Below are 71,476 nucleotides of genomic sequence, written 5' to 3'. Positions count from 1 at the left end.
TCCACAATGCCTTCCTTTGGACCTGGAAGCCTGCCTGTTTTTAAACTAAAAAGGCAACAAGGGGGATATAGGTCTATAAAATCATGGCTGGTGTGGAGACAATGAATAAGGAAGTGTTATTTACTCCTCATAACAATACAAGAACTAGGGGTCACCAAATGAAATTAATAGGCAGCAGGTTTAAAACAAACAAAAGGAAGTATTTCTTCACACAACACACAGTCAACCTGTGGAACTCCTTGCCGGATGATATCATAAAGGCCAAAACTACAACAAGGTTTAAAAAACAAAACAAAACTAGATAAGTTCATGAAGGATAGATCCATCGATGGCTATTAGCTAGGAGGGGCAGGGATGCAATGCCTCATCCAGGTGTCAACGGGATCAAATGGACTATCACTTCATTAAGTGGCTGCTGTTGGGCAGGGGAGAGGGGGTGGGCGAAAGATCTGCTGTATGTTTTGACGACAAAACCCCGCACGCCGTGAGGCCCAGCACATTTCAAGGCAGAGCACTGTGTGGATTTTAGGGGACTTAGAAGAGCTGAGCTTTAAACGGAAAGCTGGTCTTAACCCCAACGGGAGCACAGCTATTGCTCTGCTATAATGTACAAAGCTGCAAGTTCGTGCCACGTGAGCCTGGGCAATCGTTTCCTACTAAAGTTAGTAGGGTAAGTAACCATGCTCCTTGGTAATTGGGTAAGGGAGGCTTTTGACTCCTTAGAGGGCATAGGAGGCAGTTTGGGATTGTAGGATAAGCATGTTAGTGGGATGTTTCTGCCAAAATGATCTGCAATGAAGTAGCTACAGATACTAATGTTTAATTGGTCATTATTAGGTTTCAGAATCTACGTGACAGAGATAAATGGGTAGTTCACACCCCTGAGCTATTCCTTATGGTAGACAACACTGGAGTGGCTTAAGTGTCACTTGTGGTCTTCAGTGTATCCTTTACAACCATGGCTCTTCATGAATGTTTCAATTCGTAAGTGCAGTTTGGTGGCAAATTCCACAGCTGTGCTATACCCGGGGCTCTGACTAGAGCTTTTAACTTGCTCGATATTAGATTTTTTTTTTTTTACTGATCACGACACTGTATTGAAAAGTTTAACTGAGCAATTACACTATTCCAGTTTTCTATCAAGTGCTAATCTTTATCCTATGTGAGGGGGCAAACTGGGAATTCTGGTTCTGATCCACTTATTGATCTTGATTAGCAAGAGGAGAAAAGGGCACTGCTAATCTATGCAAAAATATGCTTCTATCACTGTAAGCCTTTCCTCTATTCCCTCCCCCCACTCCCTTTGGTTTTTATTTCACACACATGAAATAAGACTTCTTGCCTTAAATTGAGATGGTATGAAGGCTTTGGAACAGGAGCTGTCTATTACAATGCATCTGTACAGCACCAGGAGAAGATAACCCTTGTTCCGGTGGGGGACTCTGGACAGCTACCACAATACACCAGGAACTGAAGTAAACCTTATTTTAGAATAAGGCCTGGGCTACCTTAGAGACTTTTGTTGACCAAAGTCAGCTTTTTGGGCCAAAAAGGTGGTGATGTACACACTACAATCCGCCCCTGGACCTCCGACCCAAGTCCCCTGATTTTGCAACAAACTAAAACCACTTCAGTGAGAGGCATAGAGCTTTTTGCGGCAAAGCGTCAGTGTAGACACCGCACTTGGTTATGTCACGGTAAATGGCCTTCAGGAAGTGTTCCACAATGCTCTTCCTGACTGCTCTGGCCATCAGTTTGAATTCTGCTGCCCTGCAGCCATCTACTCCTCCCCCTTTAAAGTCCCAGGAATTTTTGAAATTTCACTTCCTGCTTGGTTGGTGTGAAGAGCTCACATCTCATCTTCCCAGCTGACCATGGTGGTTCCATGCACCAAATGCTCTCTCGCTTGGAGGACACCGGAGCTTCTGGATCTGATCAGCATTTGGGGAGAGGAGGCTGTGCAGTCCCTACTCCGCTCTAGCAAAGGAACTCTGATACCTACTGTCAGATTTCTCGTTTAATGGCGGAGAAGGGCTATGAACGGGACATGCTGCAGTGCCATGTGAAAATCAAGGAGCTGTGACAAGGGTACCAAAAGGCTAGGGAGTCAAACCATCATTCTGGCGCAGAGCCAAAGACCTGCTACTTCTATAAGGAGCTGGAAGCCATCCTTAGTGGCAACCCCACCTCCACCGCCAAGAAACCTGTGGATATCTCTGCAGGCCCAGAAGCAGCTGAAACCAGAGTCCACCCCGCTGATGAAGTTGTGGACGACGAGGCGGTCGAGTTGGAGGATGGTGCAGAGCAGGGGACTGGGTTGTTTGCTGATATGGGGATCCAGGACATCTTCTTTACCCAGGAGGGTAAAGCCAGTCCCAGCTCTGGCATGCAGCATGCAGGAGGGGGGAGCTTGGGTAAGTGATTTTTTTTTTTTTTGAGCTGATGCTGCTCAGTTACATGAGGCACAGCTGTCCTTTGCTTTGTTGCATTATACAGCTGGTTGAAGGGATAGCAATGCACAAGAGTAGCTGTGTCTGCATGTGCTTCCCATTCCTCTGTGCAGGTAGGCAGTGTGATGGAAAAGTGTGTTAATGCACACTGAGATTTCATGGGAATCCTCCAGAGAGATCTCTGGGAAACCTTTCTTGGGGTAACGCCAATCCTCTGCCGGAGATTCCTCGGCAGAGCTGCTTTATTTCTTCCCCCATTGCAGGAAATTTTCCTGTGCCAATTGGCAGTCACTTGTGCAAGGACCTAAGTAGAGCACAGGTGAGCAGCAAAGGGAGCTGGTTTGAAGCTGCTCGCATGGAGGAGAGGCGCCCTAAGCCTTGCTTACTCTCAGGAGTGAAATATTGGCTTCTCTGGTCCCCACCTATGGAAAATGGTGGCGCAATTTTGTCCCTGTCTACCTGCATCAATACCCCAACCCCCCAACAACCACCTAGAAGCTTTTCCCCAGCTTGAGTGCTCCTCTCCCCCTGGCTGATCATTGAGCTCTGTGCTTGCCGGGGAACAGTGAGAAAGAGGTGTATTTTACAGTAATGAATCAATGTTGTTAATGCACTGAGAATCACGCTTCTATTCATTTTTGTTGTGCTTCTACAGGTGTGGAAACCCCTCCACACCTGCCGACTGATAAGAAAAAGACTATGAAGAAGCAAAGAGGAGATGTTCCAAGAGCTCCCTCGGAGATGGGTAAGAAAAAGAAAAAAGAGCATGGAGATACTGTATCCAAAAATCAGAAAACTGATAAGCAGGGAAGGAGAGAAAACCAGGAACATGATAAAAGTCCTGGAGGAGCAAACAGAACTGCTGCAGTCACTCAGAGCGCTGCAGACTGAATTCATGCATGCTCGTCCTTCCTCACAGCCAGTGCAGAAGGGCTTTCCTGCCCTCCCCAAACTCCACCCACACATTCCTACCACACTCCTGTCCCGTCCCGGTACCCCGTTCACCCCACCCCTTCATGTAGCTTCCAGAAGGATAGTTGGACTTACACCCAGCTGTCACAGGCCACACTGCACTTCATTGCTTTCCCCGCTCCAGCCCTGCTTTCTGTGTGTGTGGTGAATAAGTGTTATTTAATAAAGACATACTCTGAAGAATAAGCACTCTTTATTTGTGTCTTGCCCACGGTGGTTGCACCTCACATTGATACACAGTGCAAGCTGGATAGTAATTTACAGCATGGTACAGGGCTGTTTACAGAGACACTTTATTGGTGCTCATTAGAATAGTTCCTCAAGGACTCCCTGATTCGAATGGCCCCCCTCATTGTGCCCTTCTAATAGCCCTGACATCTGGTTGTTCATATTCAGCTACAAGGTAACCTGCCTCTGCGCTCCAGCTAGAGGGAAACTTTCTCCCTTAGCTTCACAAATATTACAGAGCACACAGCAGGGCGGCTATAACCAGGGGAATGCACATTCAGTGGTCATTCAGCACCTGCCCCACCTGTTATTGAAGTGCTCCTTGCTGCTCTCCAGGTTGCCCATATAAGACTTCATGAGCCATGGCAGTAAGGGGTAGGCTGGGTCTCCCAGGATCACAATGGGCATTTCAGCATCCCCCATTGGAATCTTTTGGTCTGGAAAGAAAGTCCCTGCTTGCAGCTTTCAGTACTGGCCAGTGTTCCTGAAGATGTGTGCGTCATGCACCTTTCCTGACGAACTTGCATTGATGTCAATGAAATGCCTATGGTGATCCACAAGTGCCGGCAGTACCATAGAGAAATCTCTTTCTGTCGATGTACTCTGTTGCAAGATGGTCTGGAGCCAAAATTGGGATACGCATGCCATCTATCGCCCTGCCACAGTTAAGGAATCCCATTGCTGCTAAGCCATCCACTATTTCACGCATCTTTCCAAGACTCTCAGGCCTTCGCAGCAGAATTCAGTTAATGGCCCTGCACCCGTGCGATAACACAGCTCCAGCGGTGGACTTCCCGATTCCAAACTGATGAGCGACCAGCCGGTAACATTCTGGAATTGCCAGCTTTCAGATGGTGATTGCACCGTGCTTTTCCAGCGAGAGGCACCTCTCATTTTGGTGTCCTTGCACCGCAGGGCAGGGGCAAGCTCTGAACAGAGTTCCATGGAGATGGCTTTGAGCATTCAAAAGTTCTGCAGTCACTGCTCGTCATCCCAGACCTGCGTAAGGATGCGATCCCGCCACTCAGTGCTTGTTTCACGCGCCCCAAAGTGGCAGTGCCCTGTGTGCAGATGCTCCAGGCATGCAAACAGTAATCTGCCGTTGTTCATTTGTATGGCACACAGCAGGTCGGGTGCCTCAGATTCCTGTTCCAATGGGGAGCTCATGACACACTGCATGAGCAGCCGCAATGTGTTCAGAACCCTGACAGCAACAGTGGAGAGCAGTGCAGGATCCATCCTTTCACATAGAGATGGTGGGTACCCAGGAAACGGGCTGTTGAAAAATGCTGCAGAACGCAGTTGGAAACCTATGGAATGACGGGAGAGAAATCAGTGCATCATGGGATGTCGAACCCACACCCGATGCACTGCACTCCTCTCCATCTCCCCACAACTCCTAGTGGCACAAGGGGGCGAGTTGCAGAGGGGGATAGCTGCCCACAGCATCCTGCTCTCACTGTTGATGCTCGAGTCCCAATGGTGGATTGAACTCTGCCTAATCTGACCGCTCTAATACGGTCATGTAGCTGTATTAAACCAGGGTTCCCCAGCAGGAAGCTGTAGTGGTCCACAGGGTGAGGGCAGAAGAGATGGGGATGTGGGATGTCAGCCCCATTCTCACTGCAAATGTAGCACTGCTCCCGTGAGTAAAAGCAGCAGGGGAGCTTTCCTGGAAGGAACATGCTGTCCCTCCCTGCTGCAGTGGGCCATGAGGCACCTAGCTCCAGGAGCATGGCTTGTCTGCTCTCACACCACTTAGCTGAGCTGCAGAGCGCCAGTGGAACCCCCGTGCGGAGCAGCGTGGGCCGTAGATTCTCATCAGTGGAGAAACAGGGAGGGAGGGAGGATAGAAAAGACAAGAGAGAGAAGAACAAAAGGTGGGAGGAAAGCGAGAGAAAAAGGGACACATCAGCAATTGTACTTGTGCAAAGGGGGGCAGGGGATAAAGGGGACCCACCTCTCTGAAGGGAGCTCCAATCCGAAAAGCAATCTGAGTAGGGCAGGAGTGATATTTCTGCATCCTTATAATGATTTATTCTTTAATACATGCCCAGTTGGTTAATCCTCATGGGCAATTGGAAGGAAAACATGCCTACTTTGCTCACGCATGCTGTGCCATCCACAAGCCCTGCGTTGATTTGTGAATGTGATTAATTCAGCTCAGATGACTGGCTGTCTCAAGGGATCCCCAAAGGATAATATTTACATAGGCTCTACTGCCAACTGTGAATGTGTAATTGTTTGCCTCAGAAATGTAAAGCACACTGCCCGCTGGGTTTGTAGAGGAATGATTAAGTACATACATCAGCTGTGCAGCACATTCTATCTATTAGAGATACTTAGATGGGCCCCTTACCACAGTATTTTACAATCTTCAACGTATTTACCTTCACAATACCCTGGTGAGGTACAGAATTGCTTTTATCCGCATTGTACACGGGGGAACTGAACCACAGAGAGACCAAGGGCCAGTTTTTTAAAGGTATTTAGGAACCTAGCAGGATTTTCATTTTGAAGTCAATAGGATTTGGATGTGTAGGTGTCACTAAGTGCCTGTTGAGGCATCTAAATACCTTTGAAAATCTGACCCCAAAGACTAGCTGGCAAACACATCGGGGAATCAAACTCATGTTTTTTGAAGCCCAGGTTGGCCCCCTCACCATTAGGCCATTTTGCCTCCTGTGTTGTTCCTTAAATTGAGCATATAAAGCAGAGATCCTGGAATTAGGTTGCACTCCCCTTCCCTCTACCCTCTCTTCCCTCATTTTTCTACCTCCAGCCCAACCAGTCCAGTATCCCTCCTGTTACTTATTTTAATGTTAAATTCAATGGTTGAGCTTTTCAAAGCAGTGGCTCTCAACCTTTCCAGCCTACTGGACCCCTTTCAGGAGTCTGATTTGGCTTGCATACCCCTAAAAACTACTTGCTTACAAAATCAGACCTAAAAAGACAAAAGGGTCACAGCACATTGTTACTGAAAAATTGCTTACTTTTTCATTTAGAGCATATAATTATAAAATAAATCAATTGGAATATAAATATTGTACTTACATTTCAGTGTGTAGTGTAGAGAGCAGTGTAAACAAGCCATTGTCTGTATGATATTTTAGTCTGTACTGACTTCACTAGTGCTTTTTAGGTAGCTTCTTGTAAAACTAGGCAAATAGCTAGATGAGTTGATGTACCCCGCCCGCCCCCCAGAAGATCTCTGTATACTCCCACAGCTCCACATACTCTTGGTTGAGAGCCACTGGTCTAAGGGACACATCTTCTCTTCATTTAAATTGTCAACCAATGTACTTTACTCTGCCCCCAAACATTTAGTTTTCAGTGTGCTGCCAATTTTTTATTGAAGGTACATAATTGCCCTGCAAGGGTTGCTGGAGGGGGGCGTGCTGCAGGTTGTGACAGCTGGGTTGGGACTTTTGGCTGCTGGAATGGCAAAGGAAGTGGTTGGAGTCTTGGGATCCCTGAAGTCAGCTGAGGTTTTTGGTACTAGGAAGGGGCTGCATCTCCTCTTTCACCCCTCCTTTTGGGCAGAGGCAGCTGTGACATATTCTGAGGAGGATGCTTGAATTTCTAATTCTCCACCCTAGCAACTAGTAATCCACAGTGCCCCAATATCTACAACTGCAACCAATGATGGAGAAGCGTATGTCTCTGTTAAACCAGTCACGGTGAAATAGTTAATAGTGATTAGTTAAATATTTAGCTAAAACGCTAGTTTAAATGACATTTTAAATGGAATGGTACCAGTGTTCCCAACACCTTGGTGTTGGAGTTGGTCCTGCTTTGAGCAGGCGGTTGGATTAGATGACCTCCTGAGGTCCCTTCCAACCCTCATCTTCTATGATTACCTTAAGAAGAATGGGGGCAGATCATAGGTATCAAGCGCCATTGTTTCAAGCTGTCTGGAGATTCAGACTGCCATCACTGCCTCAATTTACATTTGGGCCACAATTTGAAATCTTTTTCCAACCTAAAGAGTTTGTTAGTGGAACTTTCAAAATGATCACTGTCTTAAAATACAAATTATTGGGTCCTTTGCATAGCCGCATAATCACATTATACACAGAGCCTTAAATTTACAGGTATCCACAAAAAAAGAGCTTTACATAGCAAGACAATAAGCCCTCTTATTAGCATACAAGACAAGCTATTTAGATATTCCAGCCTGTTCAAAGAAAATTAATTCTGTCTGTAATGCTAAGTATTGGAGGAATTGAGGCCATCACTAGATCCCACATCCAAAGATTGCCTGCTGGTGTGATACATTTAGAAATGGATTTTTAGAAGCGATTCTTATTTTTCTTGGGAATTTTTTCTTCACATAATAAAGAATTTATATCGCTAACTCTTTTCCATGGCCAGACACACAGTGGCATATTATAAAATAGGAGCTCATCCAGATGGGTCAAATAGCTCAACTACAACGGATCCTAGCAAAGTTGAGAAGGTTGGTGTGCTGACATGTCGAGGAACCTTTCCATTCAATCAGTCTACCCAACATGAGAGTATTACACCCGTAGATGAATGTCCTTACATAGTAAATGTAAATGGGATAAGTCTGAGCAGTGATTGTATAATTGTGATAAACATTTCTTCTTATTGCTTCTGCTGTGGATTTTCCAGAATGAAAAGGTATGTGGAAGAGTGTTCTCTACTAAACTGTAGAGAGAGATTTAGACTCAATGGGTGAAATCCAAATCCTAGTGAAGTCCATGGGAATTTTGCTATATATTTCAATGGAATCAGGTTTTTGCTCAGTATCTTTAGCTGGGCTCTTCATTATTTTGGGAATATTGGATTGATACTTAAAGAAAGCAGTTAATTTGTGCATTTCTACAAGCTAGGAAACTGTTGCATCACATGGAGCTGTTCTTCTGTTCCTCGTCTCAGCAGAAATTGGAACATGGGATAGACTGAAGTGACTCTGTTAGGCAGAATAACTTCCCAGGTACTTGGCAAATTTTTGTTGCTGTTTGACATTGTGACCCTTCCATGCCTAGGGTAGCCACCTGAGAATGCCAAGGTCAGGGCAGGCTGTGAAAAGAGAGCAGATTCTCCCAGCGCTGGTGGGTGGCACTGAAGCCAGACTTCCCAACCAGCCACGAACAGTGCTTCTGACTTCCCACACTGGTTATCAAGAAGCCAGTATACAAATTACACACAGCCCCCTTTACTGCATTCCAGTCTCCGGCTCCCAATCAGCCACTAGGTCCAGTAAAGAGACCAGTTAGTTAAACTCTATGCTCTTTACTAAAAAGGTTCCCTCTGACCCCAAAGGGTCAGCCACAGCACCAGATCAATATAAGTTTGGATCTTACCCAAAATACCACGCTGCCAGCCAGTCAGTCCTTTAGTAACTAAAGCTAAAGGTTTATTATAAAAGAAAGAAACAAACCATAAGAGAAATGTTAAAGGCTTAAAGTAATCACATACATACAAATGATTAAAAGTCCATGCACATCAGGTTTCTAGAAGAATTGTGGAGTTGCAGGCTTGTACAATTCCTCTGGCATACATCCAGTATCTGGATGGGTCTTAGTCCTTCGATTCAGTTGCAGATGAATTGATCCAGAGGCAGGTATGTGTCTGTAGCTGAACAGGAACAAAAGACAAGATGGTTTCCCAGTCCACCGCCTTATATACCCCCTGGCCCTGGCCCTGCTGTCTTGTGGAGTTTCACAGGAACCAAAATGGAGTCCAGAGTCACATGGGCCAGTCCTGGTGACTCATCAGGTATATCCCTGGCTTCTCCCCCTGGGCCCCTTGCATCTGTGAGTGTCTCAATGGGCCATTAAGCAGACTTTTGTTCTGCAGCCATCCTGTCTGAGTTGTTACCCGGACAGCACAATTTGAAATGCTGATATATCAAATATATCCAGAACTTCCATTACATACATCACACATGAGCATAAGTATTATTATCTTACCTAATACATTTTAACCTTTATAACAGTACCTGACATGGCGTATCTCACATGAATTATTATGATTTTGACATATTGATGTTAAACCATATACTAAATGACCCCCGCAGCAATCCAGCCAGCGTGACACCCACAACGCGAGACTGGTGTAGAAGGGAGTAATCAGAGCTCCTGAATACACCTCAAGGGCCCACCTGATCCAGCCAGCGTGACAGACATGATGAACATATGTAAAACATTTTATCCATTTAATTGTATGTCTCCTTTTTTCTGTATATTTGTGTTACTATTAGATTTCTCATTTCTTTTTCTTTTGGAAGATAGCATGCTATTAAAATATTCTCTTCTGCTTTTAAAACCCATGAAATAAAGAAACGTAGAGGTTTGTCTCCTATTAACAGGTACTAAAGGAAAAAACTTGCGGTGTGTGACAAATCCATAGTACAGTAGCAAATGGGTGAAACTTAGCAAACAACAAATTTTAATGCTTGAGAGAATACTTGGCAGTAATATTTGAAAACTCAGGTGCCATTTATTGTCTTCAAAATATAGAATTGGAAGGTGTTATGCTACATTATTGAATATATTTGGTGCTTATGAAAGTGAATATTGCTAGGTATGATTCAAAGGAAGTGCTCCAGCTCTGCCAATCTACCACAGTCATGACCTGCAACAGCCTTGCCATACCAGTTCTGGGCTTAACCTCCCTTAAGATCAGATAATGAAACATGCTGATTTATGCCTGATTACATTGTTTTATGATGTGGACAAATACTTTCTAGGGATTTACGATGAAATCAACAAATAGTGACATTTTCATTTGGATTCAAACCAGGATTAAAATCCATGCATCTATAAGTAAAAGGCTAATGCATTAAAGCTTATATGTCTGCTCCCAGACTCCATGCTGTGATCCTTAAGCATTTGTTTAATACATGCTATTTTTTTTGTGGGCTATATAAAGTACATACAGGGAAATGTCTGAAAAAATAGACTCAATTGTTGGGTGATCTGAGAAGCCAAATATATAAATGAAAAGAGCATTGATTTGACCATTGTTCATAAAATCATTTTAAAAAATGTTTTCTCTATTGTCCTAGAAAGATAATCCTGACTGTAAGTAATCCTTAACCGAACAGATCCTAGTGGTTTAACATTACAAGTGGTTGACTTCCAGTTTTCCTTGCCAAATAATTAAATTTCAGTGACTTTCAGAAATGCATGTAAGCATTAAAGCTAATGAAACATCAAATTCTTTTAAAGCAGGAATAATACTAATAGAAAATATAAATTTAGTATATTGCTAACACTCCCTATTGTATATCATGCATATCTATGTTGCACATGCATTTTATTGTAAATGCCAGCAATAACATTAGCAACATTAATGCTTATTTGTGTGTAAAATAAATACTTTTTCTTCTTTTCCCCTTCATGTTTAGGCTAATACAGAGATATACCTAATTCAAAAATGCCAACACCTGTTATCATAAAGTCATAGACTTTAAGACAAGAAGGGACCACCATATCTACTCCGACTTCCTGTATATCACAGGCCACTAACACCATCCAGCACCCGCACATTAAACCCAACATCCACAATTAGACCAAAATGTGGAAGCCCATAAGAGACTAAACTATTATGTGCCACAGGCAGAGAACAGGAAGGACTGAGGATATGTCTACACTTAAAATGCTACAGTGATATGCTGTGTAGTGACTGAGAGCTTGAAGGTGATAACAGCATGTCTCACTGGAAACTGGGAGGTTTCCTTTCTGAATAATATTGTAGGCTTACTGCCCAAAGCAATCTCTAATACTGTAGAATTTGTTTCACTGAGGAAGCTGTGAACATATTGAATAAAGCTGTGGCCAATGATGGTCTCTATGTCCCTATGTCCTAAACAAGGTCAATCCGAACATTTCCCTTATATCTTTGTCCTGGATGGGACATACGCCCGCTTCTCTTCATCTCCAGTTTAAGGCCATGTCTACAGTACAAAATTAAGTCTACCTACCTTACTTCGGCATACAGCCGCCATAGTAATTACACTGATTGTGCATGTCTACCCTTCGCTTCTTGTGTCGGCGGTATGCGTCCTCGCCGGGAGCGCTTGTATTGATTGTACTGTTGGTGTGGGGCATTGAGGAATGGCTCCTGAAAGCCAGTAACAGTTGACAAGCAATGCAGTATCTACACTGACACTGCGTCGACCTAATTACATCGACCTTGAGTCTACGCTGCTTGTGGAGGAGGAGTTATTAAGTCGGCATAGCGGGGCAGTTATATCAGCAGGAGTGAAAGTTAAGTGTAGACTCTTCCATAGTTAGGCTGATGTAAGCTGCCTTGCGTTGACCTAATTCTATAGTGCAGACCAAACTGAAGACTCATTATTTTCCTACATCATCACATACAACAGCCCTGCATGCATTCACGGTTGCTTCCTTTCCTGTTGCCTCTTCTGATGGGAATGAACCCAGCTGGCATGGGAGAGCAGTATGGAAGAGTGAGGAGGTCACATTGAATCTTGGCCTTCCAGCAACAGAGGTCAATTAAATGGCTTCGCTAGTATGTTTGAACCACCATGAAAACTCATGATGGGCCACAGTGATTACCCCCCCAGCTGAAGTAAGGGGCATGAACTGACACCTTACATTGACACCGTTAGTCCAGGCTCTAAACTTAATGCTGTCCTACGTTTTGGTTATTAGTCTTCCCCACATTCAGAATAATGCCATCTAGGGATGAGAGCAGACTGCTCCGAAGATGACATCGGTGCACCAGAAGGCATTGGTACAGCGGTCTGCTCCAGGCCGCATTTGGCTCCAGGCCACAGTTACTAGCGTTAGAGTTTCACACCATCTGGAGTTTTTACATGTAAGTACGTTTTCTCTGTTTCCTCCACAGGAGGGTCACACACTGGCAGTCGAGAGCCTGTAGTTAGTTGTCTGGTCAGGCGCCATACCAAGCCAACTGTTAGAACACCAAGGCTGCTGCGGAGGCGGAACGATGCTGCCAGCTTCATTTTGCTGTGAGCCAGTTCTGACTTCAGTCTCCTCGGAGAATCTTGGATACCTGCAAAGATAGGCCTCTTTTGTGGTACAACTTTGGTTGATTAGCCTGGTAAAACTTTATTTGCCTTTTGTTTGTTACTAGTGAATTCAATTTTAGATACAAATAATAAAATCAATGGAAGCAAGACCAGGTTCCTGAAAAGCTGTCCAGGCTACGTGCATTCCTCTTCTGTTTTCCTGCTATTTGCTGATATTTCTGTTTCCTGGTGGGCTTGATTTTAAAGTTTTCCAGTCTTTATTTTTAGATCCACTTCCTGGATTTCACAAATGAACACTTCACCTGTGACGTTACAGTATACAAGGAACCTTTTCAGAGGTGGGGCTGTGAAAGAGAAGGATGGTTTTACAGTTAAATCACAGTGTCTGAGCCACAGCTTTCCTGTGTGACCTTGGGCAAATCACTTCATCTCTTTTCGTCTCAGTTCTTCACATGTAAAAAGCATTGTGGTAGGGGAAATACAGTAGAACCTCAGAGTTACAAACTGACCTGCCAACCACACGCTTCATTTGGAACCGAAAGTACACAATCAAGCAGCAACAAAGACAAAAAAAAAAAAAAAAGCAAATACAGCACAGTACTGTGTTAAAGGTAAACTACAAAAAAAGGGAAAAGCATCATTTTTCTTTTGTATAGTAAAGTTTCAAGCTGTATTAAGTCAATGTTCAGCTGTAAACTTTTGAAAGAACAACCATAATGTTTTGTTCAGAGTTACGAACATTTCAGAGTTACGAACAACATCCATTCCCAAGGTGTTCATAGCTCTGAGGTTCTACTGTGAAACTTATTTCCACCTCCTGGTGGTATTGTGAAGGTTAATTAATTTTTGCAAAAATATCTGGGGAGCCTCAGATGGAAGGTGCTGTGTAAGTGCAAAGTAGTAGTATATATTTATTATTGAGATCTTGTTCTTGATTTTATGGAAAGTGTTGATACTTGCTATATTTGTCTAGAAGAATTATTAGAAGCTACTATTATTAGAAGCTACTAGCCAGGCATCTGTTTTATTTCAGGATATTATTTTTTAAATGAAATTATTTGTATATGATAGATATAGCGGGAAAACATCTGAAGTTCCCCTCAGACTGTTTTCTCATCCTGTTGCAGTAGTTGTTTCCCTTGAGTAAATCCCAAATTATATTGGTTTTGGATTGTACAAAACTTTTCCTTAGGGTCATTCCCTGTTCTCAAATGTTTTTTCTTACCTGGCCTTTTATCCATTGGACCTTTTTCCAGCCAGTTTGCTGATCTTATCAAACATCTTATCCGCTGTGTCACTGTATTTATTTTCATTGTAGGTCTGTCTTTCAGGTCTTAATTAGTCTTGTTATCTAACTTCAGACTGCTTTCTGTATTCAAAATGCAAAAATGTTATTGTTTTTCTTCTCAGTTTCACTTTGATCAGTTTTGTGTCTGATTGTGTGTTACATATCCTCCTCTTGGAGAGTCTCGCTGCTCCTACCAAATGGTTTTATGTAAATTATTTAGAGAAATTAAATACAGGAATCGATGAATAATCTGCACTTAAAAATTAAGGAAATAAAGGTAAAGTGTGTGAAAAATACAGGCCACAGCTCCATTTTAATTGAAAGCACACCACAATGTTGTGTCTGTTGTACAAAATTATACATAGCTCTAAATCATACACACCATATGCTCCTTTGTCGAAGGATTAATTTTTTTGAAATATAGGACAAAGGGTCTGCTCCTGCTCCCGCTGAAGTCAGTGGCAAAACGCCTTTTGATTTCAGTGGTGCAGGATTAAGCTCAAAGTGCATGCTACTTGGATTTAGTACGGGATGTTAGACATTAGTTCTGGAAAAGGGACTACGTGGCAATCTCAGTAGCAAGGCCAACGTCCACAGGCATTGCTTGTGTGAAGAAGCTTAAAACTGGTGCTTTGCTTGATGCGCCTGTTCTATGGCTAACTTTGGGCTGCAGCCTCCAGGGCTATCAAGCCAGTGCCTTTGTAAATGCCACATTCACGCTAAATAAAATGAAAAACAGAACCGGAGAGGACTGGGTTTTGGTTATATTTAAAGCATCTTGTAAATTAAACATGCGGCTGGCCCACTAGAAGATAACAGCTTGTTAATGCTACCAACTAAGCAGGGGTGTAGGGATAAAATGTTGACCACTTTTGGAGGGGCATGTTCTGTGCTGCATCACGGCCCCAGTGCCGGAGAGCTGGCTCTTCCCCTGTGGCCCTGGAGCCGGAGGAGTTCTGTGGCCCTGCTTGGCCCCCCTTTGTGCATGACCTTGCAACTAAGTTTTTACTCCTCTAGCCAAAGTAGTGGATGTTTGTGCTTTAGGTGCCAAGATTTATACCCTGCTGATGATGTAGGAGGTGGTGGTGAAGGGGTCCGAACTTAAGGTCTGGAATCAGCCTCAACACTTGCATTGCAATTTTCCTCTGAGCCGCTCCAGCCAGATTGTGGGCAGTGCAATGACATTTTGCACTTCATTAGCATCTTTCATCTGGGGATCACAAAAATGTGCTAGTTACATCTCACAATATTCCTGTTCTGACTCCATTTGACAGATGGAGAAACTGAGGCACAGACAGATTAATTCCATGGTAATATAGTTAAATAATTCCCAGCGCCAGAAATAAAACTCCCATCTGCTGACACTTGGACACAAGACCAACTTCCTTCCTCTAGAAAAGTAAAAAGTGAGTGAGGGGAGGGGGATTATCACCTACTACAGAGGGCAGATGGGAGGTGCAGGGGCCTGGTGTGACTGGGCCGAGGGCACTCCCCCCATGTTAAAGAGGGGGAGCTGAGGCACAGAGGGGCAGCATGTGGGCAGTGTCCGCCCCATATCCTTGCAAATGGCTGGATGAGAATGTCCCTGAGCAGGTGTCTGTGCCCCCCATGTCCCTGCAGGGGGCTGGACGCAGACATCCTGGGGTGGGGGGGGCTGTACCCCCATGTCCCTGCAGGGGGGCTGGGCGGGGACATCCCAGGTGGGGGGGGGAGCTGTGCTCTCATGTCCCTCCAGGGGGCCTGGCCTGGGCTCCGCCTCGCCCCCATATCCATGCAGGGGGCTGGGCGGCGGTGCCCCGCGCAGGCGCAACGCCGGCGGCTTCCGGCAGGGGTCGCTGTGGCGCGCTCTTTGCCCAGACGGCGGAGCGGGGGCGGTGCCGGCGGTGTCTCAGTGCGCCTGCGCTGCAGCATCCTCGGGCCCAGCTCCGGCCGCGCGCGAACGGGACCCGCCGGCCCGGCATCCCCCGCGCTGCTGTTGCTGTGGTGCCCCGCTGGCCGCGCGCGCTCCGCCCCGCCGCTGCCGCCATGGCCTTCACCTTCGCCGCCTTCTGCTACATGCTGGCGCTGCTGCTCACCGCCGCCCTCATCTTCTTCGCCATCTGGCACGTGAGTCCGGGCCGGGCCGGGCCTGGCCGCCCAGAGCCGGGAGAGCGGGGCGGCGGCGTCCGCGGAGAGCGGGCAGGGGGAGCCAGCGGGTGGGGGAGCGACCGTTTGCTGCTGCGTCCTGTTGTGTCCGGGCCCCGCGGCTCTGTGTGTGTGTGTGGAGAGAGACCCCCCCCCATGCGGTCACAGAGGTGGGGGCCGAGATCTAACGGCCCCCACCGTCTCTAACCTTCCCTCCCCCCCATATGCCTTCACAGGGGTGGGGGCCGAGATCTAACCGCCCCCCCCCCGCCCCAACCCTCTCTAACCGCCCCTCCCCCGCCCCATGAGGGCCGAGATCTAACTGCTCTCCCATTGCTACCCTCCCTGTACACGGGCTGGGGTCGGATCACACTATCCCTTCGTTGTTGTCCTTCCTCCCCCGAGAGCAATCCACCTCTCTCCGCTCCGATTTGTCCACCCCTCCACTGCTGCCCCCTCAGAGCCAGCTCCCCTCCCCTGTGTGCACACAGGGGCCGGGGCAGAGATCTGACCGCCTCTCCACTGCTGACCCCGCTCCCCGAGAGCCAACTCTGCACGCAGAGATGGGAGCAGAGTCCTGCTCTGAGCAGGGGTTGGACTGGATACCTCCTGAGGTCCCTTCCAACTCTGTGATTCTATGATCTTACCGCACCCCTCCTTTGCTAATCCACCCCAGAGCCAACTCTGCCCCCTGCCGCTTTTTCCTCAATTAAGACTCCTGGTTTGGTAGACGATATTTAATGTAATTTGCAGTGTTGTTGCAGCGATCTTGGTCTCAGGATATTAGAGAGACAAAGGGGGTGAGGTAATAACTTTTATTGGACCAACTATGAAGAGCTCTGTGTAAGCGCAGAAGTTTGTCTCTTTCACTGGCAGAAATTAGTCCAATAAAAGGTGTCACCTCACCCACCTTGTCTGTCTCATTTAAGGTAATGGAATGGATCCCTCGTTCTGTGCTGAGGGGTAAGGCTGGGGAATGCTACTCTTGGAAATCTGACAGCGTTAGACATCATTCAGTGCCTCGTATAGACAAGGGCAAATTCTGTTTAATAAAAGCATATTGACTGATTGTGGCTAACTCTCAGGTAACTCTCCCAAGTCCTCCTGTTCTTTCCCCACTGGAGTACAGCTTTAGGCCCAGTAGAGACAGTGAACGGTTTTGTTGTTAATATGGATAAAGATAGTTGTGCTTAAAAACATATTAGATACACATGTTTACCACAGGGAGTCATTTTAAAACCTGATTGCCATTGTCCATACTAAGAGTAACAGCATGGTAGTTAAAACGTGTTAACATGTTTTCTGACACAATACTTTTTTCCAACATAGACATAAGCAGTTCTGATGCTTTCTGCACTATTCTCTCTTTTCTGGCCTGAGGTGTAATTGGCTGAATGTGTGTTGCATGGCTTTGCTTTTGGAAGGCCACAAGGAATGGTAACAATGCAGACCTTTGGCCCTAGTGGAGTGTTCTTAGGGATTATGGGTTTGAGACTAGTGCCCTATTTTGTGTATACTTGAAATGGCATGTGTAAAATAATGGATCAGATATGTTTAGTAACTTCCTGTTGGTGTAAATCAGCTGTGCAAAATTGTCATATAAACGCACCTACCCAGGTACATAATCGACTTCCTCATCATTACCATAATGATGCAAAACTGACAATATTCACCTATGGATTAGTAGAATATTCAAAGGCTAATGTAAGACAGGTTTGTTTTGTTAAACAACATTTTTTCTTGAAAACACGGGTGTCTTATAAATATTGGTGTTTTATTTGAAGGAATATGTTTTAAAATGTTTCAGCCTCAAGTCAAATAAGTTTTGAATTTAATGGAAAAAGTACGCTTTTCCTTGTGTTGTCGTGTCTCTCCCCACACCCCCCAGTACGTTACCTTTTTAAAATTTAAATCCCAAGTATATATTATTTATTGATTTTGAGGTCTTGGATTTTCTGCAGCCACAGAAGGGCAAGACTAATGGTGGAACCTTAGGTAACATAGTAATTCAAGTGGCCGTGAGATTCCTGCTCTTGGAGAGAAGTACCAAGAGGAAATGATCTTTGGGAATGAACTTCGTAACTGTGAATGTGTGGATTTTTTGTGTGTGATACTTTCTTTGATGAAAATGGAGGACTAAGTCATTAATATTAGCAGAATTTTATGTTTTGTTTTGCTTTTAAAGAAAAAAGTTTTGGTCCCTGTGGTTGCTGAGCTACCTATTCAGATCTGTACCAGCTAAACTTATGTTCTTCTCCTGAGTGTTTTAACCAATATTTTATAACTTTCTTCTCCATTAATCCATTTCAGCATCTTGGTTTGCTGAATCTGTCCCAGGATGCATCATTCTGGGACATCCCTGTTACCAGAAATCTCTTAATCCAAATGATGCCACAAAGATGTATCCTCGGGCAGCTTTGGCAAACCAGGAAGTACTAGTGGATCTGAGGGAGGAAATAAATTAAAATGTGTGTTAAATGCTGCTCCCCAGTATGAATAGTGTGTGCGAATGAATATATATATATATACACATACACACACACATATATAAAATCAGATTAGTTTAATTTTAATTTTAGCTTTGTAGTTTATTTAATAAGCTTTTTATTGTAACAAGGGTGCTATGTAGACATGTTTTAGTTTATATTGACTATAAAGGATACTGATGGTACTGATTATTTGATGTTTAAAGTTTTGGTTCTCATACTTAATTTTTCTATAGTTCTTGTGATTTTGTTTATAAATGACCTGTTTGGTCTAGTTTAGTGCCATGGCATCTATTTTGAAAAAAAAATGGCTTTGACTCTATTTCACCCTGGCAGATTCACCTTTTCCTAAGCATCAGTGTATGTGTAAAAGTTATGTCATTAAAAGATGTCCCTGACTTTTTTCTGAATGTATCTCCTTTGTCTGCCATCTCACACTCTGACCATGAAGATAACATTCATTCAGCCTCTTCAAAGACTGCTGCCATTTTCTTTTAATTAACTGGCTCACATAAGTGATAAGCACTCAGCACGGAGCAAGTGTGTTACATCTGCAACCTACTGTTTTTTTATGCGCCATGGGTGAAATCTGTGGGACTAACTGCTATTTGCATTCACACCATTTAACTCCTCTTCAGGGTGTGGGGGGAAGGGAATGAGAGAGTGAAATGCAAATATGTAATGCTAGAGCAATGTGCGAATATAAAATGTCTAGAACAGTAGTTCTCAATCTGTGGGCCGCTTGCGGCCCAATCAGCGCACAGCTGAGGCCCATGTGATGTGCTCAGGGCCATCTAGGTAATATTTCTATAGTATGGATGTGGTCCACATAACACACAGAGAGCTGCATGTGTGGTCCACAATGGTAAATAGGTTGAGAACCACCGGTCTAGAATAATCTGAAGCTAATTTAAATGTGCTTGAATGTTTTTTAAACCAAAGCAGACCTGGGTTAAATACTTTCTAGTTATACGTGATTTTGTTTATGGAATTATTTTTTCTACATGAGTAAAACAACCTTATTAAGATTGCGTTTGTAGCACTTATGGCTCTGTACCAGTAAATGATATTTCGTGGTGAGAATTTTTTTTACTGCTATTGAATTGAAGAGTCCTAACTCTTCCAATTTTATTCTAGATAATAGCATTTGATGAGCTGAAGACTGATTACAAGAATCCCATAGACCAATGTAATACACTCAATCCTGTAAGTTACATGATAAAGAATTCTTATTTGCATAAATTTATAAACAGTTTTTGGTTGCTGTTATCTGGATGTAATCAAAATGGCCGTTAAATTCTGTTCTGCTGGTAATGCCTAGTATATTTGATAGAACGTCTAGACAGAATTCTTTATCTGATTCTTCTTTACTTTCAAGCTTTTGAATATTCTGACTATTATTAATCTGCTGATGATCTTGTCAGCTGTCATACTAACATTCTTTCAATCTGCTTTTTACATTTTTCGGCACAAAGACAGTTGAAAAGGTCAAAAAGATTAAAAGAGTCAAAATTGCATTAAAGGTGTGTACTGCTTTTTAGTTTAATGTTTTAATCCCACTTTTACTTTCATTTTGTTAGGAACATTTGTATTACTATTAAGATGTTTTGTTATGTGTGCTTGTTCATCTGCCTGTTTTGTCTGTTCAGGTTTATAATAACTTCATGAACGTTCATATTTTGTGCAAAACAATTTTTGCTTGCTTATCCAGTGAAGTGGGGAAAACTGTTATATGCCTAAAATCTATTGAATTAGACACAGGAACTGAAGATGTACAATAAATGGTATGATATCTCAAGCCTGGTTCACTGAACTTTCTGATGTTGAGAAGGTGGAAGACTAATTTGTTTTAAAAAGGGTGGGGTTTCCCGACTCAGTAAATTCTGATCTGGCCTTAAAATTGAGGGGACGGGTGTTCTTCCAAGGATATCCCAAGTGTTCTCTCAATACTATGTACTCTCTTGGGTACCACTCTAATTATGCTCCTTTATTTGTGCATGCTGTGCCTCAAGCACTTTTAGCTTGTTTGTGTCTGTGACAGACAAATAACATTGGAAATGTTTATTAGAAAGCATGTATTTTCAGTAAAGCAATACATCTTTGTCCATTCACCATCCCTTTCATTTTGAATTGGAGTGGCCAGATTGAGATAAAACATAGGGCAGAACAGCAGTGAAGTGTATCTCTGGAAGGCTGCACTGTAAAGTCATGGTATTCTGCAGAATTAAGTAGAATCACACCAATTGAGATTTAATTCAAAACTGAAAAACATTGTGTCTTAGACACTTCATAAATTGACAGCCAGAGAACTTTGAAACTTGAGTGTGGGTGGGTGGGGAGAAAGAGGATGTTATGGAGAAGATTGCATCTTGGAGAGGGGTGCCTGAATAGCTGTGCATATAACAGTTTCCCCAGTTCAGTCTGTTTTACAGTAATTTCTGCAACAGTATGGGGGAAGGCAAATACTCATTACACTTTTATGCATTATGATCTTATCACAAACTTGAATTAAAAGTTGTTATAATGTGCATGTTCAAAGCAAATATTTTATTAACCTGATGTTAATGTACATGCATGCGGTGTTTGTTATACGATAGCTTTGTGTGAATTGAAAATCTTAACGCATGTGGTATTTACTGTGCTAGTGGAGTTAGATTAGTCATGAAAAGGTGGATTTGAGATCATTACTCCTTGAGTATGGTAAATGCACATGATGCTTTACAAATACATGAAGGGACATGGTCCTTTGTCTTGAGAAGTTGAAATTCTAGAGGAGAACATTTTTGGTCATGAGAAGTAGGTATTTCTCTAGAGTACCATTTTTGGTACCATTCAGTACAATGAGTTCTTAGCATCTCCCTCTCCTTATACAGCCCCCATCACAACAGAATCTAAGCTTCTCCTGGGTATCTGGAAATAACGTTTCTTCCTTCCTAGCCTTTAGGAAAAATTGCATGGTAACCCCTAAACTAATCAAGCTAGTTCTTGTGTTGGCTGGAAATGAAGAAAGAGATAATATTGTTTTAAATACTTAAAAGGCAGTCTGATACTCTGGTGTGGGGACAGAACACACAAAAATCTAGATGGAAGGGAAATGAATGCTTTGAGACATATGGTTAGACATGATTTTTGTAGATTTCAGATCTAGCAAACAGGTCTTGCTTGGCAGTCAGACTTTTTTTAGTTTAAATAATTGGAATAATACCTAAAATTTACATATGATGAGTATACAAGAGAGATATGGACAAGAAGAGTAATTGTTTTACAAATTTAAAGAAAGTTGATGACTTGTGTTTGTATTGATGGAAGTCGGGTTTGTTTGGCAATTGTCCTTTAAAGAAACAGAATGTATTAGAACATGCATTAGGAACAAAACCCTATTGTTTGCTTCTAGTTTATAGATAGACTTTTTTAGGTGTTTAAAACAAATATCTGCTTTTAGACAGAATTAAAACTGCAAAATATATTCTGAGGCAGTCATCCTGGACACGCAAATTGGACAAAGTCAAAGAATAAGAGTTGTCATGTGTGCTTTACGAGTTGACTTCTTATTAATTTAACTTAAATCTTTGGTTTATGATAAACCTTGATTGAAATATGTAGTAGCAATTGTATATTATTACATAAAACAGCATGTAGTTATATATCCTTTTGAGCTTTTCAAATGAATAGATGGTCTTTTGGTGAGAACTGTCTAATTCAAAAGAGTAGATGATACAATTCTTTCTGGTATATTTGCCTTAGAAGGATTTTACTCTTGTGATGGGTATGAGGTTTTCTTGGTTTTAGGATATTTCACCTACATTTAATGTACATGTGCTTCCATACTACTTATCTCTTAATAGCACTAACAGTGTTACTTGATATTTTATGCTCTCATTAATCTTAGAGAAAGCAGCATTACCTCTGTAGACTTCTGCTGGAAAGCATGATGTTGAAAAGAAGGCATGTGTTAGGTATTTGAAAAGGCTTGTATAAAGGAAAATGGAACTGGCTAATATGCTACAAATTGTACATGCATTTTACTGTGTTGTTCCCTCCTACATTGCAGAAAGCATATTGTTTGTGTTTGTGCATATTGGTGTGCATAACAATGTTGATGATAATTTTGTCTAATAAAACTCTGCACAGGAAGTAAGGTTTTGGTAATAGTCTGTGTTAAATATTGTACATGTATAATGTTTCAAGTTCAAAGTTTCAGAATAGTAAAATACAAAGCAAACTCTTGCCTATAAACTGTTATTGAGATTACTTTTTTCATTGATATTTCTGTGCAGCATGTGTAGAAATATCTCAATGCTCTACTCTTAAGTCATAGAGGTATGTTGAATAAAATGTGGAAGCTGTTTACAGTGCACTTAGCCAATTAAGTAATAAAAGCTTCCATAATCTGAGCATTCCAGCTTGTACATTTTTTGTGTATTCATGAATATACATAACCTTTTCTGTAAATATCAGGATGTATTCTGCTAGTTGCTGTTTTCACTTTCTGCAGTTTACTTGCCTGTTTTAGTCTTTTCCTCTAAATATTAGTATGGAATTTTTCACCAATAATTTACCTCTGAATAGAAATTCAAACCAAGCTGTATGTTATGTAATCGTGTTCTGATGCATATTTTTCTTTTTCAGCTTGTACTTCCAGAGTATCTCATCCATGCATTCTTCTGTGTTATGTTTCTCTGTGCAGCAGAGTGGCTTACACTGGGTCTCAATATGCCTTTGTTGGCTTACCATATTTGGAGGTAATATTGATGAGTTTGATCTCTCTACTCATGTTTAATTATAATGTTAATTGTCCTTTTGCAATGTTTCCTGTTAATTGTCCCATTTCTTCAGCAATAAAGCTTAAAGGCATATGGTGATAAGATGCTGAAAATCTTACACTGCCGTTATAAAAAAGTAAAAGATTTTCCTTTAATTTTTTTAATGGAATACTTTTTTCAATTTGCTAAGCAAGAATGGGAGTACTGCTGTACACGTTTTAAATGGTGCTGAAGTTCCCAAAGCCAGACTTTGTATTTTAACATACTAATTATTGGTGGTTCCATCCCATGAGGCCCTGTATTCTTTGTTACTCTCTTCTGCACCTTTTCCAGTTCTTCAATAATAATCCTATAACATGGTGCCTTGGATTCTCCCTATTTTAAAGGATTGTCTTGCCCACCCTTGGTATAGCATCATGTATGATTTGAAGTTGAGTAATGCATAAAACCCCTATAAGAACGGCCATACTGGGTAAGACCAGTGGTCCATCAAACCTGATATCCTGTCTTCCAACAGTGGCCAATGCCAGGTGCTTCAGAGGGAATGAACAGAACTTGATGAGTGATCCATCCCCATATAGGCAAAGGCCTTAGCTTGGGGGGGGAAGGGGGGGGGGTCTCAGAGTTTACCCTTGTGATTTTGTTAATTGCTGGATGTACTATGTTTAGTGCAGTTAAAGCTGCATGGTTCCTTATACAAATTTCTATTTTGTTCTTGTTTAGGATTGGGGGAACCTACTTTTTGCATAGCTTTCTTTTTCAAACTTACTGTTGACATAATGTGTCTTTTCTAGGTATATGAGCAGACCTGTGATGAGTGGACCAGGTCTTTATGATCCTACAACCATCATGAATGCAGATATTTTAGCATATTGTCAGAAGGAAGGATGGTGCAAACTAGCATTTTACCTCCTATCATTTTTTTACTACCTATATGGGTAAGTTTCTTCGTCTAAAACATTTTGTTTGAGCTCAACCCAGAGGGAAAATTTGAATTGATAGGAAACTTTTTTTTTTTTTTTTTTTTTTTTTAAGAGGACAAAAAACCCCACACATTTTTATCTTAATGTGTAAAATAATTTCTTCTGTTAAGTAACTGTTCAGACACTTAGCCTGGGGTGTAATGTTTATATAGATTTAAGAAAAAAACAACCTAAACCCCCCTCCCCCACCCTCCAAACTTGCATCATAATTTAGCAATAAAGCAGGACCAAAGAACCAAAAAAAACCCCAACTTTCTATTTTTTATAAAAATATTAGGATTTTAATATAGGTGAAATATTAACATTTTAAAAGTGACATCTTTTGCTTAAAATTTGGGTTTCATTGAAGTTTGTAGTTTGGCCACTGTTGGAAGACAGGATACTGGGCTAGATGGAACATTGATTTGAGCCATTATGGCCAGTCTTATGTTCTTAGAATAGTCATACACCATGGGTGAGAAAATACAGAAGCTGTAAAAGCAAAGTCAAAATCTAGAAAAGGGAGTCTGGGAAGCAAAAGCTGGTGATAATGTACCGATGCAGTAATATTACCAATACATTGCATAGACTGACATTGACAGTCAGATCATCACTGATAGGTCTATGTTTCTTGATGTGATCATACAAAAAATTTAGGAAAATCGTGGTTTAAAATAAACTTCTTCCAGTATGTATACATGAGGAGGCATCACCTTATTAATTTTTAATGTGTTTGAGCCTATGCAAGTCTCCCTGTTTCTACTACCACTTGATCTCAGTGACCAGTGTTACATACATGACTCTTCTGTTCAAGGTTTAACTTTTAATGCCTTAACCTGGCTTTTAAAAAGTCTTGATGAACGACCAGTATTTTATTGTAACGACTGGAGAAACCTAAGTATTGCAACAACCTGCATGTCAGCTCGTTTTCAGTGGGGAATGAATCTGAGCATAATATAATGAAATATATAATACTGTTATCTGATCAAACTGTTGTATCTAAATTTGGTACTACATTTTTTCTTTTTCTTTTCATTTCTAGCATGATTTACGTTTTGGTGAGCTCCTAAGATGACACTCTGCAGACTTGGTTCCAGTTAAGTGCATGCAAGAGCCACAAAACAAAAAGATTCTTTCCAACAAGAATCCGTTACCGAGATTAAACTGTGGAATCTGATGATCACGATTGCATTAGGAAAAAATGACTCCCCTATTTTTAAAATGTTTCCACACTTTATACTTGTGGAAAGACTGTTTTCGTATATTTTACTGGGACGTTGAAATGAAAAAGAATTAAGTGTAAATTAATATTAAATGATTACCTCTGGTTTTGAACAGTTTTGACTTTGCACTCCATAAGGAACAGCCATAGCTCTTCAAGTAGCTATTAGTTATTGACTGTTCTTAGTATACTAGAATTTTTTCTTTACAGGACCTTATAGTGGCTCACTTTGGACTTTTAACTATATTTGGACTTATGAAACTCCATTTAACTATAAATCAGCTGTAGTTATAAAGTGCTTCTGAAAGACTGAAAGCTTTATGTATTTTGTCTGTAGATAACTTCACGGATACATATGTAGAGAAAGTAGTTCATTTTTTTACTATTTGGGAATCTTTCTGTGTATATGCATGGTTCTGAAACTTCCCATATTTCCACCAAACACAATATCCTTGCTTTAATTTTCAAGCATAAGTTATTGTGATAGGAAAAATTGAGTTCTCTGTGAAGGAATGACTGTAAAAGATTTTATTGTTAAATGTTTGTGCAACAGTCTTACTAAGCAGTTGGCCAATATACAAGATTGATCAAATCCAATGGTAAAAATACTACTTCTGTGGGTTTACAAGTCGTATTAAAGACATTTCCAAGACAAAGTGAGATTCAGAAACTGCCCTGCTGTTCCTTAGTGGAATAAATAAAAATCTCAAATTCAGAAATGTTAACTTTTTTCCAGTGCCTTGTTTTTTTGTTTTTAAAAGGAAGAATTTACTTGCTGTACTTTACTTAATTCTTAATAGACAGTGGCATTACTATTAAAATTCCTATTGAGGTGGGCTATATCTGGAAAAGAGAAACTTTATACAGAACTGGTAGACACTAATTTATAATTTTGTTTCCTGTACTTTCACTTGGTCTGCATGTTAAATAGGGGTTTTTTGGGGTGGGGAGAGGAGTGGAAATAGAGGTGCATTGATAGAACTGCATTATAATTACTGTTACTATGAGCTACTGCTTAGTTTAGCTTCAGAAGTTTAGAGGTCTTGCCCACTTAAACCAGTTTAAAGAATGGTGAAATGTTTGCCTGGGGAAGGTATGTAGTGGTGCAGATAGTGTCTCTGGTTTTTGTAAAGTGTGTTTACATTGGTTGGTATTTGACCCTTCTGATATGGACCAGAGTTTTGGATGCAGTGCAGCTACTTCATGATGCAGATTGGCTTTCAGCTCTGGAATAAAGGAATCTGAGCACTCATACAATTTTCTATAAGGATAAAGATTTTTGCCTTAGCCAAATCAAAAGAGATAACTGACGGAATAGATAGTCTCCAGTAAGTTAAAATCCAATAGCTTTGTAGTTTGAAGTTTCTTTGCAAAATGGCATGCTTTTTTTGTTGCAAAGATGTTTTTTCCCCTATGAGTAAGAAATAGCTGTAGAGTTGAAGAATTTGTTCTTATTTGCTATTTTCATAAGGAATAATGTACCCCGAACTGTACATAATTGAAAAGTCCATTGGGCCATTCGAATGATAAAAGTATGAGTAATTTGTATAGCCTTTTCCCCAGAACCACAATTTAAAATTGGAGCTTTAAATTATGTATACTTTCAGGATCATACTTAGCACTCTTCAAAAAGGATTAAAGCTGACTTCCCTATTTCTCTCTCCACCTTTTGAGTAGTTCAAAAATGAATTTGACAAGCTGCAAGGAAAGTGTTGCGTCCCACAGCAATAGATGAAAGATAACATCTTTGCTTTTATGGAGTTCAAACTGGCACAGTTTTCAAAAGCTCCTCCCTCTGTGGCTTGACAGCTTCTGTTTTCAACAGTATCTAATGAAATTGTTGACACTTTTTTGCACTGTACCTTGAAGATTAACAGATTATCAGATCATGAAATCTAGTGTTGAGATGCCTTCACTAAGTGTTCTCCTCCCCTCCCAGCCCCCCCATTCAAAAGTTGGGTCTTTGTGAGAGCTATGTACCTGCTCTTGGCTGCTGTGCAGTGCCCAGTGGGCATCAGTCTCTTGCTGGTAGCTACAGCCCAAACCACTTAAGTCTTTAAAAATCCAAACAATAGGTGGGGGCCCAAATCACCTTGAATCTGAATATTCATGACCAGGAAGGCTTGAAATCCTATCCAATTCTGAACTCTCCAACTTCCGCAGTGTGAACTTGCGGCCAAAATTTTGGTTTAATCCTCCCATTTAATATGCTCACTGTGGACAAATCAAAGACATGGAAGTGTCTAGGTTAATCTAAAGTGGAGAATGTTCTCTGAAACTTTAGAAGACTTCAAAAAAGAAATAGGGTCAGACTTACAATTTTCAACTTACCTTCAGTTTTTTGGGGGTGGTGAAAAACTTCTGTGGTGTGAGTAGTCCAGATTCCTTAGTGGACTTATTTGCCCCTTTTACTCCACATCTTGTAATTCAAAATGGGAGATGAGTTCTTACTAAGTGATAGTCAAGCCTATTCACCACCACAGTGCTCTGGCATTTGAATAAAATTAACTTCCTCAAATGCTAAGTCAATCTGGTGCTTCTGCCATCCACACCACCATAGTGTTTCTAGCTAGCGTAAAACACTAATCCTTTCCCTCCAGTGCTGTTGTCTTCTTTCCCAGTAGTAGCTGTCTCTTGCTTTCAGTAATGTGGAGCTTTGTAGATGACAAGATCTTTCCACTCCTCTCCCTCTGTTGTAACAGCCTCGTGCTTTCATCTTTACACCTAATTTGATATATAACAAGTCATAATATGTAGTTCTCTGAAACTTGATCTATCATATTGTTTATACTATTAACTGTTGTACATGTATATAGTAAGCCTTAATACTAGAACTGGGTCACCTCAGGTTTGTACAAGAGCACATGTAGTGGTTTCAGAAGGAATTCTCTTCCCCAAGCCCAGACAGGTTTCACTGACTAAGTTAAGCTAAAATGAGTTCTGTTTATTGTAATAATAATGACTACATTCCGTTTTATCTGCTGACTTTGCATTGACCTTTTAAACAAATGAGCACCTATCCAACTCCTGGATATTTGCAGTTTGTTGAGGAAGGTTTTGAAGGAAAGGTTTGAATTTGTTAGCCTTATTAGGGCTCTTAGAATTGAATAATATTGTCCCAAATTAGGGGTAATCAATTATTTTGTCAACATCCAAATTTCTTGGTCAAGGTATAGTCCTGATCCAGAGACAATAAGTATAGATTTTTGGGGTCTGTTTAAAAGCTTCTGGCAGTCCAGATTTGGCCTGTGGTTCACTGATTGACTAGCCCTGTCCTAAATGAACACATGCCTTGAATATAACAGACTACAGGTACCTGACACTGAGTTGTACAAATGTACTTGTACCATTTCATTGACACCTATATTTTGCAAGAAGGTGTAAATAACATTTTTTGAACTAGGCTACCCTTTTGGGGACAAGGGGAGATTACAGTAGACAGCCTTGCATCTGTTGTTCAATTCAATAAAAGTTTCTCAGCATCAGTCTCATATTCTAAATTTCCCACCAGTTCATTTTGTACCCAGTGCATCTGTAAAGGGTAATTTCTACCCAACAAATTGTAAACTAGTTAGGCTTTAGACTGCACCATGTATTCTTTTCCGTACTTGTAAGGGAGCCAGTGGAAGCTTTTTCAGATAGCCTTGGAGATGGTTTAACAAATGTAGCTTGCTGTTCATGTGTCGTTATAGGCAGCATAAAATATAGAAATTAAAAAAAAAAAGTAGACTGTTTAAAAGTCTCCCCACTTCACTGTCTACTTACAAGTGAAGGTGTGCAAATGGTCTTATCCTGAAAAATGAGCTGATTTAGAGTTCCCTATTTCTCATTGACTTCCATACCAAACTTGGATTTGCACCAACTCCACAAACTAGGGTTGAGATCTGAGAGTCAAGCTGGGTTCTTCTATCTTGCTTATCAGTAGCACTACAATTCTGCAAGCCAGATTGTGGCCCTAGCTGTACCTATGCAACCTCATGGACAGGTAGCTAACAGAAGTAACAAGTGTAAGTGCAGACATAATTTATCCTGCAGAAGCTTTGAGTGGGAGGGGGTTGACAGAAAAGACATTACTTGCAAACAGTAATTCTAATATAGCAGTCAGCGAGATAATGAAACCCCCCCCCAATGTTTTTACAAAGTCAAGTGCAGTTTTATCTTTAAAAGTAAGTTTAACAGGTGCTTAAAATGGAATTCAACTCAGTACTCTAGACCCCAGTCCTACACGTGTTTTTTCCATGTGCATGATTTGATTCCTATGGGACTACACACACACCTAAAGTTAAGGCTCAGGTAGAAGAGGTGGCACAATTAGGGCCCTAAATACCAGTGAGTTATGAATGTAGGAACAGTAATTTTGTTCAGAGGAAGAACTTATTCTGCTCTATAGTGCTTTTGTACATGCAAAGGTTAGTCTGACCGTACTTGCTTTCATAAGAAACAAGTAGTCATTACTGTTTGATGTAACTTAAACTTTAATAGAAAATGTTTTTTCCTTATTAAAAAATTAACTAGCCCACTCCAGTTCACAATGGCAAAGGTTTGAATAGTATTTTTTTTACTCCAAGTCTTAGATCACATTTCACTCATTTCAACTACAATAGTGACTTATTTGTTTAGTACTGAACCAGACCATCCCCACAAGCATATGCCATCAAATTACATTAGTCATGGGCTTGTGGAAAGAAATAGACGACAGCTCTGGAGCATTTCCAAAATCCTTCAGAACAGCAAAGTAGGAGGAGGTCCTTTCTGGCTCTCAATAGCCGTGGCTTTTAGACCTCAGTTGGCGACTGCTAACAAGTTACCAGATCTTTTTACTCCCATTTCAAGCTTCCTTCTCTTTCCACCCCCAACTATCCCCACTGAGTACTTACAAGAAAAAAAGTACAAAGACAATGCATTAGTTTTATTTCTCATTTGACATCCCTGTACTACCCTTCACTCAGTAAATACATACACTGCAACCAACATACAGAAAGCTAAAATGTAAAAACCAAAATACTAATTCAGAATGTTTTGAGACTTGTATACTGGTATCATCACATGAATATAGATATACATGGTGAAGGGAATTAATGCATAAACAGTGAACCATTGAAGTTACTGTATTAAACAAATCAGTTAGAAATGGAGGGGACCTAGCCACAAGCACAGCATTTTCCCCCTAATATGTGGAAATACTTGTAGAGTATGAATTTAGAAATTATTCCTTGGAAATTTGTAATGCAGAATGTTACTATAACTCATGAGACCCTTTCTAGCATCCATCATCTATTTACAGTAGAGAGACTGGGGTGTTTGGATAATGCTTTGCCAGAAGCAGTGACTAATCAAGTGGTATTAAAGGTCATGTAGGTGTGATGTCTTTTTATACAGAACTTGTACTCAGCCAAAGTATGGTATGTACACCAAAGTAGATTACAATGCCAATATTAGTTTATCGTGATACTGATCTTAATATTGCATCTTTTGTTGACAGATGTGCAGTCAGGTTCTCTCGAAAGTCATGGAGATAGTTGTATTGCTGAAAAAAGTACAATCAGATTTAGAGCAAGAGCTGTCCACTTAACAACAAACCAATTCTAAGCACAAGTGCTGAATGTGACAAATGTGTTAATATGTTTTTTTAAAAGTAATTAAATGCTTCGTAGTTTAGGCAAGTCTAGCTATCAGGTTAGGATAAGACCTAATTCGGGAAGGAGGGGCAGATTATCCCACATCTGCCTGTTGCAGGATTCCTACACCTTATTCTGACGCATTTGGTGCTGGCCGCTGTTAGGGCAGAGACAGAATACCAGACCTTAAGTCTGATCCAGTCTGGCAGCTCCTGTGTTCCTATTATAGGGAGGTTGGAAATATTTCAGTTCTGGTGGTTGCTAGCATGGATTTCTGAAATATTAAAGGAGAAACTGCTTCACTTGTGTATATATAGTAGCAGTAGCGCCGCTCCTTTTGCATATAGTCCAAGAAGTAGAACACAGCTTCTGCCAAGCTGAATAATAAGGTACAACTATTTATGTGGACTGCTAGTCGGCCCTTCACATTTGAGTAAAGATTCCAAATGATGTAAACTGCATAACAAGTGTTCAAAAAATATCATAGGTAATCAGGGGAAGAAAAACAGATCCCCCATATTTAATAAAAGTAGGGGTGGCTCCCCATCCTCTCCCTAGCTTCAGTAAACAGTGTTTATTCTGCTCTCCACTCCTACTTGGCTGAAGTGTGCCTGCTTCCCAAATCCTATTCAGCTACTTCAACCAGCCGTAGGCAGCATTCCCTGCCACTCTGCTGTCTTCAGATGACATTTAAAATAACATTAGATCTAGAAGTTAAATGACCATTGGTGAGATCTTGACTGGTGTACACTGTCTGGCTTTAAGACCTATGCATTCATCTGAGTAGGTTTATGCTAGCATTGGGATCTGGACAGAGGGATGACAGATAGATGGAAAATGACAACTAGAGTAGGAACGAATATGCAAGTGTGAGCTGGGGAGAAGTTTAAGAATCAAGGCTGTTGATAAAGGTACAGCCTCATTACCTTTATTGTCTGTATTGCCCCAGATCCTCTTAAATCGCGGAGGCTCTCTATTACCTCTTGGGGTTCCACTGCATCAGATAATTGAAGCAGAAGACATGCAGCTACTGTAAGGAAAAGAGACAAGTATGCATTCTAATAATCTTCTCGGTATGTAGCAAAACTTCTGCTCACTGATGTTTGTGCTTGAGTGTCTCAGCCACTTCAGAACTGGAATTTCTTCTTCAGACTAATGTCTACTGATCTGTTACAATGGATACTTCAGCCTGGCTGCAGTTGGGGGCAGAACCAGGCCAGTCAGTCATTAACAGTGAGGAAGTTTGCTCCAGGCATTGGCCCCTGTCAGAAAACAGGATATTGGGCTAGATGGACCATTGCTCTGACCTAGTGTGGCCATTCTTATGTTCAGTTTTCCCTTCCTCCACAGCAGTTCCCAGCCTTACTGACTGCAGAGCTTTTAGGAGGGAAAATCCAAATTTTAATTTCAAAACTTTAGACTAACAGTTTGGCCCCATAACATCTCCCAGGGCTGCAGTTGCCTTTTGGGAAATTGTCGTCTCAGCTCCACTCCGCTCCCCTTCTGAGGTGTTTGCAGCTTCTGGCACTCCTCAGGCACTGGGGAGAGAGCTAGGCTGAGAAAAAACAGGAGGTTTCTGTCTCCTGCTTCCCCATTATTGAGGGTCATGCAGGGAGCTCGGCCAGCTCTGCGTGCAGTCCCCACCCTGACAGGAATGGAGGCAAATCACAGTGAAGGTGTGGAAAAGGAGACAGAGTGTCACAGTCAGGTTTGTTCTTGCCTGACTTGTAAGGGGAGGTCTCTCCAGACTCCCATGTTTGAGAGCACGTTAGAGCTATGGTGCAGTGTTCTCTGGCTTTTTAACCAATCTTTTTCAACCCTGGGTTGAGATATGTAGTAGCAATTGTATATTTAAATTGTATATTATATATAATTGTATATTATAATATATAGTGTATATATAATATACAATTATACATTATAATAAAACAATATACAATATAGCAATTTAAAATTGGAACTTTAAATTAAGTATACTTTCAGGATCATACTTAGCACTCTTCAACCAATCTTATTGTAGAAGGCTATTAAATGTCTCCCTTTTTCCACACCCGTCTCCATAAGGCCTCCACTCTACAAGGGAGCCAAGTTCCATTTCCAACTCAGAAGCCCCTGGTTCATAATGCACTTTGGTACTTTAGGCACCAGACTAATTTATATTTTAGTTCCATTACCAGAGAAGGATGTGGCTAAGTTGTATCAATGTTAAGCACTGACATGGGGGGCAGGGAGGGGTGGAGAGGGAAGATGCTTACTGAGACATGAGCGTCCAAGTCCTCCATAACAGCTGAAAGAAAAGAATGACTTGTTTTAATAAGCTTTGAAAGTGCAGTAGCACCTGAAGTTATAATCTAAGCCAACAATAGTAGCAGCAGAGATTAATAAAATCAAAAGTATGGTTTTTTTAATAGGCTTACTTGCAATTTTATTTTATCATAGATAAAATTACCCACATCTACAATTCAAGCCTTTATTTTAACTAGCTGATTTTTCATAGGCATCACAACTTCTCTAGTTCTCACGCAGGTGTAGATGAATGTTTGACGGCTACTTTTCCTCACCAGTCTTTGTATGTATTCTCTCTCTGTGAAGAGAAACAGGCTCCACCTTCCATTTAAGTTAGATACACCTTGATCTGCAACGAGCTCCTTCAGAGTGGACCTCTGCAGTGATGTGGAGTTCTGCACAGGGGCCTGCCCTGCAGAGCTCCCTGCAGGATCAGAGTGAGAGATCGAGATGGCTGGAAGTGACGTCCCTCTTTTGTGAACTCGGTGCAAAGAGAATTCATTCAAAAATACCTTTGAACACAATTCCACTAGTTTCCTATGATATAAGGAAACAAGGCTCACAGTACAGGCGGGGGACATTAGAGGTGTGTGAAAATTCACTCATTTGGTAAAAACTGGGGGACTCCCCCAATCCTCCTCCACAAAGAGTTGTGTTCTAGATTCACAGAAAGCTAGACTGGATCATTTTGGTAGATTGTCTACCCCTAGCTTCTCTTGTGCCCACTGAGAAAGAAGAAACACTGCATCCAATGGAAATACCTCATCCTATGTCTGGGTCAAAATGCCTCCCCACTGTCTAAAGTCCATTTCTCAGTGGAGTAGTAGAATGTATGCACTTTAGATTGTTGATTAGTAGCCATTAGTGTTTCCTAAAGGCTCAAAGGACACCACCCTGGCAAGTGCTATGGATTTTAGTCACTTTCTCAGGTAGTACACCCTGAGTCACCCCACTAGACCAGCTGGGAAAAGGAGGGGCGCCTGCAGGTGGCCAGCCCTACATGCCTGTCGCCTGGGATCATTTCTCACTGAACGGGCCAAGGAAATGGAAGTGGTAAGTGTGCTCCAGAAGATGACATGGAGAAAGAGAGGGAATGTCACACAGCTTGAATTAACCGTAAAGAAAGCCACCCAACTGTCATTTGTCATTGTTTATTGTACGTTAAAGTTTTGATTGTTCATTCACCTGGAGGGACGTTGATAGGTGCACTGTTATATAAATGTGTGGCGATAGGAAGGAAATGGGAACTTACTGGATTAACGTTTTCCGGTTGCTTTCCAGACAGCCCCTTAGTTCTTCCAGAATGGTACAGCAGCTGGCAATGTCAGGAGTGTCTCCATCAAGAATAGGATGGTGATGCACAATAATCCCATGCTGCTGGTAGGAGTCTAGTAGGTTTGGCACCCGATATTTTGAGAGTTCTCCTCTGGTACAGAGCACAAATATATCCTGTGTCCCATACCTCTTTAATTCTTCTGCCAACAAACCAAGACACTTGCAAATAAAAAAACCTAGCAAGCTTAAGATCTACTTAGACAAACACTGCTAATCATTTCAACTTCAGGGATTAATGGGAGACAATCAGCAAAAGCTAAAAATTTTTCTCAGCATTAACTGAATCTACACTTTGATGGTCATATTTGAGCAGTCATGAAAAGAGTTTTGCGGACACAACACAAGTCTTTGCTAGAAAGCAGAGGTATGTTAGAACACGAGAGTGAGAATTTACATTAACTATCTCAGTGTTAAACATGATTCAGTGACCTGTGGAGACATGTTTAGCACAGCTGCTGTTCAGCTAACATTTTGGTTCTAGTAAGGTTACCCATGACCAGCTGACACACACACTAGAAGAACTGTAGGGTTAACCATGAACATTGTGCTTATGCTCATTGCTGGGATCCTGGAGTTGGCAAGTTATTGAAATAAAGATTAGAAGTATTTGTGCTTAGGCTTTGAACTAGCTCTTCTTGGGAAGTTTGCTATCCTGCATTAGGATTACCAAAGCTTCCTGTTATGGTACAGGAAAAAACTAGAGATGACTGGCTATGGGCTGAACATGCTCAGTGCTGAGTACTCTCAATTGGTAGCGAACCTATGTAAAAGGTCATGTTTTTCTCTTGCAAAAGTGTCTCAGTACAGTAAACAGTGCCCACAGCTTTGCATTCCCCCAAGTACATTGAGCATACTGGAGAAACATAATTGTTAAATATTCCAGCAGGAACTTTTCACTCAGTAAAAGGAAACGCTACATGTTCTAACATGCTATGTATTTGTAAAAGGGAAACTCTGAATGCTAATGAAGATGGCACATCTTAAGTGCTTGCAGTGAGTCATTACAATTGCTTTATTTTAAGAAGATACACATGGTATCTAGAAACACAGATTTGCTGATTAGAGATTATGCAATACAATCTCCAGTCTAAGAGAGGCAAGATTTTAACAACTAAAATAGTAAAGTTATGCACTTTAATTCATCCTGTGCATTTGAAAGTGCTTACTTACAATATGAAAAGGAAAGATCACAATTAATGTAATAGGTCATATATATAGATAGAGGGAGAGTGCGTGTATATATATTTTATATAGATTTACCTAGATCTTTCTGAAGATTTCTTCTAATATCCTTAAACCTACAACCTAAAATAAAATTGAAGTGAATTGCAGGGAATAGAAAATTTGAAAAAACAGTTCACTCTTGTAAATAGAGTAGTTGTGCATGACAGTGCAGACAGAAGCATCATCTGTTTAATATAGTAACTGGACAGCTATTCTAAGCCTGTAACTAAATTTTAGTTTTTATGCCTTCTTGAAAGAGATTCTGACATGATTAATTGGTCTACACTTAAAGAGACTGGCAAAAGATCAGCGAGATAGTTGTAGGGTTATGAGTAGGAATATTCCCTCCCTCCCCACAGGTTCTAGCATATAACTGATATTAAACTCTCCTCCCTCTTGGGGTTTTTGGTGTGTCATTGTCATTACCTTACTTTCTCCTACTTCATCTCCCAAAAAATAGCTACAAAAGTCCTTTTAACATGATGCTTATATCCAACAATGAGAATTATCAGGACAGAAAATGGGCACAGCAACTCCTGAAACCCAGGGGCCATTGCCTGGGTTGTGCTATGGTGTATAAGGCAAATGTGTGTGGCTAGATCGTGTGCTCCAAGTACTGCTTGCTCAAACCATTCCTCTCCTCTAGGTCCACTAACTTTAAAGCTGCCCTTACCACCTTTAGAAGTAGGCACACTCTGGGAGACATTTGTTCACTTCTGAAGATGAGGTGTTGGGATCCTGCAAGTAGGAAGCTATCTGCTGGCCTCCCACAAGTGGAATTTGGTGGAGCAGGCAGGCAGTGTTTAAAGAACAGACATGAGTTAAGAAGGGACACAGTCAGGTAGTTTAAAGACAAACATTTCAAACAAGTTTTGTATTAAACAGATTTTCCAAAGCCTAAATATTTAACACTTTTTTATACACACGTGTGGTTAAAGTGTAAGTGGAATTCTGTTTGGAACTAAACAATCCCCATATTGACGTTTGCAACCTGAACATTACGACAGAATACTAATGCATGAGAATGAGATAGAGATAACTGATTTCAAGCTGGGAGAAATATAAGCAGTAAAGAGCACGTGGTTAAAAACAGGTGAAATACTTTACATTATAACAATTTAAGGAATTAGTAACAGTATAGGAGTTTTTAAATGTGATTTTTAGTTTGACATTCCCTAAAATGGAAAAATTTGCCTTTGCCAGAGTAGTCCCATTTCACCAGCTTGCAGTGCCATTTACTATCAGACAAGGTACTCCAATTTGGAAAGCACACTAGTTTATCAGCAGTTACCTTTCATCACTTCTTCTGGATTAGGCAAAACAATCTTAGGCATCAAACCAAGAGATCTGATACCTCCACTCTTTCCAATACTGTGTGCTCAGACAGCATGTATATCATTCCACTAAGTGAGTAAGGGTTGAGAGAGATGGTTGGAGACAGCATAATTTCCTCCTAGCTTTAAAATATGCTTTCTACCAAACTTCCAAAACTGGTGCTACCTACCCGGCAGAGAACATACTCCCAGAAACTGAGAACAATAGCCGGACGACAGGGCTAACCTACCAGAAGAAAATGCAGAATATAAATTTAAGTTACAGTATTTTATAATTTGAATTCAAGTTTTCAACACTAGACAACTACTTCTCAGTGTGGTGTGGAAAAATTCACGAATAGTTCAGTTTGGATAGCAATAATTGCAGCCAGAAAACTTTATAGTGTTTATTAATAAAAGAGAATCACATATCTCCATGCTACTACAATATATTTCTGATCACATGTATCACACCCTTAGGTGAGAAGAGGTATATGAATTGTGTGCACGGGCACACACACAGAGAGATTGAAGAGCTTCTAACTCTTCGGAGGTGTATGTTAAAAGCGTCAATACTTCAGTCCAAACCCTTTTACTACTTGATTAAATCCATGCTGCCTCCACCTTAGGAGTTATGGATCAAATCTTCTTACGCTACAACACAGTATGTCAGAAGTGATTAATAATTAAGTTACTTGGGAAATACAGTAAATGAATTTTAGTCACTCACAAGTTATGTTTTAAACAGAATCTGGACTAATATCTTCAGGTTGAAGTAAGCCATGGTGGTTACATGACAACTACATTTGCTAGTTTAAGTCCCGTGTTTGATTTCATTACTATTTTTATGACTTTTCTGAAATATCACTGAAGACAGTGGACTGACGCATGTTTCTTTAGGACAGGTACTATCCATTGTCCAGCAGTATGCTTTTATGTACATTTAGGCCCTCATTTACTGCAGATATTTAGTTGCAAACAGCATACATACTGAGACCCAGTTTTCTTCAAACCCCAAATACGTTACTCAGGCTATTTCTGCAAAGCCAGAAATTGCAGAGTGAAACATCTACAACATGGGTATCTGACTACAAAGGCTCTTCTGGTCAAAAAAAAAAAATTTGTTTTTTTTTGGTCTTACCAGGATATCTGAAATGGTGTCTGATCATCTTGAATAGGTTCTTCATCAGATGAATCAAACTCATTCGTTTGCATTGCGCCAGTCTTTAATAGAAGAGTAATTGCTATAAGGAATAGTTTGTCAACATTTGCTGTGTTGCATGCACACTACAGCAGATGAGTTTTTTCTTTAGTAAAAGCTTACCACGGTTCATATGGGTTGCATTACTTATAAGACCATTCTGATATAGCTCAAAGATTTAGTTGAAGACCACAGACTGCAACATTACTGAATGTTAGCCACTACCTACATGCTCAAGCTTGTATAATATTTTGAATACTTGTCTGTAGCTATTTGCTAGGTAAATAGTTCATCAGGATTGTGAAAAACCCAGGTTTTAAATAGCAAAATAAGTTACACTAGGGTCTCTTTTAACCACCTATCATTCTGAAGTATTCACATGACTATAACACACTTGAAATATTATTAGATATAATATTTGGATATTAAAAACAGTCTCTAATTTTAGTTCAGTGTCTGAACTTTTTTTCTGAAGGTTATGAGCACATCAAGGTTCTTGTTCCTATTTTGAAACAAGTTTTAGAACTGTCTCTGAAGCGAGAGGGGAATCAATGGTGATACAGAGAGGTGCATTGCTAGTAGGTGGAATCAACTGTTGTTAGATGTTCATGAGAGGGGAACGGACGGAGCAGTGAATCATTAGAAGGTAGAGGGTGTAGGGTTAGGTTAGCTAGACTCTAGAACAGAGGACTCCAAACTGTGAGGTGTACCCCCTTAAGGGGGCGAGGAAGAATGCTCAGGGGGCCGTGGCGGGGCTTGGGCCAACCCCGGTGGGAGATGGGACATCTCCGCTCTTGGCCCCTGGCCCTGCCTCCCGTTTTGTTCCTGGCCCTAAACCTGTCCCAAGCTGCAGCCCTGGCCTCTGGCCCCAACCACGGCTCTGCTTTTGGCCCAACTCCAGGCCCCACCCCACCCCCGGTCTCAGCCTGACTGCTGTCTCACTCCCAGCTGCAGCTTTGGACGTGGCCCTGCTCCTGGCCCCTCAGGGGAGAGCGGGGCTCCAGATAGAGGTAAGGGGGGCACCATGTAAGAAGTTTGGGGATCACTGATCTAGAAGGTTGGCATGGCACCTGATGACACAGCTCAGAATAAACCAGGCTACCTTATTTTATGTTATGATTTTCACCATACTGATCTCATTAGATGGTTGTTCTGCATTCAAGCTAGTGAATGGAAGGGCTGCATACAAGCAATTTGTTAGTCAGTGTAGGATGTTATCTGATTTAGCATGCCTAATTTTGAAGGAAGTGATAGGAAACAAGTCACCGAATGGACAGAAATAATGAAAACATAAGCCATCTAAAGCAAGATGTACACAATAGGATATATGCTCAGCTCAAAGTGTGGAAAGTAGCTTCTTGGATTCTTCAAGATCAGATGATCCATCAAATGAAACTGTCTATTGAAAAAGATGACGAGAACATTGATTAGTTTGATGATCCTGCAAGTAAGACATTGTCAATGCTATCATCAGACCAGTCACAACGATAACTGAAGTCTCTGTTCCCAGCCTTCCAACAGCTCTTCAACATTTTGGTCATCCAGAGATTAGCAATTATGTTATTAACAACTGAAAGGCAAAGACTTGAGCCTACAGTTTTTTTTTTAATGCTAACCTCATCCCCCTCAGTGTAGCACAAAACGAGAAACACTTCACCTTATATATAGCTCCACACAGATTTTTAATTTACAAGTCCACTAATACATGCTGCTAGAATCAGTAGTAACATTGGTACAAGACTGCTAGGAATGACCCAATAACAGCTACAAGCATCTGTGCATAGAAAAAAAGGCATCTCTATTTAATGCTAAGGATTCTATGTCTGAAACGAAAACTGCAGAATATTGTGCAAGTAGCTGCAAATGCCACCCAAAAAGGAAAAAAATGACAAAATAGTCTTGTTTTGATAAACTGAAAACAGGATGACAGAACTTCAAGTGTTTTCATCTTAAACATCTGGCATATAGGTGTTTAACACACTAGTTAAGCCTTGTTGAGAAAGTAGTGACAGGCCTCCTAAAGCACAATGTAGAAGTCTAAAAGTTTTCCTGCAACTGTTAGCCGCCTCTTGGTTTGCTGGCTGAAAAAGGACAGGACAGCTCACACCCACCTCTCAACTACAGGTGGTGGAACTCAGGAAGATTATGGCAGTTAGCTGCATAAATATGTTGAAATTTGCATTAAGCACAAGGAGAACTTTCATCAAAATATAGTATGTTTTGCATAACAAGGAAACTGACAGACACTAAGTTTACAAAAGCAATTAAAACAGGGTTTGAAGGGATTTCACAGATTACAGGTTACCACCTAGACTGCAACAGTAATATAAATCTCGCTTGAACTAACTAAAACAACTGCAACCACAAAAATCAACCTAAAAAAAAAACACAATTCAGAGATGCTGTAGAACCTTTCCAATACATATCCAATGTGGCTGGCCCCCAACATGGATGTCAGTGGTTTAGATTCCCCTTCCACCTGCAAAAAAAAGTCTAAAATCTGGTTGATAGACTGCAAACCTGAGATCCTTCCTGCTATTCTAAAAATTAAACTGAACACCCAAATCTGTTTGTGAAGGAGGCTACATTAAAAATGAGAAAGTAAAATAAGGGAAGACACAACAGCTGAATTCAGAACATTGTCAGTTTTTATGAGTTGCACTTCTATCTAACCAAGTCTACATCAACCAAGTATGTACTGAGCATATTCAGACTGATTTGGTCAAACCCTTGTAACACATAGTAGGTGATGAAAAAGGTGGTAAATTGGTTACATTACCAGCTTCTGTGGGCAGGTACGAGAGAGATAGCCCTAACTAATTAGACTGGAGACGTTTCTTGCACTTAAGTGCAAGATCTCCACTACAGAAAGGTATGTGCTTTTATTTATTTTTAAATAGTTGAAGAATAAATGAGTTTACCAAGTGAATCATAGATTGCATTTCATTTCTAAAACCTTAGGTTTTTGCCCACCCTCCAGTAAAAAGTGGATTATTTTGTTTTGTTGGAAAAAAATTCACAATTCTGTACTACTGTCAAACAAAAGCTTCCATGAACAACCCTGAAATAACCAGAAAAGTAAAATCAGTCAAATAAAATATAGCATTCAAACTATACCTTTAGTGCAATCATACATGTATGTTGAGCATGGTAGCAAATGTCAAATCATCAATCATATAGGACGTATTAATATTTATCCAGGAAGGCCCGCCTTACCCGCCTCTGTTACCGGAATTTCCGCCTCAATCGGGCTCCCGACTTCCGGCCCCGCCCGCCGAGACCACGCCCCCTGACCTTTAGGCCACGCCCCCTCACCCCCGAGTCCCCACCCCACCTGGTCACCTGACATCCGGTCCCTCCTCGGGTTATGACGTCCTGGTCAAGATGGGACAATGGGAGAGGTTTATCCTCCGAGAGCGGGATTGGCCCCAGAGGGGCACCTGACCGGAAGTGGGCGGTGTGCATTACACGCCAAGAGCGGGGGTTGGGGTGTTTGAATTTGTGCCAAGAGCTGGGATTGGCCCAGAAAGGGCTGGGGGAGGAGTGTGGCGTCCCCATCCCCCAAGCGGAGCGGACTTAGGCCGTCCCAGAAGGGAAAGGTGCACCAATGGGGATGTTCGGACGGCGGCGGCACAGCCCCCGGAAGTTTTGGGGCCTTTAAAGCATCTCGTTTTCGAGACAGCGTGGTTCACAGCTTGTGGAAAAAAACGCCGAGAGGGGAACATGGACGCCTTCACCACCCCCGTGAGGCCTTCGAAAATTGTTTTGGCTCCTCAGTTCTTGGCCCCCAGGCTTAGAAATCGCCACCTTAGCAACAGTTCCGAGGAGGACAGCCCTGTGGCCCAGCCTTTGTTCGACACGCCGGAGACGCCCGACGAGTCTGACGGCCTTACGCTGTCCGTGCCCATGGAGGAAGGCGGATTGCGGGAGGTGCCGGCGGGGCAGGCCGAAGGAAGAAACGAGCCGCGGGTAAAGGACCGAGCAGGGTTGGTGGGGGGTGTGTGTGTGTGGTGGGAGTTAGTAACCGAGCAGGGTACTGTAAATCTAAAAAGCCAAAGCCAAGCCGTAGAGACTTATAGCTATGTCATTTTCTGAAAAATCTTTCGACAGGTGACCACAAACAACATTGCATCAGACAGCACAGATGAACCAGACCCTGCCTGTTTCTGCTCAACACCGAAAGAAATCGTTGAAGGGGATGATGGGTATATGGCATTTAAGAGGCGTCTCGGCATGGAACTGGCTGAGCCAGTGCCACAGAGTCAGCGTAAAAAAGTCATGCAGGCTATTGTACGTGTTGCTGTTTCTGTTACCCTGAATTACTGTCTTAGTGAAAAACCTTTTGAAGATTGTGAGGGTTGTGTCATAGACGCTCCAGGCCAAAGGGACCATGACTGCGTGACTTGGGCTTCAGAAGATATAAACTGCAAGCTTCGGGACCTGTGTGCTGAACTATGTTTTGAAAGTCTGTTGAATTCTATTATAGGCATAAGTTATATTCTAAAGTGTCTCTGCTTAACTGCAGAACATTTAGATAATGAGGTGGAGTTGGTAAAGGCTGTACAATTTGGTCAAGACCCATGCGGTGTTCTTAAAGAAATGACCAAACCGGAGGATGCCTCTTTAGAGCGTTATATGAACCGTTTGGTCCGCACAAAAAGTTACAGAGTCTTACTTAGGAGGCAGGCTTTTTGTAATAAATCCAAAAGGATTAAGTTAGAGAATGGTGACAGGCTCTATACACAATAGCAGGCTTGCTAGCTGTAAATAAAAGTATTGAAAAGGGGTTTGTGACTATCTGTGTTTCTGTAAGATGACCTTTGTGGGCCTTATATGTACATAATAAATGTTTCAAAGTGGCAGCATGTTTTTTAAAAAATTAATAAAAAAAGGTTTTTGTGAGAACCAGCTATTGTGTCTTTGTCTATTGACAGCGAAAAGCTGTAATGTTTGTAGTAGAAGCCTGTGGGGAGGGGAAAAAAACCAAAGAAACCAGGAATGTTTGAGGCACAGGTCTGATTTACCATCCCACCCATATGATAGTGAACATTTTAAAATAAAAGCCTCAGGAATTGGTGGGTCATGACAGATTTAAAAATAGTATATTAACAACAACCAAAATAAAAAATCACATACCTTTTATATTTTGAAAAACATTTGTTGTAATAACATTTTAAAAGCTATGACTGTGGTACAACCATTTTAATTTAAAAAAAAAACCACCCAAGCCATTCATTGCTATTTGCTGGGTCCTGCAGTTAGACAGTAACATTAAGAGGGGGAGGTCTTTTATGTATGGCCATTATTGTTTAATACTATAAGAAGGCCCCTACAAGAAAATTAAAAATTACCCAGCAGTGCATGTTACAAAAAAAAAAAAAAAAGGGATATAGTGACTAAATCACCTTGCTAACTGGACTTTGAAAGACTCAGAATGATATAAAAAACCCAACCTTAGATTTTTAAAATAATTTTCCTAACAGACACTATGTAAACAGCTGGAAAAGTAGCCATGCCTAGATAACAGGAAGCTTTGTTTTTGTGAATCTTCCTTAGAGTTTGTTATTTCTCCAGATAACCTCTGAAGGGGATAGGTTATGGCATTCCTGTGCAAGTTCCCACTATTGAAACTGCTGGACAAGTAGCCATGCCTAAATAACAGGAAGCGATATTGTAAATCGTCCTTCGAGTTTGTTATTTTTTCCTTCCAGATAACTTCTGAAGGGGAGGGGGGAAGTATTATCTATTTTCCCACCACTGGAAGGTCTTGTTTTTAAAAACAATGTCAGTGGAAAATTTATAGGTGAATGGTAATCCTTTAAGAAATAAACAGTGGGAGGGTATAATTGTATGCATTTGTAGTTATTAATATTCATTTTATAGGTGTTTTGTAACCAAATAAGTGTCTCTGGGGTGCTAATGGTAATGTGTACATTTACATACTGTTATGGATAAAAGTCGTGTAAAGTAACCCCACCTGCTTTTCCTTGCAAACCTCCCCCCAGGCGTGGAGGTGGAAAGAGCAGGCAATAAAGGTAGCATGTTTGATTATTCTAACATATATTATATAATGTTGCTTTTTTTGTTGTTCATGCTATTCTTACTAAGAATGATAGGTGTTTTTATTGCAGTGTGATCTATTGATTATGGAATCCACCCCTTCAAGCACCCTTTCATCAGAGGGAGGTAAAGCCCTCTATTTTAACTATATAATTGGTGGGGAGGGTTTAATAGATTGCAGGGTATCATACTAACTCAAATTATGCCTGTCTTTCATTTAACAGATGCAGATACAAATGTTCCAGCTTGCTTGTATCCTGTGGTAGAAGGTAAATTGTGCTTTATTTTTAAAAAGCTGGTTGATTTTATGTTTCTTGAGGGCTAGTTCTTGACTGGAGGATTTTTACTCTAAGCACGTGGTATTGTGGTGGTGTTTTTTTTAAAAAAAAAAGTTGGTTTATTAAGTTTGAGATGTTTTAAAAAAAGCTGGTTTATTTATGTTTCTTGACTGGAGGATGTTTAGTCTGATCACATGGCAATGTGTTTTAAAAAGTTGGTTTATTTTGTGAGCTAAGTTAAGCAGTGTGTTTTTTGAAAAGTATTTGGGAGGGTTTTTAGTGTGAACACATAGAATTGGAAGGGACCTCAGGAGATTATGTAGCCCACCCCCTGCTCAGAGCAGGACAAACTGCAGATTGAACCCAGGATCTCATGCATGCAAAGCATGTTTTACCACTGAGCTACCTTAAGGGGTAATGTGTTTTAAAATGTTGGTTTATTTTGTGCAAGGGCTTGTTCTTGAAAAAAAAGTATTTTGGGGGTTAAAGCTGCTTACAGGAATTAGTCTTACCACAGGATGGGGGTAGAGATACTTGTGGATTTTTTTTTTTAAAGTATTTTAAAAAGTATTTTGAGTTGTTGTGGGTTTAGAGATAAAGATGTGCAAAAAGTATTTTGGAGGATTTTTACTCTGAGCATATGTTTAAAAAGATAGTTATGGTTGGGGGGGGGGGGGGATTTATTGCATATTTTGGTTTTGGGGAACCTAGGGTAAAAGCCATGTTAGCTGTAATAGTATGAAAGGTTAAACTATTTTATAATAATTTTTTTTTTTTTTCTTTATAGTACGGTCAAAACCTGAAAAAACTTTAGGCCTTAAAAGAAAAAGAAAAGAAAAGGAAAGATTCACCACTGTCAGAGCCTGACAGAGAGATGAAGTCCAGTAAATATATATATATATATATTTTTAAATTTTATGTAGCCGGTGTGGTACAGTTACATTTTCTAATAAAATGTTATATTTGATGCTAAATTGGAACATTTTGTTTTCCTAATTAGGCAAGGCCTGCTTTCCTGACGCTGTTGTAGCTGAAGTTCCAAAGAACCAGAAATTTTCTCCAAGGTCGGCTCAAAACAGCAAAGGCGCACAAATGAAGCAACAGGAAAGTCCCGAGCTCAGATATGTCAAGCCAAAGGACTCTGGTAAAAAACACCACCACACCTCCAGTTTCTCAGCGGACGACACCATACCAAGCCCTGAGACAGCTATGAGCGAAAACACATGCATTCACAAACCCGGAGCACTCGCTCTAGGGGTTGTGAATCAAAAAAGCAAGGGCTGAAAGCTCCTACGAGGCTGGGGTGTTGGAGAAATATTGCAAACCAGGCCCCGGCATCGATATGTCTGATGCAGTTCTTAGTTATTCTAAAGAACTATGGGGAAAATATGACGCTTCATTCAGAGCGCACTTGGACGCCTGTGCCGCTTCATACAGAGCGCAATTGACTTCAATGAGAGAGGAAATGGGCGAATATCACACTTCGTTCAGAGAGCTGATGGGCGCTGTATTTTCCAGAAACCCTGTAAATAATGCAAAAGCTCTTAATAAATACACTGAAAAATATTTCAGTTTTCCAGAGGGTGGTTCTGAAGCCGCACAGATAGTCACGATAAGGGGTACCCGACTGTTAAAGTGTAACCAAAAAGGGGGACACCATTTGAGGGATAGACAGATGGCTGCCAAAAAGTTACGGTCCAGGGTTATTGCAAAAATTTTTAAAAAGGCTATAAAGGTGATGAGAAGAAAAAAAAAAAAAAAATGCCCCCTAGCGAAGATTTTCAAACTGGAGCGTCTGAGAACGGGGAGGTGGAAACCGGCTCTCTAGGTGGGTCCCCAGCTGCTCCCTTGGAGCCTGACATAGAAGATGACCCCGTAGAGGAACCACCAAATGACCCAAACGCGCGCCGTTCCTAGCGGACACGAACCAAAAGGGTGGGACACGTTGATGAGGGTCATGGCGGAGCTAAATGTGCCATCTTCCATCATGGGCAACGTGACCAACAGGGGTCTTTTGGAACGCCTGAAAACTGCAGCCGTGGTTAATCAGAAACCTTTTTTGCCTCCTAAAAAACGAAAACTGGCTAAAAGCTTTGAATGGCTCAGTGTGTAATGTTTTGTTTTTTTCATGCTCTAAATGGTGTATTTTTGCTTTAAATAAAAAAGCATGTATTTTTTACAATTTAATATCTATGTGTGTTTTTTTAAAAAAACCAAACATCATTTTGTTTTTTTAAAAACCCCTCGCTAGGGGCGCTTTATTAAGAAACACGACTATAAAAGTCATTACAAGATACACATGTCTGGGCATGTTGAAACATGTTTTGGGCATGCCTGGGCTTGCCCAAGAATTTACTTTTTATATTTCTTACAAAATACACCACCATCCGGTCGTTTTGCACTACGTCGTTAGAATATAATTTTAAAATCTGGTCAAAAGGTAAACCCTTGCTACGGTCGTGTAAAAAAAAACACGCAGTGGTAGCCACAGGCGACGGAACGAGGGTCTTGTAATTGTCTAGTGTGAAACGCGATGTCAGCGGCATTTTTGTTTAAAAATTTCATGATGCTTCTAGGAAACAACACGCTGTCCGGGGGGTGTCCGTATGAATCAAAAAACTCTCCGCGGTCACGCTCCGCCAGGTACAAGGCGAGCCAGTGTTCACCCGGTTGGTTGTGCGGATGCGTGTTGACCACCAAACCCAGGGGTCTCCGAGACAGCCTGCCGCCGGGGAGCCAATCGCTAGGGAACACATCTAAGAAACCCTCTTTCGTGTCAGGGTCCGCTGATAAGACACGCAAGAGCTGCACGGTGTCCATGTTCACATGTAGTCAAACAGAACGTTTCTTCTCTGATTTATCTCTATGACGTTGTCAAAAACCCCATACATGATCATATTGACGGTGGCCGTCAAAGCCTTCGCAAAACGTATTTCTGCTCTCAGGTTCCCGGTTTTAATCAGGGAATAGTGGTCGGCGCACTCCTGGTCGGGAGACAGGTCAAAGGCAAACAGTGTGTAACCCTGTGCAAATTCCACACGGTCGATGAGCAGCGCGCGATCTTTCATGTGTTTACCGGCTGTCTGTACCAGATTCATGTACTCCCTCACGCAGCGCCCAGCCTCAAAGTCCGGTTGCAAGGGCTTGGTGGGTATCTGTTCACCATCCACGTACAAGGCCACAAAATTAATATCGTAATGTTTAAAGTGAAAGGGGTTTTTAGCGTAATTACCACTGAAGGCGTCGTTATCCACAAACCCCAGAACAAGCGTTTTGGGCAGCTGTCCCCAAAACAGGTTCTCCTGGTTACTGACCCTGCTGCCTGCGGGGATGCTAAACACTTTCATTCCCACACGGTCCACAGGGTATTTAGCATTAGCGGTAAGCAGGGCCTCAGCGTGCCCCAAACTGACGCCTGGGGCCACCCGTACTTTCTTCACAAAAAGGGACGCTGAGACGATGCACAGCTTATAGCCTTCGGCCGCAACCCCCATCAAACAGAAGGCATCTTTACTGCGTGTCAGTTTAATTTTCACGTCCACGCCGTTCAACAAAAGCTTTTCTTGAAAAAACAGGTCGCTGTGCAGATGGCCCAACAGCTCTATCGTCCTGCTCTGGGCTGTCAGATTTGACCTCTTGACAAACCCTAGATTCTCGCCGTCCTGCGCCACGTCTTCGTGTTGTCCGGGGGCATCTTTGAAAAACAGGCCGGCGGAAAATTGCGTGGCGAGAGTGTCATCGCTGTAATTGAGCACGGCTTCTATAAAGGCCCTGTAAAGATAACAGTTGTTGCTTTGACTTATGAGGCGGTCTCCCAGCGTGACATCCAGCTGGCTGAAAATAGACGCCACGGGATAATTCACCAGGCCCACCGCGGCGTCCCAGGCGAGGGCGGTTCCATCTCCTTTTACGATCTTGCAACAGAGGTTCAGAAGTGTGTTGTTTAAATCCATATAATCTATGCCGTTCCCAGCTGTAAAGAAGTCGAGGGGGGATGCCTCCGTAATGGCCGATAGCGGTGGCACCTCGATGTAGATGCTTTTCTCGATGCTGGTCTGGGTGGGGGCTATTTGGAACAAGTCTAGTTCGGATTTGGCACATTCATCAGACCCACAGTGAACGAAAGCCATGGTGATTAAAATATGTCTTTTTTACCAGGTGCTGGGCGTCTCCTACGCTTTCCCTTGGTCTTTCGCTTATGACGGCCCCCGTGCGTCACGGCCTTTCTTTTAAAGGGCTTTGGGGGACCCGTGCGTCATTGGTGTGAAGCGCTACTCTTTCTCCTTTTAATGTACAACAATCCCGACCCCTCCTGCTTGGGTGGGTTCCTCAGCTTCTCCAGAACAGCTCGGGTGACATTACCTACCACGTCTCTAGCTATGTTTTGAGCGGCGGTTTTGACGTGGGGTTTAATGATCTCTAGCCCCCTCCTCAAAAGCGGTACGGCTTTTCTGAAGAGACTACGGAATATTCCACCCACTCCTGCACCGTACATCACGGGGGACCCGTGATAACCAGGGAGGGCGTATCCAGCCTGGGCTTTGTAATAGTTGCTGTAGATGACAGGGTCGCCATAATTTTTTAGGATTACCATGTTTTGTTTTGTTTTTTAGAAGCCTCGCTCTCTCCGGGGACGCAGGTGCAGTTTGACAATCACCTTACCAGAGCGAAATGAGACGTATTTGTTCTGGTCTGTCTTTATTTCAATGGTGATGGTGTCGATGTGGTGTTTACTGACAGGGACGTAGTGTGGTTTATCGTAGGTGATGGTGACAAACTCGTTGTTTGTTCCTCGGACGAGCACGCAGCATAATAGTGGAACGGAAAAGTCTCCCACAAACTGATGTTCCACGATGTCCGTGTACAAATATAAAGAGTTAAAACCCCCTGTGATGTCTGCCGAGAAAAGGATTTTATTAACACGGCTCTTGGGGTACAAACCCAGAATATTAGCCAACTCTCCGACCGTGGAAAACGTATAAGCTTCATCAACGGCCTTATGTCTAACTTTTCTACGCACGGGGTCATAGTTCAACACCATCTCGGGTGCCCCTGGTTGACTAGCCACAGTGCTGTTCATATGTTCCAGTAATTCGGGCATGGACAAGTAATAACCTCGTCGTAGGACGAAATTCCATTTTTTATCTCCATAGGTGATTTCAAAAGGCGTGTCTTTGTTGATGTTGTTCCAGCTGTGTGGGTACTGTATTTCCACTAACCCGATCTCCCAGGCCCCCGGGAGATCCAAGGGTTTAATTAGTTGTACAGTAAAGTTCGAGTTGGTGTTTTGGGGAAAAACCCCAGAGCTGGCGTTGCTAGGTAAAGTAACGTAAAAGCCTCCATCGCTCATTTTCTTTCCTCCCCTCCCACTCTTTTACAGGCGTCTAAACGTCACAGAGTTGAGAAGCTTCCACCCAGCTGTTAAACTTCACGGGCTACCCCAACCATTTCACCAACAGCTGCTTTTTTCTCCCTTTTCCTTTCACCGCTAGAACTTTTTCAATCCTGTAAACCCTGTCCCGTTTGGGGTTCACTTTTTGTAATTCTTCAGGGTAAAAAGATCCAACAACTGCCTCACCCGCGTAATCTTTTAATCGATATACAGGCCTCTGTCCCCTCGTTAAGGCTTGAGCCACTATGAATATCTCATTGGTAAATGTTTGTTCATAACCTTTTTCAAAAGCACCTTTGGTTTTAGATAGTCTCACGTGATCACCCTTTCTAAAAGGGGCAACAACCGGTTTTACTTCTAAACTGTCTCCGTATACCGTTTTCCACACTTTCAGAGAATTTGAGGGGTTCACATCGACGGGTCTGGCACGTATGGTTCTGTGAAAGCTCCGGGTGTAACTCTTTATAAACTCGGGTAACGCTTCGATGTAGCGAAAGGTGTTGCGGTAGGTAAAATATCTCCACATCCTAGATTTTAAAGTTCTGTTAAATCGCTCCACAACCTCAGCTTTGACTTCGTTATTAGTAACAAAATGGCAAACGCCGTGCCGCTTTAACAACCCGCTTAAAGGTTTGTTTAAAAATTCTTTTCCCTGATCGGTTTGTAATTTCTGAGGCACACGCCTTTGGCTAAAAATAGCTTTAAAGGCCTCGGCCACTTCGCCACCAGTCTTCTTTTTGAGGCCTAAGGCCCATGCATATTTGGATAAAATATCTATCACTGTTAAGATGTACTTAAAACCGCTGTTGTGTTTGGCAAACCTTTGCATATCCACCAAATCTGCTTGCCATTGCGCGTCCACGTCGGAAACGACCGTCTTGTTTCTTTTAAAACGTATTCGGGCCGGTTTGTGTAAAGCGTAAGCATCCTGGTCCGAAAGCCAGGCTTTTACCGCACCCCCTGCTCAAAGTTTTACTATGCTTTTTGGCCGCTTGAAAAAGAGAGTTCACCCCTCCAAAGCTCCCAATTTCCCCAGGGGTGTAATATATTTGCTTTAAAAGAGCCGCCTTCGTTGACATGGCTGTCGCGCGTAACACAAGTATGAAAAGACATAGTTATGCTGACAATCTTTATTAACAGCCTGGTTTAACACACCCCCTTTTTACAGCTGCTTCCCTCTCAGATTGGTGTAACACACATGTGCAAAAACAGCTGACGCATGGTTGATTTACTCCCTCAGGATTATCGATGTGTATGTTCTCAAAGGCCTGTAAAAAGGCATCGTCGACCTGTCGAGAGATTTTTCAAAAAAAGAAATAGCTGTAAGTCTCTACGGCTTGGCTTTGGCTTTTTAGATTTACAGTACCCGGCTCGGTTACTAACCCCCATCACACACACACACCCCCCACCAACCCTGCTCGGTCCTTTATCTGCGGCTCGTTTCTTCCTTCGGCCTGCCCCGCCGGCGCCTCCCACAATCCGCCTTCCTCCAGGGGCACGGTCAGCGTGAGGCCATCAGGCTCGTCGGGCGTCTCCGGCGTGTCAAACAAAGGCTGGGCCACAGGGCTGTCCTCCTCGGAACTGTCGCTAAGGTGGCGATTTCTAAGCCTGGGGGCCAAGAACTGAGGAGCCAAAACAATTTTCGAAGGCCTCACGGGGGTGGTGAAGGCGTCCATGTTCCCCTCTCGGCATTTTTTTCCACGAGCTGTGAACCACGCTGTCTCGAAAACGAGACGCTTTAAAGGCCCCAAAACTTCCGGGGGCTGCGCCGCCGCCGTCCGAACATCCCCATTGGTGCACCTTTCCCTTCTGGGACGGCCTAAGCCCGCTCCGCTTGGGGGATGGGGACGCCACGCTCCTCCCCCAGCCCTTTCTGGGCCAATCTCAGCTCTTGGCACAAATTCAAACACCCCAACCCCCGCTCTTGGCATGTAATGCACACCGCCCGCTTCCGGTCAGGTGCCCCTCTGGGGCCAATCCCGCTCTCGGAGGATAACTCTCTCCCATTGGTCCATCTTGACCAGGACGTCATACCCCGAGGAGGGACCGGATGACAGGTGACCAGGTGGGGTGGGGACTCGGGGTGAGGGGCGTGGCCTAAAGGTCAGGGGGCGTGGCCTAAAGGTCAAGGGGGCATGGTCTCGGCGGGGCGGGGCCGGAAGTCGGGAGCCCGATTGAGGCGGAAATTCCGGTAACAGAGGCGGGTAAGGCGGGCCTTCCAGTCACGTGGACCCTTGACTGACAGTGTACCCTTTGTACTACTCCCATCTTCAAAAAATAAATCCATTTTGAGGCACTTGGAAGAGAGGAAGGTGATCAGGAACAGTACACATGGATTCACCAAGGGCAAGTCATGCCTGACCAACCTGATTGCCTTCTATGATGAGATAACTGGGTCTGTGGATGTGGGGAATGTGGTGGACATGATATATGTTGACTTTAGCAAAGCTTTTGATATGGTCTCCGAAAGTATTCTTGTCAGCAAGTTAAAGTATGGGTTGGATGAATGGACTATAAGGTGGACAGAAAGCTGGCTAGATCATCAAACTCAATAGGTAGTGATCAACTGCTCGATGTCTAGTTGGCAGCCGGGAACAAGCGGAGTGCCCCAGGGGTCGGTTTTGTTCAATATCTTCATTAATGAACTGGAGGATGCGGTGGATTGCACCCTCAGCAAATTTGCAGATCACAGTAAGCTCAGGGGAGTGGTAGATACGCTGGAGGGTAGGGATAGGATTCAGAGTGACCTATATAAATTGTAAAATTGGACCAAAAGAAATCTGATGAGGTTCAACAAGGACAAGTGCAGAGTCCTGCACTTAAGACGGAAGAATCCCATGCCCTGCTACAGACTAGACCGACTGGCTAGGCAGCAGTTTTGCAGAAAAGGACCTGAGGGTTACAATGGACAAGCTGGATATGAGTCAACAGTGTGTCCTTACTGCCAAGAAGGCTAATGGCATAGTGGGCTGCATTAGTAGGAGCACTGCCAGCAGATCGAGTTAAGTGATTATTCCCCTCTATTTGGCATTGGTGAGGCCTCATTTGGAGTACTGTGTCCAATTTGGACCTCCTCCCTACAGGAAGGATGTGTGCAAACTGGAGACAGTCCAGGGAAGGGCAACAAAAATAATTAGGGGGCTGGAGCACATGATTTACGAGGAGGGGCAGAGGGAACTAGGTTTGTTTAGTCTGCAAAAGGGAAGAATGAGGGGGAATTTGATAGCAGCCTTTAACTACCTTAAAGGGAGTTCCAGGGAGGATGGAGCTAGGCTGTTCTCAATGGTAGTAGATGACAGAACAAGGAGCAATGGTCTCAAGTTGCACTGTGTGGGAGGTCTAGGTTGGATATTAGGAACAACTTTTCACCAGGAGGATGCTGAAGCACTGGAATGGGTTACCTAGGGAGGTGGTGGAATCTCCAACCTTATAGGTTTTTAAGGCCCAGCTTGACAAAGTCCTGGCTGGAATGATATAGTTGGGGGTTTGCCCTGCTCTGAGCAGGGGTTGGACTAGAGGACTCCTGAGGTCCCTTCCAGCCCTAATATTCTGTGACTAACAGAACCAACAATCATTGAGTGATCCATTCACTGCCACCCATTCCCAGCTTCCGAGTCACTCAATATTTCACTTACGTATTGACAGAACAGTTATTGCTAATTGGGATGATGATGGTTTGTCATGTGAATTGGGCTGAGACCACCATGCTCATTTGAAACGATAAACTACAAACAGCCATTAGATGGTAACAATTTCTGGCCACTACAACCAGGGGGGAATTCAAATTGCTACCTTAGCTGATAAAGATTCCATACTCATTACCCATCTGAGCCATCCAGTTATGCTGCCAAGCAATTGCCAGACTACCCATGGCAGAAACAAAAATAGTGTCCTGCAGCGGGGAATAAGGGAAAGAAATGAGAACGGTATGGGGTGTTTGCACGCAACAGTGTGGGCCTCAGGCTACATAGCGAAGAAGAACATTCACTGCCTGTGGGCGTGCTTACAGTGGAGGTGGAAATGTCACACCTAGAGCCAGCACCAAACTGGCACAGGGTTGGGATAGGCCCGTGAAAGTCTCCGAACTGGAGCCAGAGGGGAAAAAAGCCCTGGCACGGCTGTACCAGGGCGAGCCCTAGCAAGGGAGGCAAGCGTGCTGCAGCATGTTGCGCCATCGAGGTTACCACTCGCAGGTGGCGTACATCACACCAAGACACGCGTGTGGGGGGTGTGAGAGCGAGCGAACGAGAGGACAGACACGTGCATTAAGGCCGAAGCCGTACAGCATGTGAGGAGGCAGGCTATGTCCCCCGGGAAGAGGCGGATCCGGGGTCACGTTTCCCGGGCCCCCCCAGTCACTGACCCACGGAGGCCGGAAGTGACTGACTGTTCAGAGCGGTCAGGGGACAGAGGGACGTTTTCTCTGGGGGGGGGGGCTGCCCCCTCCCAAGAAGTGGAGGGTAACCCCGCCCCCTCTGCCCCCCGGGGCTCGGGAAGCGGGGGTCACATCCCCCCCTACATCCCTGCCCCGGCCCGGCTGAGGTGGCCGTAGGAAGGAGGGGGGCGCAGCTCCTCGCGGCCCGGGCGCGGCGGGAGGAGACTGGGAGGCGCCCCCCGGAGCTGCACACTCGTCCCCAGGCCCAGGGGCCGGGAAGAGGAAGCAGCCTAGCGAATAGGAGCCGGACGAGCACACGGGGCTCGCCGCCGCCGCCGCGCCGGGCGCCCCCTTACCAGCTTCACCCTCCCGCGCCGCGGGCGGGCTCCCCTTCTCCAACCGCCCTCCGCCGGCGGTTTCAACAGGCCTCTCTTCTCTGCCCCCCGCCCTTGGGTTCGGCTCGGCCCAGGGCGCTCATTAGTTAATCCCTTCCCGCTCTCCCCCAATCACCTGCAGGCGGCTCGCGCCGCGCCGCGCCGCGCCGGATACAAATACCCCCCACCCCCTCTTCCCTGAGGCCTTTGGAAAAGCGCGCCCAAGCTCTAACCGGATTGGTTAGCTGGGAGCAGGGGGCGGGGCTATGGCTGCTGAGCGCTTAAAAGGCGGGTCGGGTGGGGGTGGAGTCGCTGGGTTTTGGTTGCTAGGTGTCTATTGTGCAGGGGCAAAATGGCCGCTGCTGAAGAGGCAGGCCGTGGTGGTTGTGGAGGATTCCCTTGGGCCGAGGCAGGGGCTGAAGATGGCTGCCAAGAGATGGGGCAGTGGCAGGGTTTTCTCTGAAGGTGGCTGCCAAAGGGTGAAGGTGACAGCAGGGTCCTTGCTAGCCAAGGCCACCCCTGTGAGCTCCAGATGGTTGTCAAGGGGAGGCAGCCTCCTGCTCTCAGCCCTCTCACTCGCAGAGGGGGAGAGTCCTACATTTGCTTTCCTAGTTGAATGGGAAGCGTTTGAATAGTAAAGTCGATGCTCTTGGCACCCCCATAAAGTGTATTGTTCTTTAGTTAGCTGTGTTCTGTGTGTCTAGTAAGCTCTTCCTGTGAGAGCGGCACAGAGTGACCATAACCCACTTGTAGGGTACAAAGTTCTTTGTACACTGTGTGCATGCTGTGCCAGTCTTGCCCCTGGGGTTGTCTTTGGCATAGCAATGGCCTCACCTGCTCTGCTGAGCACAACCATATGGAGGAAGAGGGAGGGAAGTGTTGGTTAAGAGCAAGAGTGAGCTGGCTCCCTATCACTTAAGAAAAGTCCTATGGGAGCAGATGCTGCGTGCCCAAGATTGAAGGCTGAGTTTGCAAAGAGGACCCTTGGTTTATACACAGTACATGGTAGAGGAAGGATGCTCCTGTGGTTAGAGTACTGGATGGGGACTCAAGTAATTCCTCTTGCTATACTGCAGACTTGCTGTGTGATCTTGGGCATGTCGCATGCCCAGAAATGTTCAAAAAGCCTTTGGTAGCTCTGCAGGGTATTTGGCTAGCCACTTTTGGGTATACAGAAAATAGGGAGTTTTCAAAGAATGTGGGCAGTGCTTATTTTTTCATATTATGCACTTAGTATTGGATGCCCAGACCTCAGCTGAACACCCAGCCACTGGGATTGTCAGAACCTCACCACTATGTGATGCTATGCTCTCCAGGTATTGCTGTTCTCCTAGGGGCAGACTCACCATCAAGAGAAGGCAGCTTGCACCATCTCTGTTCAGGTGCTGCTGGGGACTAGTTCAGTCCTAAAGATTACCCTAACTTGTGCCCTTTGTTGTGATAGGCCGTATTAGAAATTGCTGGGATACGGAAACAGCAAGATGCTGCCCCAGTCACATCCCTGGTCTAGAATGCCCTCTGGAACCAGAGCTCCAGTGGAGGTGGCATATAGATGGCCAAACTGGCTGTATACTTAGTGTAGGGGCCCTAGGTACTAAGGTAATTGCACCTGCCTTGTGGGCAGTTTGCCCCAGTTTAGCTGGCAGAAAGGGAAGACCACAGGCTGACAATCTCATCTGGCCCCATTTTTAAAAGTCACAGCCTCTCCTGCATTCCAAGTGTTACCCCACAAGAAGGTGGCTGAATCTGTGGCTTATTGGAACAGTACAATAACAAAGGCACATGAATTAAAAGCCTCAGAAATAGTGAGGAATTAATTACTTGTTTTAAAAAGTGATATAATTGTGTTTCACATTCTAGAACTGGCTTGTGCAGAGACTAATGGGTAGCTTCTATACAACCTAGTAAAAGTTTTTGAAACCTTGAGTAGGCACAAATGGTCATTTGGGCCCGGATCTAGGGGTTGAAGTGGGATCCTGAGATTTCAAAGCAGGTGTTTGGCTGTAACCAAATTGCTGGAATGCAGTGAGATTGATGGGATTTTCAAAAGGGCCTGTGCAAACTTTCTTGGTATGCAGGGCCAACCTGAAAACTATATTGGGTTCACATTAGCATATATAAATTATATATTTGCATATGCTAATAAAATTTGAGGAACATTGTAAAAGCAGGCTATTATCAGACACCTCTGCAGAAAGGTAAAAAATCACAGGATTTAGGTTGGGTGCAGGTGAGAGGACTGTCAAGAAGAAGACCCAGAAATTGACACCATAGTTACAGAAATAACCCTGTTGAGAAAGAGCTGATGGGGGAGTACATGAGAACCCTCTTGCCAGCATAAAGCAGAGTCTGTAAATGAGACAAATACTGTCAGAAGAAATGGCAAGATATACAATTCGTGGGAGGATAGTGAACCCCATCTTTGTGCATCTTGCATCTTATGTGGCTGACATGAAACAGGTATGTTTTCTCTTTCTATAAACTGCCTTATCTAGCCCTGCTCCCTTCAGAGTAATATGTGGAAGATTGACAATGTTCAATACAGATGGGAAATTTACCATGATGTAGTAAATGCCCCCCAGGGACCCTCCCTCCTCAACCTCCCAGGGATCCCCTCCACCATGGATAGCGTCCCCCAACCCATATATCCCCCCGTACGCCACTGTACTCCCCAGACCTCCACCCCCACGCATGGACTCACTCGCCTCCCCTGGCAATGTCTCCCAGAGACGCTCCCTCCACGCTGGATAGCGTTCCCCCCCCCATACCCTCCTGCAACCCACAAGCCCCACACCTCCAGCCCCTCCCACGGGCCACAGCTCATCCTCGAACACCCCTATTCCTCCCCACTGCGAGTCATCCCCGGATGCTGTATTGCTATGCTTTTTGAACCTTGACTATTGCTTTATTGTTTTGTGCTTAAACATTTCCTAATAAAATGTTTTAATCTGTTCCTGCATAGTTGGTTCTACCTGTTTGTGGGGAAGCTAATGTAGTCTTTAACCCTGTGGATTGAGTTTAGGCGCATGCTAGCAGTGGACTTGCTGGTAACAATAGTGTTCTCAATGGTCCTTTGAAAAGATCAAGTGACAAGGATGCCAAGTGCATTGTTGATCAGGATTTATGTAGAGATGAGATTCTGTAAAAAAGACATCATGTCAGTACTGCTCGTCATGTGGGCAAAAATGGTAAGAACAATCCACAATGCTGTCTGGGTACTGAGAAATGTAAGAACAGAGCCTGAGATCTATTGTCAAAGATAAGATATCTATCTAACTGTGAAATCTGCAGTGAATGCAGAAAACAGGAAATGAATGAACCACTGGAAACCACATGAGGTTTTTGATTACCCTGGGCCCAAGGTTGGTGTAGACCTATTCATATTAAATGGGAAATATTACCTCTTATTATTGGATTACTATTCAGGATTGCGGTGTTTTTTAAAATTTAAACTTGCCCTACGCATCAAGTTGCGATATAACAACATTTAAATTGCAGATGGTCCACAATTCATGAGTGGCTCATTTGTGGAGTTCTCCTGATATATCAGTTCAAGGTCACCAACGTGAAACCCTCACCCTTCTGAATTTTTGATCTGTCTAAGGAATGGAGCCTTGTACAAAGTGTTGATAAATTGTACAGTCAATTGCTTGACCACACATTGGTTCCTTATGAAATATATTCAAGAAGCCAAATAAGCAACGTCAGTCAGGTTTATTAATATGGTACAGGAAAAAGGTTCTATATGATACCAATCTCCAAAGAGCGGTCCCATACAGTGATGTTAGATTCACTTTATTCAGAAGGTGTGCTCCCTGAGTTATACGTTTCAGCTGGTTTTTCTTTTATGATGCTTTTACAATTTACACCTCTTTACACATCACTAAAATCTAACCCATCAGTTTGTCCCAAATCTCTAGCTTGTTGTTTTGTTCCTTCCCTATCTTTGTTTTGGATACTAGTATTCCAGGTACTGGTCCGTGAGGGTACTTTCCTAGCTTGTATTAAGACACTGAATGAATGTATCTTGATTTTTGACAAGTTTCCTATCTTCTTATACCAAATGCTTACTTCAGCTAATGGAAGGAGTTATGGGATAATTAGCATAAATAGATTATGGTATAAGACAGTTTAGGATACATCAATGTTACAATATTTGTGCTTAACGTTATGGGTGCTTACTGCATACTAGTATATGTAAAGTGCTGATAATACAGATTATTAATATGATATATTTATAGTTGACAGCTTGTAGTTGTCAACAAAAGAGAGGGTGGGAAAGAGTCTTGGAAGGATGATGGAGGACAGTGAGAGATTTGGTTCATTTTTGAGGACGGGTGGGGAGAGGGTCACGAGTAAGGGGACAGTTTAGGTAGAATTATAACACGTTTGAAAAAATATTAAAGTAATTTGGCTTTCTAGACAAAGATTGGATTAGGAACTAATAACGGCTTGGTAGAAGAGGAGGAATTGGGGATAATTTTATATTAAATTAAAGCACTGTGGGACTAATAAGACATGCATATCTTCACCTTGATTGCTTTGCTTTGTGTGTTGTATCCCTTTCCTTTCTACAACTTTTAGTCTTCGATCCTGCATTGTGCTCTGCACAGATGAATCCTTGTGCTGGTGCAGAGCCTCATTGACCTCTGTGGGACTCTGTGCAGGACTCTGCCCACATGGAACAACTTGCAAAATCAAGGCCTTAAGTATTATTTTTTCAGTGTGGGGGTTGCGTCTTCCCTCTGCCCTAGGTAAGTGACTAACACATGGTGGATACTACCATAATCTAAATAAATAATCGTGCAAGTTTCCTAGGTAAGTGTGGGGAAAAAACCCTTCTATCTCAGATACCATTGTGAGGTAACTGTTGACTTTTTAATGGTTTCTTCTACTGTCTAATTTATCTGTGCAACAAGCATTGTAGTATCTGCACCATAAATAAGATTCACAGTGAATGTTTCTGAAAAAAGACCAACTTCTTTACCCCCCTTTGATTTATATGCTCTCAAGACTTCATCTTCAAAGTTTTCTAATGCTGGAATTGATGTTTATGACTCCCGTTCCTGATAACCATTCTGTTTTCAAAATACTGACAGCAGTAAAAAAATGACAACTGCTTGGCTTATGTTAGAATTTTTGTTTACATTGTGGCTGCTCTGGAATGGATATCATTTAGATTTTTCAGAGAAAAATGCTTGTTTCACATACAGTATGTCACAAGCGCTTCTTCCTCTAAATAAATAAATAAAATCTCCCATATGCATCTAAAAATAATTTACAACATGAAGGATCAAACAGCAAGATTTTTCCAAGGAGTCCTAAATCCCAAACTCTAAACACAAGGGTAGGAGGGGTTTGTGGCCTGGCACCAAAGCATCTATGTGAATTTTGTAATATTTAGAAACTGTTTGAGAATCCAAAGGGCTGTGCGGAGTTAGTGGAGAATTTCCATGCAGACACAGTCATGATTGCTATGAAAGCAATTCTGTTTGAAACCTTTTGGGTTTTGGACCCTTTCTGTTTCTCATTTCATAGCAGGCAGGCTCTTGATGGCTGGTTCGGTGATCTAGGCATATGCTTGTGGTATTGAGGCCTAAGTGCTTTGCTGAATCAGGGTCCTAGTGAAGGCCTTTGTACCCTGAACATAGGATATGTATATGTAAAGGGTTAAATTGCTGAATCTGTCAGACAAGCAAGCATCCCATTCCAAGATAGTGGTTTGATGGACAAACTACACTCAGCTTTTGCAAGAAGCTGAAAGGAGATCTGGAAAATAAAATGCATCATAGTCAAAGTCATGGGCAATAGGATCCTTCCAAGCTACCATCAGGCTTGTGAGTCACCTGCCACTGCATAGCTCAATTTCTTGAAGGTCTTTTTGGAAAAATATTGCTTAATTTTCTAAGAGATCCACAGTGATGGGATTAGAGAGTTCCAATGGAAATATCAGAAATACCAACGTTGCATCTGTCAGTTTTTCATATTGTTTTTGACAAAATTGTAGGTGGAACCGAAAGTTTAAAAATCTCTCTCTTTCCTTCTCCCTTATTTATCTGCCCTTATCTCCTTGTCCTTCCTTTTTAACCCTCCTCCCCTTTCTTATGCTGTTACAGTGATATATGTAACCTTGTTCCTTAGGTATTGTTGCACAATTACAGCTTCCAAGAGGGTACAGTTTTAGGGTGCAAAAGCTAATAAAAAAGACTTGACTTTAATTGTTGGTTTTGTTAACCCTCTAACAGTTAATTAGGGTGAGGCGTCTTTATCTGGACGCATCTATCAACGGCATACGATGAACGACTAGGACAGATGGTCTTTCCAAAACAGAACAGGGTCAATTTATTGGGTGACAAACAAATAAAAGCACGAGGGTCAATACAAAGGGGATGAACCCTGGATCCAAGTACCACAAACTTAACCTTGGGACAACCCCCGATAGTCTCTAAGTACTGGATGTTAGAGGCTCATGGTATGTCTTCGCCCCTCCTGGCGTTGTTATTACGATCTGGTCTGGTATTCATCTTCTTCGGCTCCAGGTCCGATGAGGCCTACCCTCAGCAACCACAACATATATACCCACACTCTGTCGCTAGAATGGACAGCAACCGTTACTGGGTGCCCTGATCTTATATAGCCCTGGAATGATGTCAGGGATCCTAGAGCTGGAATTTCCCGCCCTGGGAGGGTGTGCACATGACACTACCCTCTGCACCCGGCACCATACCGTGGTGCACACAGCACTCTTCAGGGGTGTACCCGACACCATGACCTACTTAGAGGTGGCTTTCCCGCCTTACAGGTGTTGTCAGGAAGATTAAGGGACCTGGCTCTGTGCCAAGGTTCTGCTGGTGACAGTGACTGCAGCTGGAGGCAGAAACTCCATCTTGCTTAGCCTGGAGTTCAGGCAACCTGACTTCAACTATATACAGATAGGTATACCTATACCTTATACAACTATATACATGATCATTTGAGGTTATCTGGGCTTACAGTTTGCAGAGCATGAGTGTGACCCGTCCGTGCCTAGGGTAGCCACCTGAAAATGCCAAGATCAGGGCAGGCTGTAAATGGAGAGTAGATTCTCCCTGCACTGGTGGGTGACACTGAAGTCAGACTTCCCAACCAGCCACAAACTGTGCTGATTTTCCACACCGGTTATCAAGAAGCCAGTACACAAATGCACACAGCCCCCTTTACTGCATTCCAGTCCCTGGCTCCCAAATCAATCACTAGGTCCAGTAAAGAGATCAGTTCTTTAGACTCTATACTCTTTACTAAAAAGGTTCCCTCTGACCCCAAAGGGTCAGTCACAGTACCAGATCAATATAAGTTTGGATCTTACCCAAAATACTACGCTGCCAGCTAATCCTTTAATAACTAAAACTACAGACCATAAAAGAAATGTTAAAGGGTCAGAGCAAATCAGATACATACAAATGATTGAAAGTCCATATACATCAGGTTTCTAGGAGAACTGTGGAATTGCAGGCTTGTACAGTTTCTCTGGCATACATCCAGTATCTGGATGGGTCTTAGTCCTTCGGTTCAGTTGCAAGTGAATTGATCCAGAGGCAGGTATATGTCTGTGGCTGAACAGGAACAAAGACAAAATGGTTTCCCAGGCCACCGCCTTATATACCCCCTGGTCCTGGCCATGCTGTCTTGTGGAATTTTACAGGCACCAAAATGAAGTTCAGAGTCACATGAGCAAATCCTGGTGATTCTTCAGGTATGTCACAAGTTCCTTCCCCGGGCCCCTTGCATCTGTGAAAGTTTCGCTGGGCCATTAAGCGGGCCATTGTTCTGCCGCCATCCTGTCTGGGGTGTATCTTTTATACAGCACAGTTTGAAACACAGATACATCAAATATGTCCATAGCTTCCATTACATATGTAATACATGAACACAAGTATTACCATTTTACTTAGCACATTACAGCCTTTCTGACAGTACCTGACATGGCATGTTTTACATGAATTATTACGATTTTGACACACTGATGTTAACCAATATGACAAATGCTTCCCCCTCAAATCCAACCAGCTTCCCCCCACAAATCCAACCAGCGTGACAATGAGTACTACTACTCTTTAGCTCATATTATAATGCTCATATTAGCTCATATTATAATGGAAAATAAAATATTATAATTTATAAAATATATTATAATGGAAAATTCTTATTATATATGATAAAAATTGTGCCATTGTTTGGAGAATGTTATTTACTTGATACATAAAGGAAGCTCAGAAGTTGCTGGTGGAATTTATAGGAGATTCTATGTTTTCCACACTATTCCCTAGGCATAGTTTAACAATTTAACTGTTTTGGTAGGGCTTTATTGCAAAATTCTGCCAACACCACTCTGATGGCTAGAAATACATTTGAAAAGTGAATGTACACTGAAAGTGAAAATGTTTGGTGGAGGCTGACCATTTGCAAGATGTGTTTTCGAAAAAGGGCAAGCAACTGAAACAGCAAAATATGAGGAAGCTGCTTTTTTTTTTTTTTTTTTTAAATATGCATGTGGCTTTTCATTGCTTTCAGCCACCACCCGAGTGCATTTGTGGTAGACATTTGGCTGGAAGTATAAAACTCATTGATTAGATGTCTTTTCCGTCAATACAAATACAATACAAATGAGCATGATTTCTCTGCGGCACAGAATGAAAACATACAACCCCTGGAGAACCTTTGCTGGCTGTGTAAGTGACTTCCTTGTATACAGTGTTGCATGATGCTACTGACACTGTAGTGGATTCAAGAAACACATGGATTGTTGTACAAGGATAGTATCATAGTGTTAAAAATTCAACTAGATCTGCACATCCTGTAATCCCATTGAATCAAAGTCAGGGCAGAGATTTGGCCCCTATATCTTGTGGTCAGCAACAAATTTGTAGATTAACTCCTGATATCAAGGTAAATTAGAACAGTAGCCTATGTCATTTTAATATAATTAATATTATTGGTACAAAGAGCAACATACCCAAAAAGGCTCCAATCCTGATCCTATTGAAACCCATGCCATAAATCCCATTGGGAGCGGGTGGGGTCCAAAGATAAGTAATTATTCTATTTGACATCTTCACTGCAGAGCTCTATTGCATATTCTGGACTCATCATTCATATGTGGAATGAGTGCAGGATTTCAATAGAGATTTAGTGAGGTTTGGAGAGAGGAATTTTGCTTCTGGCGGTAAATCCATCAATGGAATATATCAGCACAGCAGGACTGAAATGATGCATATGTCTTATGCTAGCCCTCTCCACAGGAATGAATTTCATCCTATCATCACAGTATATGCACTGTTTTTTCTGTTTATATTTAACACAGACGATTAACGTTTTTGGGAAATAAGACAATCCCTGTAACTTCTAGCTTTCACTGTTTGCATGACTTTTGTTCCTTTCCCAGTGGCTTCCCTGTGACTTTTCCATAAAATTGCTTGGATGAAACCATAGTCCCACAAATGACCATTTAAAAGCAAGATCTTCCTTAGTGTGTGGACTGACTCATTTTCATTGTTCACAGTTAAATTATCTGGCAAGAGCATTTATAAGGGACAAACTTTTTTTTCTGTTTCTTGCACAATGGGGCCCAGATTCTCATCTGGGCTTTTGGGCACTATTGTAATTTTATAATAATAAATCACTAATGTTTCAGGTCACAGATGCAATGGGTGAGGCTGCAAAAATGCACCTACTGCACCAAAACCAGTCATTTGTGCATGCAAATTGAGTAATTGTGCATCCGGTTGTATTTGTGTGTGCAGTTGTCTGATTTGCATGTGAAAATGTCACCCTGAACAAGCAAACATGCTATCCATCAACTATCCATTGTGCTGGGCTTTAGAAATTTGGCCCTCAACAGCATGTACTAAATTACTAGTAAATTTTTATTGTTTGCTCCTTGTTCTATATGAAAAGAAATTTTATTTTGCTTTTTTATCAGAAGGGTCTACTTATGCTTTAGCATATGAAAACATGCTTCCGTGCTTTATTAAAACTTACTATTGTAAAACCTTTGGACTACTTTGAATATCAAAGATTCTACATGCAAACAAAATTATTTATATTCTGTTTAGTATTGTTTATGTAGCTGTACCTTTGAAAGAGAAAGAAGTCTCCAAGTAGTAATCAAAACAGCAGGTGTCAGGGAGACTAAAAGAAGGAAGGAAAAATAAATAAAAGGGAGAGGTTTTAGGACCATATCTTCAACTACTGTAAATTGCCATAACTTCACTGACTACACTGCATGCCCCAAATAAAGGGGGGGAAATGGGTACACTTTACCAGGATCTGGTCCAAGGGAGAGGCCCTGCCAGAGGCCTACAAGCCCATCAATATGAGGAAAAAATTCAGAGTTTGACTAAATGTTGTTTATATAATCTCGGTGAGTAGATTTGTACCTGTGTATCTATCTGTGAGAACTGGGGGTCTATGTTATGAGTTTGTCCTGGGCCCAGCGAAATGTAGGTTGAGGCTTGCTATGCTCCAGTAGATTTGGTTCTTAGTGCCTAAAAAAGAGTTCATACTGAGCGTTCTCTTTTTGGGGAATCCCTCCAGCATTATATTTTCCCCTGTTTTTTAAAGAATTTCAGGCATAATGAACACTGTTATAACCTGCAGCTTATACAGTATTGCACATTTTAAATGCAAACTTTTCTTCATATTCAAGAATGTCAAGGAGTGAACATTACACAATGTAGAAAAGCAAATTCATTTAAACTGTTCTTTCAATACACTTCCCAAATTGTTAGTAACCAAGCCAAGAAACATGCATGAAACTAGAACTCGTGTGTGTTCCTGGCTTGCTTTTTTATGCACTGTCTTTTCAATGATATTTGAATACTTGCTCTATGACAACATGGGCTTTTTCAGAGGGAATAATATGAAATCCCAGACAGACAGCTGAGTTATTACTTCATTCTTTGTAAAAGCAGCAGGAGGTGAAGTTATGAGTGAGTCTCCATGAAATAACTTCACGAACTGTAATGGAGGTGAAGGAACCAAATCAAATATTTAAAAGATGGACTTGCATTTAAATTATGTTTAACGTTTGACAGTCCAAGAAAATTTCTGAAGATTCTGGCACAATGAAACATTCACCTTTTGTTGAATGTATTAGCCAGTGAGAGTCCTATCAGAGCATGGAGTTGAGTGGATTTACTTGTTTCCTTTTTATTAAATTTTTTCCTTTGTGCATTTTATGTGGTTTTAGTGAGAAGGAGCCACATTCTTGTTAATTAAAGTGAATTATAAAGTAAATATAAAATTATGGGCCAGATCCTCCAGCTCAAGTAAAACCTGCGGATTAACACAACAGAGCCTGTGTTAATCTGCTGCTCCAAGGGAGTGGGAAGGGATGATGCAGAGGATCTATGAAATTCATATTTGTGGTTTCAGAGGACTCTCTCTGGGGTAGCATAGAAATGTTTGGGATGAGGCGTTGGGTTGGAAAGGGGTCAGTACAGTGGATCTGTGACTGACTTTATCCAGTGGCTAAATCCCATTGCTAGCTGCTTGGGATGTAGTGAGAGTTGACATGCAGCAACCACAGGAGCCTGAGGTTGGAGCAGTGTGTGTAGCACAGTTCCATGGCTTAGGAGGAGAGTTCCTTCTTTTCCCATCCCTTGGGGATATTCCAGTTCCCTGTCTGTTCTCTTAATCAGTAAGTTGAAAAGAGGATTTTGCCCTGTGCCAGTGTGGTGTTAGTAAACATATCACTAGAGCTTGTCAAAAACCATGAAAATCTATTTCTGTAAAAAATTTCAAAATGTTGAAGACTTTTACATTTTGAAGCATTTGAAACAGGCCTATTTCTTGGTTTTTTTTTCAAAAATCCACCCCCCAAAAATATTACTGAAAAAAATAATTGAAAACATAAATTTTTTGTTTACCAAAAACCAGGTTTTTGATTACAGGAAGATAAGTAGGTTGCCTGGTTTAGAGGTTCATGGTAGACACTCCATGAGTAGGGTGAAAGTGAGACACTTTAAGGAGATGGATAGAATGGGGGTGTAAAGAGAAACAGAATTAGCAGAGTGCAAGGTTTGAGCAGTGTTGGGAGACATGCTATAGGTAGGGGCAGAGCTGTGTAGAGTCTCGAAGGTGAGGAGTTTGAATCTGATGTAGACGGAGGTGTGGAGACAGTCAGGGCGACATGGTCAGATTGGTAGGAGAGGAAATGAATTTGGCGGCCGGATTTTGGATAGATTTGTGGCTTCCAGTGAAGGAGTCTGGTAGGTGACTGGAGAGAAGGAGGTTACAATAGTCTGTGCAGGACATTACCAAGGGTAAGTGTTTTAGCTGTAGGGTTGGAGAGGAAGGGATAGAATTTGAAGATACAGAAGAAAAAGCAACAAGAGTTCGCAACTGCTGGGATGTGAGAGGAGAGTGGAAGAAAGGAATCAAAGCTCTAAGATACAGGGAGGGCAGCTGAGATCTCTTATGATGGGAAATGGAGGTGGTGGGGAATTTTTTTGGTTGCAGAGATTGTGTGTGCGCGCGCGCGCCAGGTTGTGTTTTACTTGGAGGCAGGAAAAGATGCTTAAAATTAAAGGAATTAAACTACAAAATACCAATTAAACAAAAGGCAAATAAACAATAGCAGTTATTGAATTTTCCCTTTCTGAAGGCTGTAATCTCAATTTGAATCCATAATTCCTGTTAAGAGGAGAGTCGTGAGGAATCTGAAGAGTCCTGCAAATGTTTTATTTGTATTGCAGTGACACATAGGAGCCTCAGTCATTGACCAGGACCCCGTTGGGCTAGGGGCTGTACAAATACAGAACAAAACGACAGTCCTCACCCCAAAGAACTTGCTTACTCTTCTTTTTCGCATTCCAATTCTTGTCTGATGTAAGTCCACTGATACCAGTGGAAATGCAACAGGAGAAGATTTGCCCCCTAGATTTTATTTTTAAGTGGGCATTGATAGTGGCTTCAGGTGTCAGGTTACACCAGGATTTTCCTGATCATGGAATCTTTGCAATCTTCTACGGAAAATATCAGTTCCAGAATCTGGGTGCAAAATTCTGTGTGAAGTGTGGTTTATATAATACTGCCAACCAGCATCCGGCTTTGATCTCATCACAACTCACAAACTAAACAGATTCGGGCCTCATCCATATTCAGATGGGACACGTCCCAGGAAAACTCAGGATTCCATAAGAAGAGGCATTTGTGATACAGTAAGTGGTCCTCTTCCCCCTGAGTATTTAACCAATGCCCAAGGATGGTTGATGTTACAGGGCACAGGGCTTACCACAGGTACCATCTTTCCACTGACATATAAAATTAAGATCCTTGCCACTTTTTGTCATTAAAGAGACAGTACTTTTTGCAAGACTAGGATTGTTGACTTCAATGTCCCAGCTGAAATCCAAACTGAATAATTTCACTCTAACTCCCTCAAGTTCCCCCAACAGTTTCGATAACGATGCTGCTCAGCACCTCAGAGAGGATGGTTCCAGGTAAAGTAGGAGGATGGCCATGGGCTCCCCACGTGCACTGACAAAAGGTGTAGCACAGCCCCAGTTATCATAGGATTGTCCTTCACAAGGTGCTTGAAGGATTTATGACTGTTGCTCAGGTTTTGTGGTGCTGGAGGCTATTTAAATACCTAGAGATTCTTGGCCCCTGCTGCCAAATGGATCAGATTCACTGGAATACCTTTCTTGGTGTAATTCCACTGACTACAGTAGTGATGCTGAACCCTAGCCTTCAGCGGCCATTGTTAAGGTGGTGTATCTTCCTCCTCCACAGCATGACTCTGACTCTGGCTCTGAAGGTTTATTGTTTGTGAACCAGTTTAGAAACCTTTGGGATGAAAGGTGCTATGTAAAGGTACAATATTGTGTAAGGGCTTGATCCCCTAGGACAGATCTGCAGCCTTCTGGGCTAGCCTGTATAAACCCTAGAAGGCCTTGAATGACTGCAGCAGGCCAGCCTTGGCAGGAGAAAGGCCAGCCTGTTGCAGAGGGCCAGAAAACCCCCCACACCAAACAAAACCAACTCTTGTACACCAGGGAGCTGTACACCAGCTTCAAAGGGAGAAGAGCTCATGCACATAAACCGCTTTCGGTACTCTGCAACATGCTATTCTGGACCTATTGTTCTCCATCCTGCTGGTACTGTCAGACCTAGAGAATTACTTCAGAAATACACCTTTGGAACAGGGAGCAGCCCCTGTGGCTGTGATGCCCCAAAGGCCTAAAAAGAACCTCTAGGCGAGAGGCTATTTCCTAAGAACTGCCATACTGGATCAGACCATGGTCCATTTTGCCCAGTATCCTGCCTCCGACAGTGGCCCAAACCAGAGCTTCAGGGGAAGTCTATAGAACAGGGCAATTATGGAGTGATCCACCCCTGTCTTCAACCCCGGGTTTTTGTTAGTCAGAGTTTTAGTGTTGCCCTGAGCATAGGTTTGCATCCCTGACCATCTTGGTTTATAGTGTAACCATTTTGCCAGGTGGAGTTGGTAGCAACAAAGGCTGAGTTCACTATTTGGGGTTCCTCTTAACAGTACAACACAGAACCAGCCCAACCCCCCACCCAGTAATCTGGACAAATTAACCACCATCACTGGGCGCCTAAAAGAGGCAATACTTCCTTTCTCGCAAGTACTGAGAGTGTGTATAGAAAATAAGTTTTTAATAAAAAGGGGAAAGGAGCCTGGCATTAATCTGCGAAAATGCCATAAGCATGATTCAGAAGCATGCGACCAGGAGCAAAACACTCCTCCCAGAGTAGGGTGCGCAGTGTCCTTTGCCTCTGTTCTCACCTTGTGGTGTGAAAATCCAACAAACAAATGTTCCTTTAATATGCTACTCCCCTTTCCCTCCACTGCACCCCACTCACTCACAGGTGCTATCCTTGGTCAGTGAAGATCTGGAGTTCAGAGGCATTTGCATGAGTTCCCCTCCCACCTCGGGGAGAGGGGAGGCATGGAACAATGCTGCACATTCACTTTGCGTCGCTGCTTGCTGCCGTTGCTGCTTTGTTGTTCACTCTACCCCTGCGCCACTCACTGGCTGCTGTTTCATCATTTACTCCGCGGCAGTTGGCCACTGCACCGTTGCTTTCTCTGCTGCAACCTATGTGATGCTTTGAGGGCCCACCACTTAGCGCCGCTCTCAGTGGTTTCAGCACTTAGTGGGGGGAAACATTATTGCTAGTGGAGACTGTGTAGTCTCTTTCACTGAAAATGCTGTCCCCCAGCAGATACACAGCTTAGCACATAGACCCGGTTATCCGTGATTTCAGCACTAGTGATCACTTAACAAAACAAAAGATTCTACATTGAATCAAATCAGCTCTGTCTTTAAACGGTGGATGGGGATGGGTCAAAGGGTGTCTAGCCCACTCCATCATATACGAACACCTGACCCCACCCTCTCTCCTCTTTTACTGGTCTTTGTCATCCCTACTGCCTGCAGCAAGTGCAGTTCAGTTGAAAGTGACCCTCTCATCCAGGGCAGGCCAAGCACAGCCCTGCTGCCCCCCACTCATACAAGGACAATAACCTTTCATTGCCCCACCAACCCAAAGTGATCATTTGGGCAAAGCAGATCCATCATGCTGCGCACCTAGGCAGAGAAGGTATGTCTAGGCAAACAAGGTTGGTTCCTGAAATCTTTCCCTCCAGCTCATCACTAGATGTCAGGGGAGGGCTCATTCAGACACTGCTTACAACAGCCATTGATGATCCTATCTTCCATGAATATATCCAGTTCTTTTTTGAACTTAGTTATACTTTTGACCATCACAACTTCCAATGGCAATTAATTCCACAGGTTAGTTGTATGTTGTGTGACAAGTACTTCATCTTGTTTGTGTTAAACCTGCTGTTACCCTTGCTTTCTGTGTAGTGTGAAAGGGTAAATAACACTTCTCTATTCATGTCTGCCACACCATTCATGGTTTTATAGACTTCTGACATATCATCTTTTAGTTATCTCTTTTCTACACTGAACAGCCCTAATCTTTTTTCTTTTTACTTCTTGCATGGAAGCTGTTCCATACCCTGCATCATCTTTGTTATCCTCCTCTGAATCTTTTCCAGTTCCGCTATATCCTTTTTTCAAGATGGGGCAATTAGAACTGGACAATATTCAAGGTGTGAGCACACAATGGATTTTCTGTCTTATTATCTCTCTCTCTTTCCTAATAGTTCTTGACATACTTTTAGCCCTTTTGACTGCTGCTGGATATTGAGCAGAATTTTCAGAGAATTATCCATGGTGTCTTGAAGATCTCTTCCTTGGACAGTAACAGCTAATTTACAACCCATCGTATGTGTATAGTTGGGATTATTTTTCCCAATGTGCATTACCCAGTTTTCTTAGATCCCTCTATAACTCTTTGCAGTCAGCTTTGAATTTAACTATATTGAATTTATTTTGTATTGTCTGCAAATTTTGCTTTTCATTGTTTGTCCTCTTTTCCAGATCGTTTGAATATGTTGAACAGCACAGGTCCCAGCAGAGATCCTTGGGGGATCCTGTTGTTCACCTTTCTCCATTGTGA

At 42.6% G+C, this 71,476-nt stretch overlaps 3 protein-coding genes across 9 annotated transcripts; 1 reads left to right on the top strand and 2 right to left on the bottom strand.

Moving 5' to 3' along the window:
• The first annotated feature begins 15,831 nt into the window (after positions 1-15,831).
• Positions 15,832-26,209, top strand: CNIH1 (cornichon family member 1). Of its 2 annotated transcripts, XM_067554795.1 has the most exons (6): positions 15,832-16,033; positions 19,675-19,743; positions 20,013-20,060; positions 23,167-23,279; positions 24,095-24,238; positions 25,305-26,209. In XM_067554795.1, the coding sequence occupies exons 1-6, from the start codon at positions 15,953-15,955 to the stop codon at positions 25,330-25,332; spliced, it is 483 nt and encodes a 160-aa protein (XP_067410896.1). In that variant the 5' UTR covers positions 15,832-15,952; the 3' UTR covers positions 25,333-26,209. The 2 variants fall into 2 exon arrangements, with proteins under 2 accessions (XP_067410896.1, XP_067410897.1); XM_067554796.1 differs by lacking the exon at positions 20,013-20,060 and having other exon boundaries at positions 15,836-16,033.
• A 4,169-nt stretch (positions 26,210-30,378) lies between these two features.
• CDKN3 (cyclin dependent kinase inhibitor 3) lies at positions 30,379-55,002 on the bottom strand. Of its 6 annotated transcripts, XM_067554788.1 has the most exons (8): positions 54,923-54,996; positions 38,402-38,484; positions 37,452-37,507; positions 35,984-36,028; positions 34,641-34,863; positions 33,358-33,389; positions 32,029-32,132; positions 30,379-31,011 (listed from the first exon to the last, which is right to left on the bottom strand). In XM_067554788.1, exons 2-8 carry the CDS (start codon positions 38,473-38,475, stop codon positions 30,925-30,927), a joined length of 621 nt encoding a protein of 206 aa, XP_067410889.1. In that variant the 5' UTR covers positions 38,476-38,484; positions 54,923-54,996; the 3' UTR covers positions 30,379-30,924. The 6 variants fall into 6 exon arrangements, with proteins under 6 accessions (XP_067410889.1, XP_067410891.1, XP_067410890.1 ...); XM_067554790.1 differs by lacking the exon at positions 37,452-37,507 and having other exon boundaries at positions 54,923-55,002; XM_067554789.1 differs by lacking the exon at positions 35,984-36,028.
• On the bottom strand, positions 47,622-48,929 carry LOC137157760 (uncharacterized protein F54H12.2-like). Its single transcript, XM_067555181.1, has one exon. It carries the CDS (start codon positions 48,927-48,929, stop codon positions 47,622-47,624), a length of 1,308 nt encoding a protein of 435 aa, XP_067411282.1.
• Positions 55,003-71,476: the final 16,474 nt, after the last annotated feature.

This window comes from Emydura macquarii, unplaced genomic scaffold (assembly GCF_026122565.2).
Source record: "Emydura macquarii macquarii isolate MOO-44397 ecotype Brisbane River unplaced genomic scaffold, CSIRO-AGI_Emac_v2 contig_1551, whole genome shotgun sequence".
Classification (NCBI taxonomy): Eukaryota; Metazoa; Chordata; order Testudines; family Chelidae; genus Emydura; species Emydura macquarii.
Note: the sequence above shows the minus strand (reverse complement) of the source record. Positions and strands in the feature narration are given on the sequence as shown.

Bases quoted from the DNA above. Each gene is read 5' to 3' on its own strand.
- CNIH1 (XM_067554795.1), top strand. From the start codon at position 15,953: ATGGCCTTCACCTTCGCCGCCTTCTGCTACATGCTGGCGCTGCTGCTC. The intron at 19,744-20,012 runs GTAAGTTACATG...TTCGGCACAAAG, and splicing joins AATGTAATACACTCAATCCT to ACAGTTGAAAAGGTCAAAAA. The intron at 20,061-23,166 runs GTGTGTACTGCT...TTTCTTTTTCAG, and splicing joins GAGTCAAAATTGCATTAAAG to CTTGTACTTCCAGAGTATCT.
- CDKN3 (XM_067554788.1), bottom strand. From the start codon at position 38,475: ATGCAAACGAATGAGTTTGATTCATCTGATGAAGAACCTATTCAAGAT. The intron at 37,508-38,401 runs GTAAGACCAAAA...TTCTTCTGGTAG, and splicing joins ACACCATTTCAGATATCCTG to GTTAGCCCTGTCGTCCGGCT. The intron at 31,012-32,028 runs GTAATGAGGCTG...TACTTTTTTCAG, and splicing joins GGGCAATACAGACAATAAAG to CAATACAACTATCTCCATGA.
- LOC137157760 (XM_067555181.1), bottom strand. From the start codon at position 48,929: ATGGCTTTCGTTCACTGTGGGTCTGATGAATGTGCCAAATCCGAACTA.